A 72,089-nucleotide genomic window follows, 5' to 3' on the forward strand; every position below is an offset into this window, starting at 1 on the left:
AAACCATCAGAAAGAGAAAGCTGATGAAAATGTATTTGAACAAAGGGCCATGTTTCAGCCCAAACCATGTGCTTCTGCCTTTAGAGTCAAGGATACAAGAGGTTATGGAATCTTCCTCTTCGACTAAAGAAAAAGCTGCGCAGGCCAGGCATATATCAGGGGTGTCTCTGCATGGAGGCCCAGAGGGGCCATTGTGTGAAGCTGTAAAGATGAAGCCTGGATTGCCTTGGAGACCCACCAGGTAATGTCAGTGATGCCAGAGCTCTGGGATACCTGCCTAGGAAAGCTGCTAGCTCAGAGTGGAAGCAGCCCAAGGGAAAGAAGTGTGTTGCAGTCAGAAAAGCTGAAAGGAGTTGGAGAGTGAAGAGCACTTTGACATCAGACGTGGAGATGCAGAGTTTGGAGTGTGCTCAGCTGGTTTTCAGCCTTGCTTTGGTCTTACATTTCCTCACTATGTCCCTTTTCCTCCTGCTTTGAATGGCAATTTGTTGCTGTTAATTTGAAGGTAAGATCTAATGAATGTTTATTATTAGGCTAATTATTATTATAGTGGTATTTTCTAACCTGCTAGCAAGCAATGAGAACACAGAAGTGTTGAATTATTTTTATAAAACTGTGTTTGTTTCTTTTAGCTTATTTTTTAACCTGGATATCACATAAATAATTGAGACTCTTTTATATTACAAGGCTTCACAACACAATCTGAGCCATTTACGTCTGTTCCTAACCCTCTATGCTATTTTGTCTTACTCCCAGCAACACTTGCACTTTGTAGCTTTCCTCGGCTCCAGCTCCTTCCTCCTGATCTTCCTTGGACCTCCTTCCTGGCCTGCTCCCTTCGCTTCTCCCCCTGACTCCTCATCCGTGTCTGGCAGGAAGTCCAGCCCTATTCTCTCCCCTGCTCATTGACTGACTGCAAGCTGCTTTATGGACATAACAGGAGGATAATTGGGGAACAGAGTTTACACAACATTTAGACAGAAAATCAGAATTTAAACTACACAATAACCATATGTCTACACAGACACTTGGTGCATTTTAAAATGAGCCTTTACCTGGGGCAGGGCAGATGTTACCTCCTAAGATGTCCTCCAATAACTCCCAGTCTCCATCCCATTCCATCTGCTTCTAATAATTTCTGTCTGGGCTACCTCCCATCCATAACCACAAAATTGCTATTGCTCTTCATTTTGGCTATCTCTTTCCATGTGGAACTTCAGAGTCCCTTCTCTGGGCCACGTGGTTCTATTCCTATCCCTTGGCAATTCTCCTCCCCCTTCCCAAGATTCTCTCTGTCTCCCAAAGCCTGGGAACTTTAGCCACGCCTATCCTACTTGCCCGCCCAAGTGTGTCAGCTTTTTATTGGTCAAATAGGAATAAGTTTTTAGGCAAGATTACATAGGAATACTTGGAGCACAAAGACAGCAAGCAGTAATTAGCATCAAAATACATCAGACCAACCTCCAACAGCAATTATATTCTGTGCCATTGTATGATAGAAGTGTATGATATGCTTTTTGGTTTTGATTTTACCATGAATCATAGTTTAAAAAATTGTCATGAGTATCAGAAACTTTAAACTGTGAGGTGTTGACACTGTGATAAACTATGAGGACTTTGAAGGATGGACTAAATGCATTTTGCATTATGATATGGCTACAAGGCTATGAGGGGGCCAGGAAGTGAAATGTGATGTGTTACGGTAATTTGTATCCGTTCGACCTACAAAGCAATTAACCTACACAGGGAGACTGAAACATACTGGCAACACTTCGCCAGGCAGAGTCTAAACTGATTCTAATCTACTCGTAAACTAAACTACTCTAAACCTTATAACATACATATATTCCAAGCACTTGCCACTATGACCCATGGGCCAGTCCTCGTCAAGTCCCCTTCTCCCTCATCCTCCAATCGTCAAACTCTCTTTCCTCTCATTTTCATGGAAAACAGGGCATTGTAATAGGACAGCAAAACATAGTCACGGGGTGCTGGGGCATTTTGATGGGACAAGCAAGTACTATGAAAGGACAGTGGGGCATAACAGTAGGACAGTGAGGCATTTTGATCGAATAGCAGGGAATTTCCTTGGGAAGTGGGGCACTGTGATGAGATAGTGGAACATTGTCACAAAAAAATGGATATTATGATGGCATAGTGGAACATAGTGATGCAACACTGGGGCATTGTGATTGGACAATAGGGCATTGTGATGGAGCAGAAGGCAATTGTTATCAGACAGTATGGTAATTTGAAGGCATGGTGGAATATTGTGATGTCACAGGGCACTCCTGTGATGAGGCAGTGAGGTCTGTGATGAAACAGTGGGACACAATAATGGAACAATAAAGCACTGGGATGGGGCCTGTTGGAATGTTCATAGGACAGTAGGTAATTAGGATAGGATAGTGGGTGACTGTGATGAGAAATGTGAGTCACTGCCATGTGACAGTGAGTCATTGTGATCTGAGAGTGGGTTATCGTTATGGAACAGTGTGTAATTATGACGTGACAGCAGGGCATGGCAATGCTGTAGCTGAGCATCAAGATAGATGAGTAGAGCACCGTGATGGGACAATATGATCTTGTGATGGTACAGGGACCACTCTGATAGGAATATGGGTTATTGTCCTAAAAATTGGCATAGTGATGGTATAATGGGGGAAGTATGATAAAACAATTTTGATGTAACTGTGGGGATGGTGATAGGAAAGTGGAACATTGTGATTGGACAGTAGAGCATTGTACTGGAACAGGAGCCCATTGTTATGGGAAATGGAGCCTAATTATATGACAGTGGCACATTTTTAGGAGGCGGAGAAGTGTTGTGTTGTTACAGTGGAACATTGTGATGGGCAAGGGACCATTGTAATATGATGGTGAAGTAAAAAAGAGGAGTACTGTAAGGGACAGTGGAAACTAGTGGCAGTACTACAGGACATTGTGATGGAAAAAATAGCACTGTGATGGGACACTTGGGCATGTAGAAGGAGCACTCAGGCATTATCATGGGGCACTGGAGCACTGTGACACTGTGAGGCTTTGTATGGGGAGACTGAATCATTGTGACAGAGCAATGGGCATCATGAAAGGACAGTGGGACGTTGTCGTTGGGCCATAGGTCATGTGATGGTATTGTAGGTCATTTTTATAGGATAGTGGGTCATTGTGACGGTACATTAAGGCACTGGAAAGGGACAGAGGACAACTGTGATTTAACAGGGCACTATGGTAATGGAAAAGAGGACCTTTGTGATGGGAAATTAAGGCACTGTGATGTGACAGTGGGGCAATGTATTGGAACAGTGGGCCTTATGATGGGACAAGGGGCCACTATGGAGGAACATAGCGGTAGGGACATTGAGACTTAGCGATGAGACAGGGGACTAATGTGATGGGCTAGGTGTACTGTGGTGAGAAATGAGCCCACTGTGACATGACACTGGAGCCTTGTGAAGAGACATTGAGAAGGGGAGATGCTGTGTTGTGATGGAAAAGTGAACCACTGTGATAGGACAGTGAGTTGCTGTGATGGGAGAATGGTGCATTGTTTGGGACAATGGGCTAATTTGATAGAACAGGGGCCCAGTGTTCTGGAACAGTGCACCCTGTGATAGAACAGTGGGGAACTGTTCTTTGATAGTGCAGTATTGTGATTAGACAATGAGTCATTGGGAAGGGACACTGGGCCATAGTGATAGGACAGTAAGCCACTGTTATGGAAAAATAGGGCACTGTGAAAGGACAGGGAAATTGTGGCGTGACAGTCCATCATTGTGATAGGAGAGAGAGGTATTGTGATGAGGCACTGGTTTAGTAAGAATTTTGGTTTCATTAAAAACCCAGTAATGTTATGTGAATATATTTTTGTTTTAATTTCAGGTGTAGGACAAAAGGCTGTTTCACAGTGGGTGATTATGATTTGCTTTGTGCTCTGGCAGGGGCATGATTTTTGCCAGCTGCAGATAGTTTACATTTGGAATTCCGGGGATTCTTGAGAGGAAATAAATGCCAGAGCCCCGAGAGGCGCCAGGGACACTCTGACGAGAAGTGTTCCCCCTGATGCTTCTGGTTCCTGTTGCTGCAGTTTGATGAGAAGAAGTTGGAGATATCCTGACAAGAAAGATTGAACTTGCCCCTGGGAACCTGATGATTCTAACCAGTGGGAAGTAATCTAAAGAGGTCTACATCCCCTTTTCCCTATAACCTTGTTTCTCACCCTACATAGTGTTGGGAGGTTGAAAGGGATCGAGATGGAGGTGGATGGTAGACATAAGAACCCAAATAACATGAGACACATTGTGGTAATGGTTATGTGGCATTGGGTCATTGTGATAGGACAGAGGCCCACTGTGATTCGGTGATGGACATGTACTATTGATAGCATTGGGATGGATCCATAGAAAACTGTCATGGGACAGCAGTTTTGTGGCAGACAATTGCTGCATCATTGTAAGATAGGTGACATTCGTATTTTCATAGGGGGTTATTGTGATAGAACAGATGGTAGAGCTATGATGCTTGAGCCTTGTTTTGGGACACAGGAGCGTGGTGACAGAACAGTTGACCTTTGTGATGGATCGAGTATCGTTGTGTTCAGCAGAGGATTGTTATGCGGGAGCATGGCAGGACTGCAGTATGACAGAGGAGGTTTGCTGTAGAAAATCGGAGGGTTGTGAAGAGATAGGAGAACATTGTGATCATAAAAATGAGTTCTGCAGTTGCACAGTGGAGTATTGCGATGTGACTGGTGAGCATCACAACATGATAGGAGTGTTATGATGAGACACTGGGGCACTGTGGTGACATCACAGAGCACCACGATGTGTCAGGGGACACCCTGATGAGACAGTGTAGTATGTGATGCTCACGTTTATGTTCCTAGTATCACCACAGGGTGGTGTATATCTTCCCATAAGTTCAGAACAACTTCATCAGCTTACAAAGGAATCCCATATCCAATGGTTACTCGCCTTCCCCATCTCCACTGCACATCGACTTTGGTTCTGTCTCATGAATTTGTTCTGTACACCATATAAATAGAGCCAAAGCGTGTGATGTAATATACCTGGTCTCTCTCACTCTAAGCAACGCTTCCAAATTTCACATGTCCTAGCATGTGTCAGCACTTAGCTCTGTTTTTGCCAATAAATGCTGTCTGCTGTGGTGCCCTGTCCCGTCTCACTTCTGCATTCATTTGCACAGGGACATTTGGGTTGTTTCTACACTGAGTCTATTAGGAAGAGTGCTTCGACAGATATTCATGTCAGGTAGAGCTTTTGTAATGCTAATGATATTTTATCTGAATTTTTACCCTATTGGAGATTTTTACTGTGATTTAAAAAAAAAAAACACAAACTGACTTGCTGACATGAAGTATTTATTAGGGTTTTTTTTCTTTTTTAATTGAGAAAATCAGAGAATCACATGTTTCTTAAGAAACAACAGATCAAGACCCCTTCTGCTCTTGCCAGGTTCCTCGGCTGGTGACATTTTAAAGCTGCATAGGGTAATGTAACACACAGAATGTAGACATTGGGACAGTCCACCAGTCACATTCAGATTTCACTTGTACTTGGGCGTGTGTGTGTGTGTGTGTGTGTGTGTGTGTGTGTGTGTGTGTGTGTGTGAAAAGTCTCCACAGTGCTATCAAACTCCACTAAAGTCAAGAAGAAGCTGTGCAGCTCTGAAGCCACAGGCTCTGTCTCCTTGTGTCCGCTCACTTTCCCTCCCTCCCCTTCTGCTCCTGCCCACTAGCCACAATATTTTCCTTGTACTCTAGTAATGTCAGCGCAATCAATAATAAAAATCTCTCTCATTCTGATATTATTAATTTATACCCTCTTTCTTTTTTTCATCAGCCAAGTGAAGATTTAGATCCTTTTGATCATTTCAGAGTGCAAATCTGGTTTTCATTGAATTTCTCTAGTTTTCTTATTTACTAAGCCTTTGATCTCTGTTCTCATTTTTTATTATTTCTCTCTTCTTCTATTCTCTTTAGGTTTAGAGATAATTTTAATTCTCGATTTCTAGTTGCCCATGTTGGAAGCTTAATGTCTGAGTTATCTTTCTTGTGTGGTAGCACTCAATTTTATACCTCTCCTTCAAATTAGTAACAAACGTACATTCTGCATATTTGAAATACTATTTTCAATTTTATTTAATTGAAAACATATTTGAAATTTGTCTTGAAATATCTTTGATTCATAGATTGGTTTGGAGTGTATTACTTGATTTTCAAATATTTGGGGATTGGCTAGCTATCTTTCTGTGACTTCTCTCCAGTTTGCTTATGGTATGAAAGCATGCTTTGTTTGATTTCTGCTCTTTGAGACTTGTTTGGATATGTTTATGGCTGAGAACACGAGCTGCCGTGGCTCTGCATGAACTGGAGGGGATGTGAATTCCCCCTTCACTGTATGATGTACTCTGTAAATGCCAATTAGATCATCTTGACGGATGGTGCAGTGTGAACCATTTATATCTCTACTGATTTTCTGCCCACTTTCGCTATCAGTTTCTGAAAGAAGAGAGTCGGCCTCTGAATGGGCGGTGGGTCTCTCCGATTCTTTCCACATCCATCAGTTTTACCTTGTCTGTCTTGAGTGTCATTAAGGATTGTTTTTCTGTCTTTGAGAATTGGCCTCTCTATAATTATACAGTGCCCATCTTTCCTCAGAGTAACAGTCCCTTTACTAACAGCCCCACTCTTTCTCCATCTTTTTATTTCCACATATGTCATTCATTATATTTTTGAGTGAGTTTCTTTTGATAGTTTGATTTTTTTTGTGCTTTTGCTTCTGTTTGTGGTACATAAATGTATGTTCACACATGCATCTGTGTCCGTGTGTGTGTGTGTGTGTGTGTGTGTGTGTGTGTGTGTGTGCCTTTGTGTGTGTCTCTGTGTCTATCTCTGTGTGTATCAGGCATCTTCATTGATTTCTCCCTATTTTCCTTTCCTGAGCCAAAGTCCCTTGCTGAACCTGGAGCTTGATGATTCGGCTAGCTGAGCTAGCCATCTTGTGCCATAAGTCTCCTGTCTCTGTCTCCTGAGCACTGGAATACAGGTAAACCCCACACTTGCCCATCTTTTACATGTGTTCTGGGGATCCAAGCTACATTCCTCAAGCTCATGTGGGAAGCTCTTAATCCCCTGGGTCAGCTCTCCAGTCTCTTAAATGTGTTCTTTTAAGCAGCATATTTTTTTAAAAGATCGATCCCTTCTGAAGATCTTTGCCTCTTAATTATGCCTGAGCCCATTCGCATCTAAGGTAGTTATTGAGGCATTTCAATCAATACCTAGTGTCTTCTTCTTTGTTGTTGTTGTTGTTGTTGCTGCTGCTGCTGCTGCTGTTGTTATCTTACAATCCCCTCTTGCTGCTGTTGAACCATGCACATGGTCCCATTTTCCTTCCTGTTTGGTGTACTGTCTTTTAGTACAGTGCTCACCTCATTTGCACTCCTCTAAGTAGCACCAGACTGGACTTTGTTGCAATCACTACCTTGAGATCTTTCATGGGTTCTCTCCTTCCTGGTGTGTGTGTGTGTGTGTGTGTGTGTGTGTGTCTGTCTGTCTGTCTGTCTGTCTGTCTATTCATGTGTGTGTTACATCTCCCTGAGAAAAGTCTGTTACACAACAGTAGCCCGCAAAGCCTATTGCAGAAAAAAAAGTTCTTAGTAATGTGCTATTAGGGTAGGAGTTCATGATATTGGGTCCCCGAACTACTTAGTCACCAGGTAAGTCTGTCATCTATGCTCTGACTGTGCCCAGAAGAGGCTCCCTATCACCAACTGAGATTTAAGCAGGACAGGGAAAGGTTCTTTCGCTGTCTAGCTCCTCTTACCTCAGGAACATGTGTGCATTGAGGTTCATCTTTCCATATGATGAGTGTAAATAAACCTAAAAGATTGGAACTTTCAAGGTTTTCCTTAAGACTAAAGAGTTTTAGGATTGTTCCAACTCTAGAATTAATATCAAATCCTTTCCTGGAATCCACAGAAAGTTTTAGACTTCCCAGCAAGTCTTTGATTCTCCAATTCTATCAATGCATTGGATAAGCAGGGTACAGGGTGAAAATGCTGGGCAGGTGGTACATTTACACATGGGAATGTTATTTCACCATTAAAAAATTAAATTATGCAATTAACAGGTAAATTAATGGAACTACAAAAGATCATCATGAGTGCACTCTGGAGTTCTTTCCAAATGAACAGAATCTTGTTTTTATATTGTCTTGTGCTTGTCGCCTGTTTCTTAATTCTGTTTAGTCTCTCCTGACTTCCTTTGTGTGATTTGAATTTTTGACAATTCTACTCTGAATTACCCAGTGTCCTTTAGCATACCTCTTTGATTTTTGTAACACTTGACCCAGCTTAATATTATAGATATATCTGTTCATGTCTCTTCAGCCTGCGCCAGTGTTGTTCTACTGGGGCGGTAGATGTGGAAGGTTTGCATTTCCCCTTTGTGTCCTTCCCTTCCCCTGCATATGAGCATCCTCAGCATCTCACACAAATGTTTAAAACCGCCAGAAATTGCTACATGATTTTCTTCACCTTTGATGAGAAGAGATGCTTTTCATAGTGGTCATCAGTGACCCCAGAGACTCATAATTGATCGAAGTACAGAGAAGTGGAAGACCAAGTGATAAACATCGGTATCATCCTGTAAGAAGCTCAGAGAGCACTGTGGAGAAAGAGGCAAAGAGACTGTATGCGGCATAGGAAGGAATAGGGTTGGGAGAGCCGTGTGGAACCCTGCCTTCCAGGCCTGGCGTGGTTATCACACTTTTGAGCCCAAAACAGCTATAATTTGCTGCACAAGAGCTACCTAAGTTTGGGTCTGTCAACACCCTGTCATGGATAAAGGAGGGACTCGTATTTATACACAGTTAATGGTTTGTAGGGCAGAGACATATTCCTCAGCGGTGTAGCCACTAATAAACATGAGAAAATAAACTCTCACCCACACTCCTAAAAATAACCCTAATGAAACTCACTGGGCAAAAAAAAAAAAAAAAATCCACAAAAAACAAACAAACAAACAAAACAAAAACAAAGTAGAAACTAGACTGGCTAAGAAGAGAAAGAACCTTAATATGAGAGAGTAAGGACCAGAAAAGGAAACAGGGTGGGTGTGGAAAGCATGAATATTACCAAACTAATTTTTATACAAATATAAAAATATCATAATAAAATTCATTACTATGTACAATTAATATATACTAATAAAAACACTTTAAAAGGAAGAAAACTAAAGAGAAGAAATGAAGTTTATTTCTAATACTGACCTCTATTTCTTGATTATATTTAATTGTGGGTGTTTTGTTCATTGTATCACTGCAAAGCAGGTTCGTCCTTCTTGGTGTCCCTGGATTCTGGTTCCGCCTTTTATTGTTTCCTCTCTAGAGAATCTCAGTGAGCCCTGGGGGTCTTTTTTGGGGGGGTGGGGTGGAGTAGATGCCCGGGTGACAGTGTTTTGATTTCTCTTCATTGAGAATGCCTTGGTTTTCCATTCATTCCTCGAGGACATACTCATTGATCAGTCTTAAGATAACTTGAATTTCCAAGAAGGATCTCCAGTGGCCAACTAAGCCTAAAGTCCAGTGCACTCTGACAGCACATGATGGAGCAGTTACACATACACTCTGACTTCCTAGAAGAAGTGCACACAGCAGACCAGCTGTTGTCCAGACACACGCGTCCCTGTACCAAGTTGAAATGCCTCCAGAAAGTCTTATTCACTGCCTGGGTCTGACATGAACTGCAACCCACAATGCAAATCAGTCAGAAAATGAGCAGAGAGGCTGCCCTCATTTCCATAAAACCAATTAATCATGATCACTCATGTTTATATAAGCTGACCAAACTGACCTGCAGAGGAACTTTTTAAAGTTATTTATTAGCGTATATTAAGTATTTTCTATAATATTTCCAAATATACGCTTTGATCTTATTGTTGGAAATGAATATTCTTGGTTTTGTGCAAAGAAACACATGAACAAAGTGAAAGTAACAATTTTTTTTTTCAAAAACAGTGAGTCTTGGCCCAAATCAGGAAAATAAACACACTGGGCAGAAAGTTTGCTTTGATTTTATTCTAATGTAGGTGGTTATTATATCTTTTCCTCATTGGCTAGGGTGTGACCTCACAGTCTTTTGAGATCAGTAATTTTGAAAAAATCTGGGCAAAGGAAAGAAAGGAAAGGAGGAAAGGGTTGGCTACTCGTGGGCTGTCAAGTTCTGGGAAATAATTGAGGTCTTTTTGCAAGCAAATGTTTTTACAAGGTGAGGGAGATTAGATTTTAATTTCTTTCTACGAACATTTTAGGAGATGGGCAAGACTTATGGAGTATTGGCCCTACACAGGCTGGCTATCTTTGTTAGAAAAAAAAATTTCCACAATTCCCTCCTCTCTACATTTTCATTGTTTTTCTTCAAACTTAGCCGACATATGCTGGCTTTCTGAAGTCTCTCGTAATACTAAAGTATTGGAGTTATGATTGACCAGGAATTGTTTCATCTCACTGACTCTCTAGACCCTTATAGTGGGAATTAACAATTCCACTTGCCTATTTAGTGTGCCTCAAGGTGAGTCTGCCTTTCTAGGTGTGGTCCTGAGGTTACCTGTGGCCAAGAGATTGACCCTGTCTGGCTAGAACGTTAGGGGTCCACCCAGACCAGAGAATCTATTTCCTTGACCGCTGGGAAGTTTCTCTTAGTCTTTTACTGCTACTCTAGACTCCTTTAGGAACAAGATCGAAGATTAAAACCCCAAAACACTTGATGTCTTTGGTCTCTGGCAAGGATGAGGTTGCCAGAGGCCCAAGGACATATCTGGATTTTAGCCAAGAATAAAACCAATTACTTTTCTTTGGAGTCTTTTACTTTAGAGTGCCTAGCCAAATATTTCATGCTGTTTTCACCACCACTCCCCAGAGAAGTAACCTATACAGCCCTTATGGATTTAGGTCAATAAGCCATCTGGCTTAAAGCTGAATGGGGTTGCTGTGTGTGGCCACCACACTATCCCTCTGTCTTAGTAAGGATTTCTATTACTGTCAGTTGAAGAAGAAAGGGTCTGTTTCAGCTTATTAACTCTCAGATCATACGTACACCATCACTGAGGAAAATCAAGGCACAAACTCAAGGTGGGAACCAGGAGGTGGGAACTAACACAGAGACCATGGGAGAAAACTGCTTATTGGCTTGCTCCTCAGGGTTTGTTTAGCCTGCTTTTTTATACCACTTAGGGCCATCTGCCCAGGAATGGCATCACCCCCAGTGAGCCAGGTCCTTCCATATCAATCCTGATGCAAGAAAATGTCCCACAGATTTGTCTACTGGTCATGCTTATGGAGGCATTTTCTCAATTGAGAATCTCTCTTCCCAGATAACTCTAGCTAGTGTCGAGTTGGCAAGACCAATCAGAATACTTGGTCTGTGAACCAAGTTTTATCCATTCCTCATTAATTCCTCTGGTCCCACTCCTAATGGTTCCTTTTCTCGTCCCAAATATCCCTGTCTTAGTTCACTTTCTAGTGTTATGATAAAACATTGACCCAAAGCAACTTGGGGAGGAAAAAGTTTGTTTGGCTTTCACTCCCTGTTAGGTCTCAAAGAAACTAGGGATAAATGGTTAACTGAGATGCCTATTAACAGATCGAAGGGATGCTGACCAGCTCTCCCAGCATCCCTCAGTGCCTGTGGCCCCTCCCAGCACCTCTCACCCAGCCCCCTACCCTAAACCCCTCCCTCTCAGGGGGTGGGCTTTGACTCACTACCCCCAACTTCTCTTTTCTATATAATCTCAACCCTTTTGGCTACAAGCTCTCTCTTGGTCCACATGTTCCCTTGGTTCCCATGTGCTCTCTTTGTGCCCTCTCTATTCTCTTCTCCTCCTCCTCCTCCTCCTCCTCCTCCTTCTTTCTCTCTCTCTCTCTCTCTCTCTCTCTCTCTCTCTCTCTCTCTCTCTCTCTCTCTCTCTCCCTCCCTCTCTCTCTCTCTCTTCCCTACCCTCTTCTTTCATGGCTCAGTTAAGTCTGCTGGCCTACTTCAGTTTGAGCCAGTGGTTCCCAACCTGTGGGTTGCGACCCTCCTAGGGGTGGTGTATTATATATCCTGCCTATCAGATAGTTGCATTACAATTCATGACAGTAGCAAAATTAAAGTTGTGAAGTAACAACAAAATAATTTTATGGTTATGAGTCACCACAACACGAGGAGCTCTATTAAAGGGTCTCAGCATAAGACAGTTGAGAACCACTGGTCTGGAACCTTCCAGATCCTTTTGGCTGTTTTCTCCCTTCAACCATACCGAGAAGACATGTCCCCATTTTCCCCTTCACTTCCAATCAGAATCCATCACTGAGGGAAGTCAAGCAAGGACTCAAGGTGGGAACTTGGAGATGAGAACTGAAGCAGTAGCTGTAGAGGAAACTACCTCCTGGCTTGCTCCTCGCGTCTGGCTTAGCCTTCTTTCTTCTACCAGGAACCCGGAGGCAGGAACTGAAACAGAGGCTATGGAGAAATACACTTCCGGGGTTGCTTATATTCCACAGTTTGCTCAGTTTCCTTTCTTAAATACTCCAGGACCATCTGCCAGAAGTAGAACTTGCCCTAGCAGCCTGGGCCCTCCTGTGTCAACCAATACTCAAGAATACGCTCCCACAGACTTGCCTATGGGCCAATGTGACCAACACGTTTTCTCAGTTGAGGTTACCTCTTCCCAGATAACTCTAGTATGTGTCACGTTTACCAGAAGCTGCACCACTCAAGAAATCGCCTCTCTCCCACAGCAACCATAACTGTCTATAGCTCCTCCTCCGCGAGCAGTGAGACATTGGGAGCCCTTCCCTCCTGGTCACTAATTTTTTTTTGTAAAGTTTCCATTTGCTCTTATTTTCTAGGAAATTTACCTACAAGAGGATTCTGGGTTGATGGCTCTTCTCAGTATGTGGATGGTCCTCGGCCACTTCCCTTGACTTTGCAGAGTTCCTGAGATGTCCTTGATCATTTGATGTTTCTCCCTATTGGATAACGAGGGACTTCCACCTGCTCTCTAGTGTTCATCTCATCTCTGGGATGTAGCACTGTGACTGACCGCTGTAGAATGTTTTGTCTTTATGCTGTTTGAGGTCTGTTCAGCTTCTTGAATATGTCTGTGTTTGGTTAACTTGTGAAATTTTCAGTATTTCTCTCTCTCTCTCTCTCTCTCTCTCTCTCTCTCTCTCTCTCTCTCTCTCTCTCTCTCTTACACACACACACACACACACACACACACACACACACACACACACACACACATTTTTCTGTGTAGCCCTAGCTGTCCTGGACTCACTTTGTAGACCAGGCTGGCCTCAAATTCACAGAGATCCTCCTGCCTCTGCCTCCCTGAGTGCTGAGATTACAAGCATGCAACCAGCTCTGAAGTTCTTTTAGTAGCTCTTCAACACAATGGAATTCTCTTCCCCTCCAGTATGCCTGTAGAATCTTCTGTTATTGTCACAAAGATCTCTGAGTCTCAATTGATTGTCTTCCAAGCTGTGTTCTCTGTGCTGTTCACATTACAAAATCCTCCATGCTCCAGTGCTCTTTCTTTTCTCTGCATTCTGGTTCGAGACGCTGTGGTCAGTTTGTTTTTGTTTGGTTGGTTCGGTTGGTTGCTTTTGTTGTTGGTTTTTGTTTTGTTTTGTTTTGCAGGGCTGCTTACCATATGTTTCAATTCTAAACTCCTTGTTTTTTATCTTTAAAAAAAACTCTTCTGTCTTTTTTCTTGGATTCTTTTTTCTGAAACTTCTGTTTTGTTTTTTTTATTTGTTTCAAGCTTGTTCACACCTTTGCACACCTCAGGATGATGTTTTGTGATGAACTTTCCTACCTGTCTTAGTGGGGCAGACATGAATGAACATTCTCTCTCTTTTTTCACTCTGAGATCTTCCCAGCCCTAAGTGTGATTGGTGATTTTTCTATCTATCTATCTATCTATCTATCTATCTATCTATCTATCTATCCATCCATCCATTTTTCTTTCTTTCTATCTATCTACCTATCATCTATCTCTATCCATTGATCTAACTATTCACCCATCTCTCTATCTCTATCTCTATCTCTGTCTGTCTGTCTGTCTGTCTGTCTGTCTATTTACTTGTGTATTTATTTTGGTAATTGGGCCTTGGGTATGGTGCCACTTTTGGCTCCCACAAGCTGACACTGTTGGTGGTATGGTTTGCTAGTGCGGATGCATGACTTGATTTACTCTGACACGGCTACCATAGGAGGGCATAGGAAGCTGCTTTCTGGGCACAGGGCTGGAGGCCTAGACACCTATCTCCACTTGTTGGACCCTCATGCCCAACTCGGAAAGGGGGTCGTCATGAGAGACCATTCGGGACACAACGCACTGATGCAAAAGCAAAGGTTTATTGCTGATGCGCCAGGGTCCCTCAGCACTCGAGAGGCCAAGGACCACCAGTGACTGTTACAGGCTAGTTTTAAAGGCTAAAACCGCAAAGCAGGTGGGGTTGCTTATCAAGTTAGACCATATGGACATTAGGACATCTGGCGTTGGGAGACCCCTTGCAGGGACTTGGGTGTGGGTCCCTAGGGCGGTTACTGGAAACTGTATGGGACGTCTGATATTTGGGAGCTCGCATGTAGCTATTCTGGGAACTAGGGTGGAACTTCTAACTGAGGTTAGCAGTAACGAGAGCTGGGAGAAGCCTCTGGGCAGGTAGGGCAAGCAAGCGTCTTACATTTTATAATTTTACAGTTTCTCACACTGACATTGCAAGCAGGACCTCATCACTGCTCAGAGGGTGGCAATCCTGGCCTCTTACTGGCGTCCCTTCACCACCATACCCAAAATGGAGTACACCTCTTTACAGAGTGATCAGGTGAGCATCCAGGTCTCTGGATGATTTTTGTTGTAAGAGAGGTAAGCTGAAAGCACAGCTTTTTCTGGGGTGTCTGCTTGAGTAGAGAGGTTGGTTTATGAACCTCTGTCTTTCTAGGCTACTTCCCTGGTGGTGTGACTGGAGAAAGTGTGTATGACAGCAGTTTCCTCCCCTGTGTTAAGAGGCACTTGTAGGTAGGTACAGGGCTCCAGTGTGCCATAGCAGATGTTTGCGGCAAGATAACAACCGAGGGTGTTCATTCTGTGGCCCCCCCTCAGGCACTGTGTCCCAACAAACACCTCTCCATGTGCTCTTTTGTATTTAAAATGTAGAGGGTTTTGTTTCACTTAGTAGGGTCAACAAAGAGAGGACCTCCATTTCCTCCTTCCCAATGCGGAAGGCCATGGTAGGATGTCTGCACACCTCTCTGCTGACTTTGGGTTTTGTTCGCCTCTCTCTCTCTTTGTTTGTGGCTGCTTTTACAGGGAGTGCGTGTTGCTCTTATAATTAAGTGAAGCATATGCATACTATTGTTCTTCCCCATCTCTGCCCCCAGATACCTTTGTGTATCAAGATGTTTACTGTTTTTCTACTGGATTGGGTCCAATGCGTGGTCTCCCCCTGAGAAATGAGGAAAGCTATGCTTGCTGAGGTCTTGGCTGTTTTGAATTTAAAAACGGCCCAAGATGTTCCTTTCTATTTTCAATTACAGAATTATAATTGAAATTTTTAATTAAAAACCAGCCTTGCTTAGCAAGTGCCACCCATGGCTGGGAGTGAAGGGTTTCCACAGCTGTGGTGAGCCTATTTTCCTTCTCAAAGAGCTCTGTCGACATCTGTCATCTTGGCTTCCCCTGCATGACCTTGAAGTGCACAGGCCTCCTCTCAGCACTCACTGGCTTCAGGCCACGTGGAACTGTGAACTGCTGCATAGAATTAAGCTGAGCAGATGGTCCTAACCTACACATCAGCAGCGATGAAAGCTCACAGGGTGTGTGGAGGTGTGAGCAACCTGGAAGGTATGATGTTCTTCACAGTCCATGTGCAGTGTGTGGCCCAGGACCTTTCCAAATGGCCCTCATGCCTCCCACTGAACGAATGAATTCAGTGGCCCACTGTCCACCAGGAAATGAAATAAGGAAGAATCTCAGAAAGTCCTCTAGGAATCAGAGCATATAGTTAGAAGATAGATTGTTTGGGGACTGGATCCTTACCTCCAAAGTGGTTTGTGCAGGACCAGCATGTTTCCTCAACCCTCTCTCCTTGGATCTTTTGACTTCAGCACGTCTGAAGCTCTGGGACGCATTGTGCAAGCTATAATCTGGAGTCTCCTGTCAACTTAAAAGTTTCTTAAGGACATTTTCATAATTTTCCCATAAAATAATAAATATAATATGGTATGTATAATACATGTGAAATGTCCTACGCTGTGCCTTGAATACAAAAAAACACAATGCAAGGTTCTTTTCTCTTTTATTTTGATTTGTGTTCAAAATAAGGTATTTGCCTGGGATATTTACATACATGCATATTGCATACTTTGTTCATATTCACTTCCATTACCCTTTCTTATTCACATACATCCTTTTGTGGATCTTCTTGTCCCTAAATAATAGTCTTCATTCTAATTTCACGTCATATATATATATGTATATATATATATATATATATATATATATATATATATATATATATATATATACACACACACACACAAATACATGTATATTTTCACAAGCTATGTATGTATGTGTGGTATATATATACATATATGTTTATTTATGTGTGTTACACATATATGATATATATTATATAAAGTCTAGATTCCACATAATAAGAAAAGGCCTGAGATATTTGTCTCCCTGGTCAAGCTTGTCTTTTAACATTATGCTCTCCAGTGCCACCCATTTTCCCAAAAACTTATGTAATTTTGTTCTTCATGGCTGAAGAAAATCCCCACCGAGATATATAGTTTATATTTTTTACTCATTCATCTCTAGATAGACATCTAGGCTGGACCATCATCCTAGCTACTGTGAACAGTGTCACAACAACATGAAGCTGTCTCTAGCCCAGAAAATTGTATACACATTATTCTGGGTTAGCCTCTTCACCACCTTGAAGAATGAGAGGTATTTCCTTTTCCATAGTGAGAGGCTTGTTAGGCAGCACTCGGGTGCTGTCTTAGGAATGCCCCTGCACCGTGCCTCTTGGGGTGAGCTCATTAAGCTTTCGCTTAGTGCTCCAATAAAAGTGACACGAGTATCAAGTTAATCAGAGTAAAATAAACACTAATGAAATGTTTCAAAGAGGTCACAAATATACTCCATATTAAGTTTAAATATATACCTAAACATACTTTTAAAATGGAAGAATAAAAGAATCACTTTATTACATCTTATTATTGTGTGCCTCAGGAATTGGGTAGAGTTCAGCCAGTCATTTCTCCTGTTCGACATGGGCTGATGTGGGTTGATATAATGACCTCAAGAGGTATTTGAGCTGATCTGGCATACCTGAGAATGCTTGACCCTAGGGAGGTGCAACTAAGGCAGGGAACCACTGTGCGACTCTCCATCTGCCAGGACTCAGGGCCTGCAGCAGTGTCTGAGACACACATTTTCACAATAGCAAGGCATTCCTACAGAGATGTCCTCATAAATATTGCTGATTACAAGTTATCGTCATGACGAGATCAGTCTAAACTTCTTGAAAAGTTAGCAGTTACTCAGATGGGCTACTGTGAGTAAAGAGAGTGCACAACGGCTCCAAGAGCTCTGGGTGGAAGCTCCACGCTCCCAAAGACTCCACTAGTAACTGGCCTGAGTGAGCTCTGCTGATTAGAATAGCCAAGGGCCAGTTCAGACATAAAGGGAGGAACAATAGATCCTTGAGTCTCACTAAGAGGGATTTCAAATGATCCATGATTGTTTATAACTATTCATGTGCTGGTGATGGTGGTGGTGGTGGTGATAGTGGTGGTGATGATGGTGATGGTGGTGGTGGTGGTGATGGTGGTGGTGGTGATGGTGGTGGTGGTGATGGTAGTGGTGATGGTGGTGGTGGTGATGGTGGTGGTGGTGGTGATGGTAGTGGTGATAGTGGTAGTGATGGTGGTGGTGATGATGGTGATGGTGGTGATGGTAGTGGTGATGGTGGCAGTGGTGGTGGTGATGGTGATGGTGGTAGAGGTGGTGGTGGTAGTGATGGTGATGGTGGTGATGGCGATGGTGGTGGTGGTGATGATAGTGGTGATGATGATGGTGGTGGTGGTGATGGTGGTGGTGGTAGTGATGGTAGTGGTGATGATGGTGATGATGGTGGTGGTGGTGATGGTGGTGGTGGTGGTGATGGTAGTGGTGATTATGGTGATGATGGTGGTGGTGATGGTGGTGGTCGTGGCGATGGTAGTGGTGATGATGGTGATGATGGCGGTGGTGGTGGAGGTGGTGGTGATGGTGGTGGTGGTGGAGGTGGTGGTGGTGATGGTGGTGATGGTGGTTTTGGTGGTGGTGGTGGTGGTGGTTAAACCCAAACTCTGAGACAAAGAGATCTCTGAAACAGAGGGATGTACCAATGTATTAGCAATGCCAGGCAGAAGGGGACCAGGTGGGTCCCTCCTGAAGGATGGCTGCATAAGGGTCAGAACCACTACCTCATACCTAAGAGCCAAGAATATTTAATAATGAAAGCCAGGGAGGAAAGCACAAATCTTTACACTATACCTATGCTGGCTGTGAGCACAGGCAGGTTACAGGCATGGAAACTTTGGACTGGGACAGATGATAAGGTCCCCTGCATCTGGACAGGTTGGAGCTCATGGTCTGGGAAGGTCAGGCGTGAGCCGGGTGCCTGGCCTTCATGGTGAGCTGTCTGCTGTTTGAATTAATGCTCTCAAATGCAAAATGAGGTCTGAGGTGAGTCGCTAAAGTGCTTATCCTGTAAGCATGAAGACCTGAGTTTCATCCCCAGAATTCATATTAAAAACAAACAAACAAAAACAAAACGGCAGATGCTTTTGTCCCACACACCTGCAGTGACAGCACTGGGCAGGTAGATGGGTGAATTCCTGGGGCCTGCTGCACAGCTGGCCACATAGAAGTGCATCGCTTCTAAGGAGGGACATCTGAGGCTGTCCTCTGCTCTCTACCTGCATGTGTACCTGGAAATCACATATGTGTGCTTCTCACTGTCCTCTTCTATCTTTCACACATACATATACACAGAGACAGAGACAGAGAGATAGAGAGACAGAGACAGAGAGAAAGACAGAGACAGAGCAGGGTATTCTTTATCCCGTGGCCCTCAACTTACAGAATTTCCTTCTCTCTTTTTCCTTTACTCCATTCTTTGACCTTTGTAACAAAAAGGCAGCACATCTCAGAACTTTTTTTAAAAAAAAAAAAGCCAGTGTATAAATATTCATTGTAAAGATACATATCAGTATGGGTTACAACAGTGAGTAAATGTAGTGTACCCAGATGAATATCTCAGGAACATATTTGCATGTCAATAAATATTCTTTCCTAGTCTTCTTTTTAGTATAGCGATAATATTTCCCCATCTCATTTGATTGTATATTCTTTGATTGGTTGCATTATGCACTAATCCACCGTAGAAAGATAGCAAACTTGCTATTTACTATACTAAACCTTGTACTGTATCTTTTTTCCCCACCAGGAGTGTGTGTGTGTGTGTGTATGTGTGTGTGTGTGTGTGTGTGAGAGAGAGAGAGAGAGAGAGAGAGAGAGAGAGAGAGAGAGAGAGAGAGAGAGAGAGAGATTGCCTGTAGGTATATATGTATATATATATACATTATATATGCATATATAGAGATATAGATATAACCACTTTGTGCCTTGCCTTATACCCTGAGAGGCCAGAAAAGGGCAATCACGTCCGCTGGAACTAGAGTTACAGATGCTTGTACTTTACTGTGTACAGCCACTGTGTTGGGCTTCAAACTGAGTCTCCAGTCCTCTACAAAAAAAGTAAGTTCTCTCAAGCACTAAGCCATATCTCCTCCTCCTCCTCCTCCTCCTCCACCACCACCACCATCACCAACCACCACCACTCCTTTGAGGTTTTTTAGTCTTAATTAATAAAACAATTTAGGAACAGGCTTGTAAGTAAATTCAAAATTTTGCTAGAGTTTGAGAGAAAAAGAGCAGGACACACAAGCTGTAAATCTGTGAAGCTGCCAGGAGAGATGGAGTAGAGGAAGAAAGGCACACCATTTGAGTTAGGCAGGTTACCCAGCAATGGAAGTCAGTTAGCGTTTGACTGGCTGGCGGGCCAGCATCTTCACAGTGAAAATAGACGGGAAGAGCATCAGAGCATGAGCGAAAAAGCTCACAGCATCAGGAAAAGCAAGCCCACTTGTTAAGTTCTGGATGGGGCAGGCTGTTCAAGAGAACACCGAGATGGATTAACTGGGGTCTAAAGTGGTTTATTAAGAGAGTCATTCATTTTAAATCCGTGGAGACAGACAGAGGGGCGGGGGCTCCAGTGAGAGTGCCGGCTCCAGCTCCAGCGGCAGACTGCATGACTAAAGCAAAGTTACAGGAACATTGGGCAGGCGGAGGAAGAAAGTCAGGGGCAGGTTCCCCGAGATGGTGGATTCTTGTTCCCAGAAGACCTTGCAAGGAGAAATAGCAGGAAAGCACTTGGATGGGTATCTAGACAGGACCAACAATGGCGAGGGGAGGACTCGGGAGCCCGATAACCCAGGCGGTCTCTATTTAATGCGCTGCCGCCCTTAGGCTTCTTCCAACATCATTTGTGAGCTGATGTAGCAGACTGGCTGGAGCCCCAACACCTCACTTGGGAGAGTCGCACCTCGCTCCCTACTCCCTTTCTTTCCCTGCCTCCTGCCTGGGAATAAAAGAGTCCTTCGGGCTGTAGGCTCTTGCTTTGATCTTAGGCCTCATTAGAGAGCATAAAAGAGGCTCTCTCTTCTGCCCTGTGGGCTCTGATCCTCATCAGACACCCCACCATGCTGCCTGTCTCTCATGTTAAAGTCTAAACACTCCTTATAGGTCTGGCTATGAGACCTGTCTGCCTGTCCATTCCATGGTGTTAATTAACTCCTTCTTCCCCAGTAAACAATCTCAAGAGTCCTCATGAACCACCTACCCCATCCCAAGCCTACTGGCGGCCACTGAACTTGATAAGGCTGTGGGACCCACCCACTCCCCCACCTCCACCCCCCACCCCCGTCCCCTCACACTGCTACCCATCTGCCCACCCTGCCCTTTCTGCACCCAATGCAGGCCTCTGTTGGTTTCTGGCAGGTGTTCCAAGTCTTTTGGACAGTCACTCATGCCCAAACCTGGTGAAATCTCTGCACAGAGCTGGGCCCCCAAGCTCTGCCCAGGGAAGGCCTGCTGGATGGGAGGATATTGGAGCGCCCTCATGTTTTATTTGATCTCATGGACTGTGCCATCCACCACACCTCTGAGGAGAAAGGAGCAGCCCTCCTATTGTCGCTTGCTGGATTCCTCAGGCCCCTCCCACATAAGGACTCTCCTGTCAGATATCTTTGCGTAAACTCAAAACACCTTATGCTGGAGGAGAAATCAAACCAAAGAGACTTATTTCTTTTCTTTTCTTTTCTTTTCTTTTAAGATTTATGTATTTATGTATGTATGTATGTATGTATGTATGTATGTATGTATGTATGTATTTATTTATTACGTATACATTGTTCTGCCTGCTTGTACCCCTGAAGGCCAGAAGAGGGCATCAGATCATATTATAGATGGTTGTGAGCCACCATGTGGTTGCTGGGAATTGAACTCAGGACCTTTGGAAGAGCAGTCAGTGCTCTTAACCACTGAGCCATCTCTCTAGCCCCAGAGACTTATTTCTTAAGATGAATTTTATTGAAATGACTTCTTGCCATCATGTAAGTTAAAAAGTGGCTTTCAATGGCCTTAAAGGGATACTTTTCACATCAGAATTCTTACCCATTTCAGTCACATCTTTTGATTTGATTGTTTACTTCCCAGAACCTCTGCCTTGTCTCCTTGAAAAGGTTTCAGATTTTTCACTGTCTTAAAATACAGAACTTGCCACTATCTTGGAAAAATCATAAATTATCAAAAACAAACTCCATTTTGAAGACATTTTAAACCTAAACCTTTTAAGCAAAAATCTAACTTTTCCTATTTTATCTATATTAACAACTGGGTCAAACCAATTAGATTACCACTTTCCTCCCTATAATTGAAATCACAGTAGGGATCTGGCTCCGTCTGTTGCCCTCACTGCTTTCTGATATGGTTTAAGTTAGTTTAATATTAGCTATTTTGATTATTTTAATAGTAGGTTCTATTATGTCACTGCTCTGCCAAATGCAGAAGACAAAAATAATCAAACCCAGATTGCAACATGGATATCAGTGGCTTTTGGTAGTCATTTCTTTCTCTTGAAGGCGGGCCTTCCTGACATGTCCACCTCCCCCCCAGGATAGGCTTCTGGCTACAGGGGGCATGAGTTGTTCTGTGTTATAACCAAAGAAGATGCATCCTGTGGAAGCTCAGCCATCTTTCCCTGCCTTGTTACACTTCCACAAGGGGCGTATCTAGATGGAGAGAGTTAGGATGTTCCAGGTCCACAGCCAAAGCGATATTGGGCTACTTTAGCCTTTTTAATTACTAAAAACAATTGCTGTCCCCTGTATATGGCATAACTGTTAGGATTCTGCTTCAGTCGGCCTTACCTGTAATGTCACTGCCTACCTCCCACTGGGCGTGGCCTTACCCAAGATCATAAAAGGCCAAACCCTCCTCGAGGCTTTCTCTCTTACCCTCTCTCTCTCTCTCTCTCTCTCTCTCTCTCTCTCTCTCTCTCATCTTCTTCCTATCCCTCTCCCTCTAACTTCTTTCTTCCTTTCTTTCTCTATTGCTCTGTCTCTCCCTCTCTTTCCAGGGTACCCCTCCCCTCTTCCTCCTCTCCCCATGCTCACATAATAAACTTCTCCATCTCATATCTGTTGTGTGATGCATATTATATTTCATAAAATAACTTCATTGTAACTACTACTACCCAAAAGCTATTGAATGGTGTTAACTTTAAGAGTCAACTTTACTGTAGGTCTTTTCCCATAATGCTTAAGAACAAGAACGAAAGCCTGTGTGTGTGTGTTTTGTTTTTTGCTTTTTGTTTTGTTTTGTTTTTTTTTTTTTTTTTTGGTTTTTTGTTTTGTTTTGTTTTTCGTTTCTTTTTTTGTTTTTTTGGGTTTTTTTTTTTTTTTGGTTGTTTTGTTTTGTTTGGTTTGGTTTGGTTTGGTTTGGTTTTTGGGGGTTTTTTTGTTTTGTTTTGGTTTGGTTTTTCCGAGACAGGGTTTTTCTGTGTAGCTTTGGCTGTCCTGGACTCGCTTTGTAGACCAGGCTGGCCTCGAACTCACAGCGATCCATCTGCCTCTGCCTCCGGAGTGCTGGGATTAAAGGCATGCGCCACCACACCCGGCTTTGTGTGTGCTTCTTAACCAGCATCTGTCCCATCATTTACTGTTTCTGTTTCCCTCCACTGCTTCTCGCAATCATCTCAACACAAAGTGATTATAAAATCTCCATGGTTTGCCTGGTCTACATTTCTGATTGTTCCTGTAATCACTGTTCTGATTTATATCCATGCCATCGATGCAAAAAAGCAGAGCTCTCCTCTTAAAGGGGATAAGAGATAGTTTATTCTGAGGCCTTTTTGAGTGACCATGGACAGGGGACACAGATTTAAATTATTCCAAATTCCATGTTTCAATGTTGAAGTAGTTCCATAAAATGTTATGGTTTTATAAAACAAAGAAAATCACAAGTTAAGGGAAGTTGAAAATAAATCAGTGGGTATCGCAGAGAGGCGATTACAGCAAGATGTGGGACGCTTTTCCCTAGGCACTGATGACATTCTTAGCTTCAGACTGGTGGAAGCTAGTTGTCTGCTAAGACAATAGAGTCCAAAAGATTTCTATCTGTTCATCACAAGATACTAGTTTGAGCACAGAGGTGGGCAAGGAACGGCCGTTCTGCAGGGCTAGAACTAGCCCAAGATAAGTAGTCTCTAGACCTGCAACATTCCAGCCTCCCTGTAGACCGGAAACTCTAACCAGTCAAACCCTCTCTGCAGACACGGCTTCTCCTCAGGAGTTTTTTTTTTTTTTTGTCTCAGGAGGTAAGCCCTTCTTAATCAGCATGCATGTTGCTCCATTCTTTCAGAATACTAGACAGCATCCTGCTTGGACTCAACAACATCCTCCTGATGTGCAAACACAGATGCCAGCTTCTGCCTCAGACAGCGTCTGGTTAACTTCCTGTGGGTGAGAAATTTCACCCAAATGCCATGACTTCCAGAGTCTGCTTGAATGAAGTTAGAAGCTTAGTGCCTACTGACCCTTGGGTCTCTTCCTCTAACTCCATTTCCTATAAAATTATCCCTTTATTTTTTTAATGTTTTTATTCTTTGAGAACATCACACAGTATATTTTTCTCATTTATCCTTGCCCGCACAAATCCTTCTGATAGAGAAATAACATGCCTTCCACTCCACACACTTAGAGATTAATTTTCTAAAAGTCTTTTTTGTTTGTTTGTTTGGTTGGTTGGTTTTGGTTTTGGTTTTTTGTTTTTCAAGACAGGGTTTCTCTATGTTATCTTGCTGTCCTGGACTCGCTTTGTAGACCAGGCTGGCCTCGAACTCACAGCAATCCGCCTGCCTCTGTCTCCCAAGTGCTGGGATTAAAGGTGTGTGTCACCACGCCCAGCCCTAAAAGTCTTTTTACTATAGCTAACACCCAGCTTTGGCTAATTTCAAAGGAAGAACCAGGCCTAAATAGAAGATTTTGCTATATGCACCTTAGGTTAATGCATTCCTTTTTTTTTTTTTTCTTTCTTTCTTTTTTTGTTTCAGCTCCACTTGACTAATTTAAAGAAAGACAGGAGTGTAGTGGAAAGTTTTGGAGTCTTTAAAAACTGTTATATAAATATGGTTTTGTTTTAATCCCAGGTATGGGATATGGGGCTGATTCAGATCGTCCACGGCAGCAGAATATTGGCCTTGTGCAGGCTCTGAGAGGGGCTCTTTGCCAGCCTTGGATAGCTTAATTCTGAGGACTCTGGAGAGGGAATAAATACTAGAGCCAGGAGAGATGGGGGGGCCTCTGAGAAAGAAGAAGGCTGTTCCCCGCTGATGCTCCTGGTTGCTGTTGTGTGCGAGGAGTTGGAGCTATCCTGAAAAGAAGGCTGGACTTGCCCCCCAGGAACCCCATGTCCCTAAGCAGCAGGAAGTAGCTAAGGAGAATTCCACCACCTCTCCCTGCTAACCTTCTTTCTCTCCTACCTGGTGTTGGGGTTTTGGAATGGATTGGAGTGGAGAAGAGAGAAAGAGATATGAGAAACCGCAGTAAAATAAAATAGCTTCTTAGAAGGCACCTACACAGGAGACTGCAAGTCTGGTCACTTAGGCAAATAGATGATCTACATAGCAAAGATATTACCAGAGTTGGGGCTGTGTTTTGTTTTATTTATTCACTTTACAGCCGGATCCCAGCCCCTTTCCACCCTCCCTCCCAGTTCCACCTTCATTCCTCCCTCTCCTTCTCAGAGAACTGAGGGGGGCCCCCAAGGGCTACTAGCTGCTTCTGACTCTGTTGCCTGCCTTTGGATCCCTTTCCGCTACCTGGGCTGCCTTGTCCGGCCTCAGTGGGAGAGGATGCACGCTTAGTCCTGCTGTGACTTGAGGTGCCAGAGTTGTTTTAAGTACACCAGCATTGTTTTTTCTCAAACACTTGTCACCTTGCCCACCTGGCAGAATTATGCATTTCTCAAGAAGAGAAATGGGGGACTCTATTGGCAGGCCAGGACTTTAGCATTAGTTGTGACCCTGATCTGCTCCCTTGAGCTGCTTGTCAGAGGCACGCTGTCTGATATGGGAGTGGCTAGTGGCTGGTTGCAAGTCAGGGTCCTTGGTTTCCAGCAATATGTTTCCGTGTTCTCATGAATCATCCACCATATTGTGAACCTAATACTTTTATGTATAAATCAGCCTTAAAGGAGTCTATGGTTGTTTTTCAGCTGACGGGGAAGGGGTTATTTTGCTTTCAGTGTTTCTTTCTTTGGTTGGTTTGTTGGTTTTTTGAGACAGGGCCTCACTGTGTAACCCTGGATGATCTGGAACTAACTATGTAGACCAGCCTGGCCTTGAACTCACAGATGTCCAACTGCCTCTTCCTCGTAAGTGTCGGGATTAAGGACATACACCCCACACCCAGGCTGAATACTACTATTTCATCTTAAAACATTCTAACTTTTCTTAAGGTAAATTCTTAGGTGAAGAAATACCAGGCACAGGGGATTTAAATCCATGCTGTGCTTTGCCTCTGGCCTCTTGCTCGGTTCTTTGCAGGCTCATTAACATACATTTTGCTTTATCTCCTGTTATTTAAAAATCTGTGAAGACTTTATAGACAAAATAATGGCATCTCATTTGCATTTGTGTTTTTGTTAGGAAGCGGTTGGTATGCTCAGTCCTTAGTTGGGTTTGTTATTCTGGAAGTTGCCCATACATATTCTTTTCACAGTTTCTCTATTGGGCTGTTTGTCTTTTTAATGATCACTCAGACCTCTTTAAGTTTGAGAAATAGCAGCCTGCTTCTGATTGATAGACACACTTAAAGCGAGTGGGTCTTTTAGTTTTCCCTTTCCTCTGTAGTCATCTTGTGTGTGCTGGTTTAAAATGCTTGGGGTGATCTATCAGCTCTTTGTATCTTCTGGCTCCTTAGTGGGCCCTCTCTTGGGATTATGGGACTATTCACCTCTATTTTCTTTTTCTACATTTATTAAATGGTGTGATAAAAATGGATGCCTCCAGTCCACCTAGGCTATGTGCTGCAATGCACATTTCTCAGTGGCACTGGCTGTGGTCTCCGAGCTGCTCTGTATGGCTCACTCCCACACAGTGCTCATTACTTGAAACCTGGAAAAACTCCACATTGATTATGATACGAGGGACTGTGTTACTAACTTATTTTTGTTGTTGTTGTTGTTGTTGTTGTTGTTGTTGTTGTTGTTGTTACTGTGACAAAATACTTGCAGAAACTAACTTTAAAAGGAAGGAAGAACTTCTTCTGGCTCCCACTCTGAGGTTACAGTCTCTGTTGCAGTGGAGAAGCCATGGCAGCAGGGGCTTGGGGCAGATACTGACATAGCACCCACTACCAGGAAGCAGGAGGGAGGGGGATGCAGATGCTCAGCTTACTTCCTCCTTTTGATTCAGTGTAGGACCCCAGTCTAAGGAATGGTGCTAACCACAGTTAGGATGAGTCTTCCCCCTCCACTTAATATAATCTAGAAATTCCATCACTGACAGCCCAGAATTAGTTTCCTAGGGATTCCAGAACCTGCCAAGTTGAGACTCAATGTTTTCCATCACAGTGACCAACCACTGTAATATTGGAAGTAGTCCACTTAACTTTTCCATCTCTGAACCTTCTGCACAGATGATGCGAAGGAAGTCTGTGGCCACGCCATGCTTGTTTCTCAACTGCAGATTTTCAGCTTGAAGCACCAGATGACGTTTGCTCCCTTGATTTTGATGTCTCTGGACCTCAACCAGAATGAACTTGCTGGGGAATTGACATGACTTATTCAGATGCTTCTCTGGGAGATGAAAAACACCAGCATGCTCACCTGTGTTTGTAAGACCCCCTCCCCTGTGCACCCGCCATAGCAAGCATAACAGCAGTAACGCTATCTTGCAAGGCAAGACTAGAATAATAGGTTCCCGGAATAAGATGAGGCCTGGGGCCCAGAGATAACAGAAACAGTTTGTCCTTGTCAAACAGGGTATTTACGGTCGGCCATCTGGCCCCAGGGAACGGGTAAACTCCCCTGTTCCTAGAGCCCATCTGATGACCGGGCCATAACCTCGCCTCATTTAAATTTACCAATCAGAGCCCTGTAACTATGCTTCTCGCTTCTGTACCCGCGCTTCCCGCTAAAATCCCTATAAAAGACCCCCGAAAGACTCGCTCGGCGCGCCAGCCTCTCCAGAGACTGAGACGCCCGGGTACCCGTCCCCCTGCAATAAAGCCTCTTGCGTGTTGCAACCGAAACCTTGGTCTCGCTGGTTCTTGGTGGGGGTCTCCACGTTAAGACCACCGTGCTGGGGGTCTTACATGTTCACTGATCTCTGTCCCAGTACATGTGCCTACCTGTCCTTGTCCTGCATGCTATGACAATCAGAGGTGAGAGTCTTTCTTACAGGTTGTAGAAACAACTGGACTGTAGAGAAGAAGGCAATAAAAATTTAGAAAGTATCTTTTCATAAAGAGGATACTTTAAGGAAATATGAGGCTGTTACAATTAAAATAGTTTATGTGAAGAGACTGTGTATCAATAACATCTGTCACTCTTTGCTGACATATACACACACACACACACACATATATATATGTATATACACATACATATATATTATACACACACATACACACACACATATATATATACACACATGAGTTTCCAGAGTGTGGGAAATGGCTCAGTCAGTAAAGTGCTTGCTGTGCAAGCATAAAGATCCACACACACATGTAAAAAGCTAGGTATAGTAGCACACATCTGTAATCCTATCAACTGAGGAGGCAGAGACAGAAGGATCAAAGCAAATTGGTGAGTTCCAAGTTCAGTGAGAGATCCTGCCTTTAAAAAATTAAAGTGTAGCGGGCTACTGACCTGTAGCTATGCCATCTTATGTAAGTATTCCTAAGTGTTCTTGTCCCTGGTCACATAGGCCAGACATAAAGTCCTATACAATGTGTCCCTTGACGTCAAGGCTATGAGAAGTGTGCGGCCACTTAACTGCTGTCTCTCTGCTTCTGTAACAAAGCTTGCTTGCTGCAGATGTCTGAGCTTCCTTTCTGTATATGCCACAGTTACATAGTTTTACCTTTAGACATTCAAGCAAGCTGGAGTCAAGGCTGCTTCCCATTACTCTGCTTGGGACTGCCTTGCCGGAGGTAAATATATACTCCATATGGCTTATTCAGGCATCTTGGAAGTTTTTGTTTTCAGCTACCTTATAACAGAAGAACACTTGCATAAATAGTCAATGTAAGTGAACTAAATAAGTAAGTAATTCAAGGACCAATGAGCTTGCAGAACTGTCTTTGGTTGAATCTTGATGAACCAAGCACTGTGTATTGTGTTCTGTGTTTGTTTCATATGCATTAAAAAAAAAAACTGTCTTGTAATAGTGCCATGACTCATATGGACTTGCATTTTATGGTTTAAAAGGCATGGTCACCTTGCCCTGTGGTGTTTGTGATGGCATTAGAGTTTGTAAAACATGATTTTGATAGTTGCAAAAGGTCACAAAAAATGAAAAATGTAGAAAATACTACTGTGTGTGTGTGTGTGTGTGTATGTGTGTGTGCAATTGTACATGTGTGTCCAGATGTGAGAGCACATCTGGACATACACATATGGAGGTCAGAAGAGGGTCTCATAAGTTGTTCCTCAGATACCATCCATCTTGGTGTGTTGTTGTTGTTGTTGTTGTTGTTGTTGTTGTTGTTGTTGGGACAGTGTCAGCATGTCTCAATTGTCTGAAATTCACCAAGTGGGCTATGCTGACCAGCCAGCTAAAGGTCAATTTTAAACTACACTTCTTCCTCTTTATTTGTATCTTATAACAATATTTCATTAATCTGACTGCCAGCCAGCATGGAGTTTAAATTATTCTCTAAATGTCACCACTACATTCCTTCTCCCTCTGCAGGCCCTCAGGCCATGTCACCCTGTCTTTGCTCACCTTTTTAATCCACTACTGTAAAATCCTGACTGTGCTCATTCTTGAGATTTCATCAGTGGTGCTGAGAGCAGGGGGATCACAGTGTGTGGGGCCTTTGAGGGGCTGACGGCAGAGCAATTCTTCTCCCTGGACACCTGTCCCTTTTCTCAGTGCCATCATGGGTAGTGCCACGCCTCCGTGTCACTTGGGGGGCTGTGTAAGGTTGCATGGGAGCCATAAGCCACTGCATTTATTAGGCAGAACTACCACACCTAGCAAAAGATATTTCTTAATGTGAACTGATGAGTACAAAACTGAGACTGGTTGAGAAAGACAGGGAAAGGAGGAAAAAGTGCCGCCAACAGGACGTATGGTGCAGATTGGTCACCTCACTACTGTCCCATGTGGGAGGCAATACTTTCTCTAGGTCTATAACTTAAAAAGACAGATACCAGAAGTGGCCTTTCCCAGTCCTCCTTGGAGGCTCTCTTAGGAAACCTGTGTCCCATTGCATATTTCCGACACATCCTCCCTCTGCTCACTATGTGAGTGGTTTCTGGCAAGAGCAGAGCTAGACTTTCTCCCACGTGTCCTACCCAGTCCTACTCAGAAGGACTGTAAAAACACTGTGACGGAAAGCTGATTGCCACCACACACAGTCATCACAGAGAGCTGCTGGAGTGACCCACACCCTCATGAAGGCTTCTGAGGGAGTCTGGCAGGCCCTCGGCGGGCTGTTCTGGTAACGCTTTCATGTGTTCTCCTCTGCAGAGAGCCGTCAAAGCCAAGCTTCAGAGGAGCAACTCAAGCCGAAAGCATCGAGCTCTGGGGCAGAGAGAAGTCCTCGGCTCACAAGCATGAGGACAGGAGTTCAACCACACAGGACACTTGTTTTTAAAAGTGGCTGAGGTGGCGCTTGCTTGTTATCCCAGGAGGTAGATACAGGCAGATCCCTGAGGTTCTCTGGCCAAGCATCCTAACTTACTTGCCAGATTCTAGTCCAACAGCAGAGGCAGAGAATTAGGGTGTTTGCTGTGAGATTGTGTCTCTTAGCACCATCGGAAGCTACACTCATAAAGTCTCACCCACATGACTGCTCAGATATGTGAGCTGTACAAGGGTACCAATGAACATCCCAAACTGGATGAGGAAAAGCCCAGGAGACCTCAACCTGCCAACCTGGGAGTAGGAGAAATGGCCCTCTCCAGGGAAGAGTACACCAAATGGTTGTCCAGTGCCAAATGGCCAACCATGAAAACATACATACAAGTAACATTATATAGACTCAGCATGTATACATAAATACATATATGCATGAAATATCACTGGACAAGAAATCTATGAACTCAAAGAAGAGACGGGAAGATATGTGGATGGGGGTCAAGGAGAGGGAGAAACTTTGTAATTAAATGTTAATCTCAAAATTAAACAGAACAACCAAAAGGCATTGGGAAAACAATGGCCAAAGTTGTCCATACCCATGCACACATGTGCTCATGGGCACACACACACACACACACACACACACACACACACACACACAAACACACACAAACACCACACACATCAGGGCATACACACACTAAAAAAATTGGTAAATCAAAACTAAAGATCACTTAGGAGAAAAGCGTGCACTCAAACTATGGGGGAGACAAGCTGTACATGCCTTTCCTTGGCTATTTAGTCATTCATTGATTCATTCATTCATTCATCCATTCATTTGGTATCATTACTCTGTAACTTTTCCTCTCACTAAGGGCTTTAGTGTGGTATATAACGAACCCATTATCTTCCTCCTGCTCAGATAGATGATGTGAGTGCAAAGTGCCCAGATGGCAAATTGAAGAGCTAAAGGTGGGGTTCTGGACTTCTTGTCTCTTAAATTATAACAAATTCTTGTCCTGTTGACATAAAGCCTAGCAGTCTGTCTTCTTGGGAGCCTGGGAGTTAGGAAGATGCCCTGCTGTGTTTTCTCATCCTCCACGATGGGATCTCATAGGGACCATCAGAGAACCAGCTCTTCCTCCACTGTACAGCGCTGGGTGCCAGCTCTTTCAGAGGATCTGAAAGGGTTAAAACAAGGAGTAAATGCAGACACTGTCTAAATGCTATGGTTTCAATGTGAAGTGTCCCCTACAGGCATGTGTGTTGAACAGTGACCCTTGGGTCACAGAAGGAGATTGTGGATACTTTGTGGAGTGAAGCACAGTTTGGTGGAGGAAGCAGGTCATTAGGGAGTCCATCTTTGCTCTCTGTTTTACATCTCCCAGGCAGTGAGTAGCCTCCTCTTCCACCACAGGGATGCTCTGGCTCACTATGGGCCCAGCACAGTGGAATTCAAAGCTAAGAGCTGTAAAGATGCTCAGCTGGTCACATACTTGACTCACAAACATGAGGACCTGAGTTCCATGCCCAGAACCCACATATAAAAGCTGGAGTGGTGATGTGTGCTTGGAATCCTGGCACTGGCATAGCAGATGGAGGTGGGAAACAGGTGGATCCCTGGGGCTACCTGGCTAGTCAGCCTAGCCTACACGGTGAGCCCTAGGGAAGTGAGAGGCTCTATCTCATAAAAAGAAGATGGGCCCTGTCTCAGGAATTCTATCCAAGGCTGCCCTATAGTTTCCTTTTTTAGATTGGTTTATCTTACTTTATGTCACTTAGCTTCCCCATCACTTTCTTATGTTCGTGTTGCTGTCATCATTGTCTTCTTCTTCTTCTTCTTCTTCTTCTTCTTCTTCTTCTTCTTCTTCTTCTTCTCCTTCAACATCATCATCATCTTGAGAGAGGACAGAAAGGTTAAATAACTAACTCAAGGCTTCAGGGAATGCTGACATCAAGGCCCTTTATCCTGAGTTCCCTAGGACCCCAGGTAGCTTCAAGAGCCATTTTCTAATCTCTCCCCCATTTCTGACAGTGACCATTCAGTTCTTTTTATGGGGTACCACTCCGGAGGCCAAGAACACAGCAACAATAGGACAGACACACAAGTCAGAGAAAGGCAAGACTGGTTCTTTTCGTAGACCCTTCTGCCCCTCTGCCATCAGCCACAGCCAGATTGTCCTCCATGGCCAAGGTCCTGTGCATTCTCAGTGGTGGACTCAAGGCTAAAGGATCATAGTGGCTTTTGGAGTTACTTGGACCTGGCTTTTCACTGTGCTGTGTTGGTCCAGTTTCTTGTCCATTGTGTGGAAAAGGCCCTTCATGAACTCTCTTCACTGTACCCCGTGTAAGGTCCTTGCTTCCTCGTGAGATCCAAATTCATCATTAGCTCAGGACTCAGGGCCATTCCACCACACCACTGTTTCCATGACAAAGCTCCACCCCAACAAGCCATATATTGAAAACACAAGCATTCAACATGTATCAACTGCACTTGGCCTACTACACCACACACCTCAGACTGCTGCACACAATGGGGTGTTGGTGTTCTCTCTTTGACTGTGATCATGGGGCTGCACCTGAGCTCTCTATCACTGCCCAGCATACCAGAGAGTGTCACAGTGTATCGCTAGCTCTGAAGATGAAAATTCAAAATCCACTTCCCACATGACTTTCATTAAAACTGAACCATACTAATTCAGGGCCCATCTGAACCATGGGAGAGAGACCTCCTAGGTAAAACTTTCACTTCTTTAATTGGCATATTTAATGGAGATGGAGGATGCAAATTATTTCTGTATTTAAATAAGTGTGGTCTCTTCATCTAAGCAAAAGTGATAGTACAAGTTTCTGTCCTGAATTATTGTCAAGTGTAAATAGAAGTGTCCATGTGCTCTGGTGCAAAGCAAGTACTCAGTAAGTACCAGCTACTCTTGCTCCACATTTAAATTTTAAAAAATTTACTGTGAACTCTATTTTTTATATGGTCAAGCTAAAGCTTTAAGGAAAAATGCGGACGAAGGGATGGGAGATGTCTCAGTCAGTAAAGTACTTGTTGAGCAAGCATGAGAGCCTGAGTCTGACCTACTACCAACATGAAAAATCCCAGCGTGGCGACACATGGTCATAATCTCAGTGCTAGGAAGGGAGAGACTGGTGGACCTTGGGACTCACTGACTGGTCAGCGTAGTCAAAGGTATCCTGAGGAACAACATCTCAGAGTGTCTTCTGGCCTCCTCATGCACACATGTACACACACACACACACACACACACACACACACACACACACACACACACACACACGAGGGTATATACCCACACATGCATGCGCATTTTTTAAAGTCCCTATTAAAACTCCAGGAACCCTGAATGTGTCTGGAATAAGTAGATTTATTTGGCTGTGTTTAATATGACATTTTCCAAATATTTTGTGGGTATTATTAACATTTTCTAGAATCATTAACATTTTCTTGGAGCTAATGTTCTTCTGAAAATAATTTGCCTGGGGCTGATTTGTTTGATTCATGATCTTTGCTCGTCTCTCCCAGACAGGCTCAGAAGTCAAGTCTTTGGTGGGAAGTTGCAGAAAGAATGGGATGATGGAAGACAGGCTAACTGGGCATGCGCAGCTCATGGGTGGCTGGAGTCTGGACCCCATCGTGTAGATTGGCATCATTGGGGAACCTCCACACAGTATGTGGCAGGTGAACAGAAAAAGGCGGTTCTGGACTGAGTTCCTCACAGGGAAGTTTTGTCAAGTGACAGCTTGGCCTATGGGGAGTGTTGGCTTGTGTCATAAGATCTGCAAATTATTGTACGGAAGAGTCTGATGGTTAATGCCATGTCAACAGGTTCCAGAATCACCTAGGAGACAAGCCCCTGGGGATGTCTATAGGGGTGCTTCTCGTTTGAGTTAATTGAGGAAAAAAAGAGCCACTTTTACTATAGGTGACACCATTCTGTGGATCAGGGTCTCAGGATGAATCAAAAAGAGGAAGTAAGCTGAGTGTCGATATTTACCTCCCCCTGCTTCCTGACTGTAGATGCGATGTGACTGCTGCCTCTTCCTCCTTCCATGACTTCCTGCCATGGTGGGCTGTGCCCTTGAATAAACTTCCCTTAAGACGCTTTTCACAGTAATAAGGATAGTAGCTAAGACAGGGCTGTGGGGTGGCCATGAGAACCGAATGAACAGGGCAGCAGCAAGCTTGAGCACTAACTCCACCTAAGCACTCCATTGGCCTGGTTATTACACATGTTCATGAATTTTCCATTCGTGTAGTAAAACACCTGAGCTAGATGAGATGACCACAAGAAAGGGATTGTTTAAGCTCACGGTCCTGGAGACTCCAGACTGTGGCACACTGGCCTCTCTGCTCTGTCCCGTGTCAGAGGTGGCCACCACTGTGGGAGGAGCTCATGATAGCGCCATGTCCGCCACTCTAGTAAGTATGAAAGCATCGTACAAATGTCTTCCCTGGTTGAGAGAACTGGATTTATCTAGGAGTGTCAGCCTGACATAAGCAAAGCAGGAAAGAGGCTGGAGAGGTGGCTCAGCAGTTAAGAGCATTGGATGCTCGTCCAGAGCACCTGGGGTTCAATTCCCAGCACCCATGTGGTAGAGCACAACCATCTGCAACTCCAGTTCCAAGGGATCCAGTGCCCTTTTCCAGCCTCTCCAGCGCCAGGCTTGAACATGCTCCACAGACGAGCATGCAGGCAAAATACTCATGCACAGAAAAGTGAATAAAGAAGAATCAGGAAAAAAAAGTGGAGAGAGAGGGGAGTGAGGGGGAGGGAGGGAGGGAGGGAGAATTCAATCAAGATGTAAGACTCTAAGAGTCAACCATTAGACAGACTGACGTCACCAGGTTGGCTGGTACCAATATCCAGAGTTTCAAGGCAAACAGTGAATTTTAGGCTCTGGCTGTGCCACATTAAAGAAAACTTACCCAGGACAAGACGTGAGGCTGGGCTTTCGGCTCCACTGACTCGCCACTTCTCCTCGCTGCTCTTCCTGAGTTTCTCTTGCCATGAGATGCTGCCCACCACATCCATCCCTACTTCCTCATCTTCTTCATTACAGAGAAGACAGCCCCCAGCAGACCACACCCGACCACGCTTCCAGAGCCAGACAGCAGACACCAGTGGCAAAGAGTTTTACAGAGTGGGAGGCTAAGGCCTACTCCTGCCCCCAAAGTGCTCAGGGTGAGCAGCGTGGCCTCTTGTCTCCCCTTTGGTTTTCTCTCAGTCAGTAGCTAGATTCCACCCCCTGCCAACATTTCCAGGAAAATCACAAACAGCAGTAAAGGAAGCTGTGAGCTTTATGGTCCAGCTGTTTACACCCACTCAGCTTCAAACTCATTTCCTACACCAGTTGTTTAACGGGAAGACAGGTGAAGATGCTTAAGAATCCTTGCCTGTTCTGTGTTCCTTTAAAATCCTGTTCTTAAGTGTCACTCCATGTACCAAGAAGTCCAGTTCATCAAAGTCCCCCTCTGCAAAGTATGCCTCAGGCAGGCCTTGGGGAGGGTCTGTGTGTGGCAGCCCAAGATCTGTGTCTTCCTGTGTCCCCTGTTAGAACTCGCTCCTCTAAGCTCCTCAGATGATGGACACGTTCCCCCACCAGTTCTTTTGTGGATGGTGTTTCTCTGGACTCAAATAAACATTTGTGGTTCATTGTCTTTACCTTTCCACACACTGCAGTCACCTGGGAAGAATAAATCTTAGCTGAGGAACTATCCCCATCAAATTGTCCTGGAGGTGTGTTTGTGGGTATTCTCTTGATGGACAGTTGATGTAGGAGGGCCCAGTCCAGGATAGGCAGAGGTTGCCCTGGGCTGGTGGTCCTGGCTTGTATAAGAAAGCAAGCTAAGCACACAAGTAGCATCATTCCTCCACGGTCTCTGTCTTAGTTCCTGCCTCCAGGATCCTGCTTTAGCTTCTAGAAGCTGAACTGTACCTCTAAGTTGAGATAAACATCGTCCTTCCCCGCTTTGCTATGGGTCAGTGTTTCATCACAGCCACGGAAAGCAAACTGGCACACTATTGTTGCACGGAGAGACGGGGCAAAGTTGAAAGCAGACCGCTGAGTCCTGACTTACAGTGGTCCCTCATGCCCACCTCCTCAGTGGGAGTCACATAGATGCAGACGGTCACACCCTTTACCAGTGAGATCACCTAAATTGGTTAAGGAGCTTAGCCCTTTATCTCCACTAAACTTATGTAAGTGGAAAAGTAGGGCAGGTGCCTTTTACAGAAGAATTGTGGTGTTTTCAGAGAGGAAGAACCAAACCTGGGAGGGCAGGCCAGAGGACTATGGAAACTAAAATGTTTTGCCGTGAGGGTTTTCTTTTTCCGCACTGTGAACTGTGGCAAGTGAGTTTGGCCAAACAACCTTGATGGGCACAGCTGATCCATGCCACCTCATCCTCTGCACCACCCAAGGATACACTCACTGACCAGCTATCATGGATGATGCCCTGCCTGGGTTGGATTTAACAGCGACGCAACAGGAGATGCCAGCTCAGAAGGCACAGGAAGACTCCAAGGCTGAGCAGGACAAAGTGGCACGTCCTTCAGCAGAAAACTTTGGAGTGTGGCCCTGAGGAGGCTGAAAATACCATTCACAAGAGGATGTCAACGTCTTTGCATGACCATGTCTTCACATGGGAGCAAAGAGTACCCTTTCCCTCTGTGTTGACCTTACGCTATAGATTGGAAGTAGGGAGGGGGTTCTCCATAGTCTCTCTAAAGAATAGAGCAGGCGTCTCCCCACACTAAAGAGCATTTTGAGAGATGCATCACAGTGCCCTGGAACATACCTGATCTTGGAGGACAAGGGGAAAATATTCTGTCTTTTAATCACTCTAACTACAGTACAGACCTCTAAGTATACATATGTAACATTCTAAAGGTCAGTTACACCAGTCTGGCACTTTTATCTACTTGTAATATTTAGATAAAACGTGGGCAAAAACTAAACACTTAGGTAAGTTTTGATTCTTTGAGGCAGTCCTTGTAATTGTTATAAAGAGTAGACCAATAACTCCATTGATTCAAGCAGAGATTTGATATCAGTGTAATGAACTTTAACCTTTCGAATATCATATATACCACGCAGACCCTTGGAAGTTGCTTAACTTTTCAAGCTTTCTTTTCCTCTCTGGAAAAACATTCAGGCACCATTTGAGATTTACTAATGTTAACTAAGAAAACTCAGAAAGCCTCACTGTGATAACCCTTTGCGGGTTGGCACGGCTATTGTCAAGACAGTTGCTTGGCTTGGAAGATAATGCTGCGGAATGCTCCCTTAGCAAAAGAAAATCGAAACCAAATTTCATACACAACAAATTAATATTACCTGTGTACATACTGTTACACTACGGGGCTTGTTAAGTTCCCAGTGAGCCATGCAGAGAGCCTAAGTCAGCCTTTACACCACACACAGAGTGATCTGTCACAGCTATGCCCCTGGTTTTGAATGAGTCTCAGCAGCTGATAGATGTGGAGCTTTATTTCGTGAGAAAAATAATAGTCACACTGCCCCTACTCATTTGTTGTTTTGTTCTCCTTTCTCCCTGGCACACAGTTGGGGGGCCAGACTGATTCAGGAAAGGGGCTTTAAAGACCATTTAAAAACAAAACATGCATAAATCTAAAGTGGGGGGCCAAATCCCATCACCAGCCAGCTTCTCAGCGAACTCAAATAGTACGTGACAATGTAATAAATACACAAAAGGCATTTGATTGACTATAAGACTGAACCTAATGGATTATACTGAGCAGGAGACTAGTTGTGAGCCGAGTGATAACTGCCTGGACTCAAAGCACCTACCCTCCTACAGTCAGAATAGATATGCCCAGTGGGCCTTATCATCCATTGGATCGTTAATTGAGAATATAGATTGACAAGCTTTCCTTTTAGGGTCTTTAAATTTCATAAGGTCATGGGTAATCACCCATGGCAGTAAACAACCATGATCAAGGAGGATCAAGCTGACAGAAATGTCTGTTTTATCAGCGTCTAACCTAGCGATCCTGGCTAGACTTGAGGTGACCAACTGCTTAGATACCTGTAATGCTCTGTTACTTTTAGACTTTGCTAGTAAGAAGACTCTCTGATTAAATGGGTCAGAATTTCTACAAGAGAAACATCCCGTGTGGTGCATATTAGAGTGTTCACTGTAGTTCCCTTTAAGGCAGTGGTTCTCAATCTTCCTAATCCGAGACCCTTTAATGCAGCTCCTCATGTTGTGGCGACCCCCAACCATAACATTATTTTTGCTGCTACTTCATAACTGTAATTTTGCTACTCTTATCAACCATAATGGAAACTTCTGAAATACGGGGATATCTGATATGCAACCCCCTACAGGGGTCACAACACACAGGTTGAGAACCATTGCTTCAAGGGCTTCGGCTAGCTGCACTCTGTGGCTAGCAACGGTGCTAAGCTACAGCGCTCACATCCTCAGCCTGGGGAGGAGAAATGAAATTCCATCTCAGGTACAGGGCTCTGTAGCCACCTAGAGAGGCGAGGGAGCCGAAGATCAGCCTGACTTCACTAAACCCCAACATCAGTGACATGAGCCCCATATCTTGACTGTTCTTTAAGAGAGTAATGACAGTAACTCGACACACAGACATCCCAAGTCCTGAGTCCCTGTGGGACATTGCCTTCTGCTAGTGTCTCCTCGTGACTCCTTAGTGAGTTCCCAGGCTCACTGCTGACACCAGAACTGAGATAAAGAAACAAGAGGGAACATGAACGCAGAAGTAACTGAGACCAAAGCAGAGCAAAAAAAAAAAAAAAAGAATTAAATGAAGGCATTGGAAGGAAGGTGGCTCCATCAATAAAGTACTTGTGACACGTGCACGGAAACCTAAATTTGATCTCCAGAACACACACAAAATGTCCGGCGTGTGGCACACCCTTCTACTCTCAGTCCCGGGAAGGTAAGGACAGGCAGATCCCTGGAGCTCCATCACCATCCCACCTAGATTACCTGGTGAGTTTTAGGCCACTGAGATACCCTGTCTCAATAAAGCCCAATGGCACCTGAGGAAGAATATCTAACATTGACCTCTGACCTTAACATGTACACACACATGCGCACATGCACACACAGACACCTGCACACATGGGAACATACCTAAGTTCTAAGGAAGGACAGGCAGAGGACACAATGATGTAGGCTCAACTTTCTTAACAATTATATTTTATTATGAACTTATCAAATGAGCATACCTCCCCCCTTATAACCCAACTAGCATAAACCTAAGGAAAAGAAGATTAAAGAACACAAAAATGAAACCTTCTGGGTATTAGTTCCCATGAACAACTCTCCTGGTACCATCAGCAGGATTTCTTCTGCTGGAACCTTGAGCAACCGGAACCCGAACCTCAGCCTGAGCCCAGAGCAGCGGCCGGAGCCCGGAGCCCCGAAGCCTTCACTGGAGCGGTTCTCTTGAGGAGCGTCTCAAAAGCCAGCGATGAACAGCCACTCAATTCCAAGCCTCCAAAGACAATGGCTCCTGGTTTTGGCTCACATTTATATCTCCTTTCAGAATTTGTTCAAGGTTGTTTTTCAGCTGGTAAGAGCCAATGTCCCCCCACAAAGTGGTTTGACTTCTAAGGGGATAAACGTCACCTGCTCTCTCACAAGTCTGTTCCTCATGCCACACTGGGGATCTAAACAAAAACATGTTTTTCTCTCCTTCACAATGGCCCACCACCCTGAGGATTAAGTAGTTGGTGTCACAAAAAGGCCCTTTGGCTGTGGTGTTGACTTTCTCACTTCACTGCAGGGACACTGTGGTGATTTCATTGACATCACTAACAACTGGATCACACAGCATTTATGAAAAGAAAGCCACTTCCTTCTTTTTCCTCATTCTTCACTCCTCATCCTGCCCCCTCCCATCTATCCCTCTGTCTCCCCCCTCCCATCTATCCCTCTGTCTCCCCCCTCCTCTCACCTTTTTCCAGTAATCAAATCCAGACCTGGAGTGAATCAGGTAAATCCTCTTTAATTGAACTACTTACCCAGTTCCAGGATACCTTATTTTTATGTGATAACATTCTAAAACTCTTTTAAAATGATTAGTAAGAAGTAAAAAATAATTAGTAACAAGGCATCCACTACAGAAGGATGCCTGGCCCTCTTTCTTCAGCACCGAATAGAGAATAGGTCAACTTGCCAGCAAACGCACTTGGTGTCTGTTCAGAAGGGAAAGGTTTTGCATTTTACTACTAAGCACAGGAAGAGGCTCATCATCCTGAGAGATGGGGGTTTGATTGGACCTGACAGTCCCCTCTCCCTCTCTTCTCCTCAGCACGCGCTTGTCAAGGGCCATTTTCTAGCCCCAATACATATCATGCTGTAAAATACAAATGTGGGGGGAAACGCTTCAAAGCCAGCGGTAAGTAAGGCAAGTGCTTTTCCCTCTCTTTGCTGCCTCCAGTACCCTTGAATGGAGACGTTACCTGCAAATTAACCCTGGCCATTTGCTGGGACTGCAGCATAGCCTAGAATACCGGCTCTTCCTGATCCCAGCAGCAGCCTGCTCTGACGCTGTCATTTTCTGAGACTGGGAGGAAGAGATACCGTCACCCTTTCAGACACCTGTCTTCACCTGGAGACAATGACAGAAGAGCATGCCCTCCACAGTATTCATCCAGGCAAGTGTCAGCACAGGGAGACAGCCTGATGGTCTAATCAGGCCTCATGGGCTCATGATTCCTTGAGAAATTAGCAGGAAGCTTTCTCTTGGATCAGCGGCATACCCATGGCTAGATGCTCTGGCTTCCCCACTGTCCTTGGTAATCAACACCACGCCACTGTCCCCACCCCATTTAATTGTCTCCTGAAAGTTCTGTGTGTGTTACATCTATTCTTTTCCCTCAATTGGCAGTGTCTAAGAAAGCCCCATGTCCCAGATCTCCTTGTACCTGGCATTGCTGAGCCAGCACAGAGCATCAGTGGCAGGGTGGATTCTGGCAAACAAGCAAGGGTCTCCATCGCTTTAGAAAGTTACTGAATCCAGTGAACCTCTGTGACTTCATCTGAGAAGCAGGGTAACACCATCTCACTCCCAGGGCGATTTCCATGAGCTAGTGAATGTGTCTCACACAAGGTAGCAGGATGCTCTGCTGAGGATGCGGGGTAGTTTCAGGAACTGGCTTCTTTTCTGGTTGCTTGGCGGAGGAAGGGGGTTCACACATGGCTACAGACAGCTGGATGATGGAAGTGTGCGGTCTAAGAGGTGTGCTACTGTGTGACATCATGCTTGCACAAACCAAAACAGCTACATCCTGAGGTGGCATCATCTTAAGAAATCACAGCTTGGGGTGGGGGGTGGGGTGATATGTGCCCTGGCCAGACTGTTACTGCATAACGCATGGCTGTGCTTGGAGGTCTGGAGTCTGGGAACCAGGCCTGAGGACCATCCTGTCTTACCACACGTGCTTATACCTTATCAAGTACCTCGGGCTACTATTACTGCCAAATGTTTGGCTCTTCATATTTACCTGCGTTAGGATGAATAGGGAGCTTTGAAACAGGCAAAGCAAAGCTCTGTCCCTGGAGACTGTAACCTACGAAGCCAGGTTGGAGTGGCGAGCCTGGTGGTCAACCAGGAAGCCAAGCTGGGGTCTGGAACACCTGGGTTCATTTATCAGCCTGGTGTGGGGAGCTGCATCATTACTTGTTTCTGTCTGCAGTTGAAACATTACTTGTTTTTGTCTACAGTTGAAGCATTGTGCTCCATTGGTTGCCTTCATTTTCCTTGTTTTGAGTCTCATTATTTGGCCCTTGGTTTGTCTCCTCTTGGCGACTTTCCACAGTGCTGTTTGGTTGCTGGTTCCTCCCATAGATAAGCAGCTCTATTACTCCCAATAAACGGCGTTCTCTTAGCACGAATGATCCATTGTTGTGTCATCTTTTCAATCCGCAGACCCTCACCGTAGCCTAGACTAGCAGCGCAGGCGCTCAGCCTGGTCCACAAAATGTCCTCCTATCATGAGGTCTAGCCCAGAGCTAACAGGGGGATCCTCGGGGTCTCCCTTTCTCCACCCACAGCTTCTGTGGGAGAGCTGGGGGCTAGCAAGGGGTGCTGACAACAGGAAGAGGGCCAGGGAGAAGGGGCTGCTGCCTACCAGGCAAGATGCTGCTTCAGGCACACAATACAAGGGAGACCTCATGTTTAAATCCACAGTGGCGGGTGGTCTTGCACCAAGCCTGCCATCCCCCAGGATTCACATGGTAGAAAAAGAGAACGGACTCCCTCAGGTTGTCTGCTGACTCCCACAGGTGCCATGGCATGCACGCTCCACCCCACAATAAATAAATGTAACTTAAAAATAAAGTAAACCCACAGTACTACAGCCAAGAAGCACACGAGAATCTTCCTGTTCGGTCCACATTCAACATTACCTGAAATAGTTCCATTACGACTGGCTCCCTGCCACCCACCCCTGCGGTGCTCTTCTCACAGAGCAGTGCTACAGACAGACAGGAGCCAGTGCTGGAGGCAAAGTGCTGAAGCGTCCAGATTGTGTCCAAGGACAAAAATTATTGCACCAAAGACATGCGGTCAGAAAGAGAAACGGAGACTGTTTATTAAAAAGGGAAAACATCTCAAAGAATGGGAGTGAGCCAGTAGGCTGAGGGGGCGGAGCCTGGGCTACGTACTCGGGGCCATGAGGCTCACCATCCCTTGTGTATGGCGAGGATTTCTCTGTTACATGGAACCACACGGGGAAGGGTCTCCCATCTTTTGCTATCGTCTGGCTTCTTCTAGACATTAATCTTAACATCTCCCCAGCCCCTGCTCTCCTGCCACACAAGACATAAACACACCCCGTCCCCCCACCCTGAGGCACCAGCACACCCTCTTCTCCCTCCGTTACTTTGGAGCAAACATCCCATCCTCCCCAGTGTGGGACACAATGAGTGGCAGTCTATCTAGGTTTCTGTCTGTGTTCTTTCAACAACACCCTGTGAGCGAAATCACAGTGCATAATACTGCGATTTGCTTCTTCACCTTGGTTTCTTAGAGATCCAACCAGACCACCCGAGAGTCCCACTCTTTCTGTTATCCCCTGGTAAGAAGGTAGCCTGGTTTTATTGTTACTTTTTTGTTGCAATGATAAAAAAATAACATAAGACAAAATACCCTGACAAAGAACAAACTTAGGGACTGGAGAAATGGCCCAGCCTTAAGAGTACTTATTTTTCCTGAGGGCCCCCAGTACCATTCCCAGCACTCATATTGACAGCTTAGAAAGGAGTTACCCCTGTAACTCCAAGAGGTCTTACCTCCATACACACCTGCATGAATGTGGTATTCACATGCACACGCGCATGCGCAACACACACACACACACACACACACACACAAATAAATAAATAAATATGAACTTAAGGAAGAGGAGCTTCTTTTGCCTGTGATTCAAGTGGGATGTCGTCTGTCATGGCAGAGAAGACATGAAACAGGCAGGATAGGCGTCAGCTTTCTCTTTGTTCGGATAGCACCGCACACAGCCTGACGCCCGCACCTAAGAGCATCTGCGGTGGATCTAGCAGGTGAAGTCAGTTATGGCCAGGAGGGAGCTGCTCAGAAAGCCTAAGTGCCTGACCCTGGGCTGACTCAGAGCATCACGCAGAGCCGCTATGCTCCAGAACCTGCAGAGGAGACAGGGCGTTGTCGCCTCTGCTAACACACTTTCCCAGCATCCTGCCAAGCCAAGCAACCGTTTAATAAAGCCTTTTTCTGTGCCAGGTTTCTAGTACTCTCCGCCGAAAATCTTCTTCCACTCAGACACCAGCGCCTGCCCTCATTCATTTAGTCATCAGCGCGTCACTGGTCCCTTGCAACCCACAGGAGGGCAGGCATTCTTCTCTACCGCTCCCTGTGGTGTGACTCTGGGTAAGTTCATTGAACTTCCTGTGCTCCATAATTAACACTACCGCTTCAGAGGCTGCTGTAATGTTCAAATGAGTTGTAATATGCCTTATGTCAGCAAGGAAGAGACGGAGACACAGCTCTAAGGTGTCACCCTCAGCAACTCCCGGAGCCCTCCTAATCTTTTAGGAACCAAAGCCCAACCGGGATTCACGAACTCAACGCAGAAAAGAATTTCAGGACTAGCCAGTGCGAAGAAGAGTTGGAGATTTTATTACAAATGCAGACTTAATTAATATGTATGTTAAACATGAGAGTTAAGAGAAAGAGAGGCACTCAGAAAGAAAGGCATAGCCACGTAGGGGCATGGGTCCCTCAAGGGAGGGTCACAATTCATTGTTTTAGCATTGGCCACATTTTCCAATTAGTGGCTCTTGAGCTATTCTCAATAGGCTATAAGAACACCTTCCCTTTTTTCTTCCTCCTTTCTCAACTGATAAGCGAGAGTGCAGGTTGGTTGCCCAGGTGCCGTGGATGGAATTATAACATGAGAAAGTGAAGCCGGGAGCCACGAGACTTGCACAGGAGGCTTCTGGTGAGAGCTCAAAAAGAAAAAAGTGTTTCTGTTTTTGTTTTGTTTTGTTTTGTTTTGTTTTGTTTTGTTTGTTTGTTTAATCCAGAGCAGGAGAAAGCCTTGAGCAATGACTGGTTGTGCTGAGAGGAGGCCCCTCCTCTACCTTCTCATGGCCCCATAGCTCTCCCACCTTTCTATCCCACCTCAGCTAAGGCACAGAGGGTATTTCAGATGAGCTAGTCCCAATAACTACTGTTAGGCAGCTAAGCCAATATTAGCAGGCCAGAAGGCCATTGAGAGCGGGTCCCTCTTTTGTGGTCACACGTATGTAACGGAAAGTGTCAGAGTTTCCCTCCTTCCACTTTGAACTGCCTTGTGAAAGACAGGAAGACCCAATTGCAGTGGTTTTCCACGTGAAAATATAGGGGAGGAGTGGTGCATGCTAAGCCATAGGTAAAATCCCTGAAGCCTGTTGGAAGTCGCACAGCTATAGTCAGCTATCGGTCTCTAAGTTTACTTTGTAGACCTGAGCTAGCCCAGTTGGAGTGACCATCACCACTCATTCTAATGTATGTCCTTAATTGGGGGGGGGGAGGGTCCTTTTGGTCAGTCCCTACAAGAGCTGACCTTCTGCCTGGTACCAGCTCTCCATGCAAGCAAGCGTTTTCTTCTTCAACAGTACCTTTGGCCATCATTACTCTCCAGTAAACTGAGTTCTGCTCTGCACTCGACGTGCAGAGGATGCTCAATGTGGGTCCTCTGAACTCCGAATGGATGCTAAGGAGAACATAAAGGCCAGGGAGCCCACCCCATCACTGCTGCTGCTGCTGCTGCTGCTGTCATTGTTGACTAGGCCAGCGGGCACACGGTGAGTTAAGAGGAGACAAATCCAGCCAGACTCTGAGTCCCCAAAACACAACCCTTGAGACAGACCCAGGAGACCACAGAGGCAGCAGGCAGCGCAGGGAGAGGAGGGAAAGGTGCTCCCAGAACAGTCTGCCTGTGTATGAGATCCACAGATAAGGAGCACCTACCTCTTCCTCCCCACCGGATAGGATGCTGTGTGCTCCTTGTCACAGGCAAAGGAACCCCTTTCTTCTGTGTAGTCATAAAAAAAATTACTCTGTGCGCTTCTTCAGAACACAAACCTGTCCCAGATGTAGTACTGTTACCATGCTCGCCTCTGAAATCAGAGCACAGGCATAGTGTGCTGGCTGGTTTATGTCAACTTGACACAAACTAGGGTCATCGGAGAGGGAGGAGCCTCAATGAAGAAAATGCCTGCATAAGATCAGGGTGTAGCGATTCTGTGCAGTATTCTCTTCACTTGCTATTGATGGGGGAGGGCCCAGCTCACTGTGGGTGGTCCATGCCTGGGCTGGTGGTCTTCGGTTCTATAAGAGAGCAAGCTGAGCAAGCCATGAGGAGCAAGCCAGTAAGCAGCATCCCTCCATGGCCTCTGCATCAGCTCCTGCTTCCAGGTTCCTGGGCTGCTTGAGTTCCTGTCCTGACTTCCTTTGATGATGATATGGAAATATGAGACAAGTAAACCCTTTCCTCCCCAAGTTGCATTGGTCTTGGTGTTTTGTGGCAGCAACAGTAACTCTAAGACAAGCAGCTTCAGCAAAGACCAGGAATTCATCAAAGAAGTCTTTTCAAGAGACAGAGGGAGAAGGTGGGGGACAGTGGAGCAGCCCCTTCACTTACGGTTTTTTCTGGAAGTCAGTGGGTATCCTGAAACACCTGCCTGCCTCCCATCTTCTGAGGTCTGCTCCCGGTTCTGAGTTCTGACAAGGGGTGAAGCACAAGAGCCTCACAGACACCTGGGCGTGACCTTCCAGGTAGCAGTAGAACATGCACTTAAAGAGGCAGGCGCTGACCTCAACAGCTGCAGGGTACAAGGCCTGGAGGAGCCTAGCAGGTGTCCACGGAGCCTGACCTTAGCTCTCCGAGAAAGTGGGTTTGTTTCTCGTCTGCTTTCTCAGTCTGGGTGTTCTCAACCTCTCTTCTTTACCACCTCTACCTACTTCCACGGCCTGTTTCTGGATGTCTTTCATCCTGACCTCAAGAAGCTGTATCCTTTCTGAATCTTGAGCAATTAACACCTCCAAAATCCCTTCAGGGAGTATTGCCCCATCTCTCTCTCTCTCTCTCTCTCTCTCTCTCTCTCTCTCTCTCTCTCTCTCTCTCTCTCTCTCCCTCTCTCTCTCTCTCTCTCTCTCTCTCTCTCTTAAACACACACACACACACACACACACACACACACACACACACACACACGCACTCACCCACACATGCACACACTCACGCCTGACCTTGAATTGATTTCTTCCAGGAGGGCCTGCTGTGAGACCTCCAAAAATGGTCTTGGCACCAAAGGCTGTTTGCCTTCAGAATGTCTTTGGTCCCAAGTTTTTCAAGCAAGAGAATGAAGTATCCTTCCTCCAGTGTGTTCCCTGCTGTGGGGGTGTTGTGATCCAGAAATAACGTATCAATCCAACTGTCACATATAAAAATTATGTATGTGTTAATCTGTCTCCACATGGTGCTGAGCCTATGTGTGTCAGTGCAGAGCCAGGTAACCATGGCTCCACAGACCATGAGAGACAGAGGTGGGCCATGTGTTCCATTTGCCTTGTGTTAACCTGGTACCCAGAGAGTTCCAGAAAAATGGTCCCCTAGTCACCCATCAGCCTGGTATTATGAATGTAAATACACTAGGAGAACCTTCTAGATGCTTCCAATTTGGCCTCTTGTTGGGGCTTGCTCTACTACAAGATTGTGTCTGTCTTGTTCAAGAGCAAACCCTAAGCCTTTGTAAATGTAAGGACGGCCAGGCATCAGGGATCACGAGACCTAAAAGCAGGTTGTCAATCCAAGTCTCACTTAAGCCTTTAGAGCTCTAGACAGCAGTGACTTGTGAGGGAAGCAGCGAAAAGACAGTGGAAGGGGTTGGCCTGCTAGGCTTGTCAAGCATGTCTCCGGATCACACACATGCTCCACGCTGGCACGGAATGACTCTACTGACACACTTTTTCAGCCTAGTGCCTGAAGCATATGACAGGCTGCAAAGTCTAAAAATATACACAGCTGGATCCCAAATCACAGGGAAAGGAGCCTCGAGTGCTGGAGACTCAAAAGCTGAAGTGTTATAAAGAACAATTACTGTGACAACTGGCAACCAGACAGCTCTTTTAAAAAAAAATGCATCACTGTCTCTGACAAGAGAAGATTTGGAGATGAAGTTCAGAGGCTGGCCCAAGACCAAACCACAGGTTCCCTGCCCTATGAACAAGAGATGTGGTAGGACCTATGCAGCAGGAGCAAACAAGAAAAAAAAAAAAAGGAACCAAGCATGGACTCCATGCTGTGTGGCCCAGCTCCCCACTTCTCACCTCCTCCCCACTCCCTGCCTCTGCCATGACTGCTCAGTGTCTATGACAACTCACAACATAGTAAATATCTATTCAATCATTTTAAGGATACTCATGTCAGTTGAGCCCATTGTCATATTAGATAGAAGGTGACCTGAAACTTCAGAGCTGTTAAATGTGCCCTTGGATGCATAGAAGTTTCTAATTTCGATAGGATAAATTTGACTATTTATACTTTTATCACCTGTGTTTTGGTGTCATGTCCAGAGAAATCACTACCAAAGTCAGTCATGAAGCTTTGTTTTCTTTCTTCTTTGGGTCTTACACTTTAGGTCTTCCACATAGACCTTAGAATTGTATGTGGGTCATATCAGCTTATAAATTTGAACACTTGATCCTCAGTTGGTGGAACTGTTTAGGAAGAATTAAGAGGTGTGGCCTTGTTGGAGGAGGTACGTCACTGAGAGTGGGCTTTGAGGCTTTAAAAGCCCACATCACTCCCAGGTAGCCCCTCCCTCTGCCTGTCTATCTGCCTTCCTCTCTCAGATAAGGATGGAAACTTCGGCTTCTGCTCCAGCACCATAACTGCCTGCCTGCTGCCATGGTCCTGGTCATTATAGTCATGGGCTAACCCTCTGAAACTGTAAGCCCCCACAAACTCTTTCTTCTGTAAGTTTCCTCGGTCATATTGTCTTATCACCACAACTGAAAAGTAACTAAGACAGAAGTTGGTAAAAGGAGTCGGGTATTGTTGTGACAGAGCGTGATGTTTTTAGAGGATGTGGAAGACCTTTGGGACTTGCGACTAGGAAGGTAGTTGAATGCGGTTAAGTGGGGCGCAATGGGCCGTTCTAGTAGGATCTTGGAGGACAGCAATGCTGAGGCCAGTGTGGCCTGTGGAGGCCCAGCTCAGAAGGCTTCAGAGGGAACCAATGTCAGCAACAACTGGATTAGAGATCATTCTTGTGATGCTTTGACAAGAACGCGGCTTCTTTTTGCCTTGTACTAAGAATCTTCCTAAGGTTAAAGGGAAGAATTTTAGCTTACTATTGACCCTGTCATGTGACTATTAGTGATGTTCTTGTGCCAATCTACAGTGAAAAAAATGTTGTGAAATTTAAAATATAAAAGGTATGGTTTGAGGAGAAATTTAATGATGGAGGCAAGGTTTGTGCTAAAAATATATAAACGAAATTCAAATCAAGGGAGTGGTGTCCTTAAAGTGAGACCCCACTCAGATAATCATGCCCCTTGTAAAAGGAAATGTCCTTTCATGTGTGCTGGCACCAAAGGGTACGGTTCTCAGAAGTGTGCCTAGCCGCTTGTGTTTTAGTTGAATCCAGGTGTTGTCAAGCTGGCAGTCAAGATTAGCTGTCACACACATATAATACAAATCACCATGAGACTCTTAATTTAAAAGCAAGTTATTACAGTCAGGCATGGTGGCGCACGCCTTTAATCCCAGCACTCGGGAGGCAGAGGCAGGTGGATTGCTGTGAGTTCGAGGCCAGCCTGGTCTACAAAGTGAGTCCAGGACAGCCAAGGCTACACAGAGAAACCCTGTCTCAAAAAAACAACAAAAAGAGTTCTTATATTTCTATGTCTGTAAAAAAAAAAAGGTGATTTTTTTAGTTTTGATAAATATTACATTAAATCCGTAGTATTCCTTGGTTGGTATTAACAATGTGAAGTTTTTTTTTTTAAATACAAAACCAGAACATTATTTTTTATTGTTGTTTGAGATGGGTCTTACTACATAGCCCAAGCTGGCCTCAGACTTGCAGATCTTCCTGTCTCTGCCTCCAAGTGCTGAGACAGACAGCAGGTATGCACCACTACACTTGCTCCCCGCACGTACCATTTCTAAACTTTACTCCTTTCAACAGTTTCACAGTTTTCTGAGTATTACTATCTCACCTCCTGGGTAAACTTTATCTCTAAGTGTTATTTTTGGTACTATCTAAAATAGAATTTTTTTCTCTTCATTTCCTATTTGTACTGTTCATCATTGGTATCTAGAAGTACAATTGAGGTTTTGTATATATTTGTTTATATTTTTTGAGTACATGTGGATAGCCATATGTGGGGGTGCGTGTGTGTGTCAGCCATAGACTTACATGGGATAGCTTGCTCAATCCCTCTCCACCTTCCATATTGAGATAGAACTTCCTGCTGAACCTAGATGTCACAGTCTCAGCTACTCTAGCAAGCCAGCTTATAAGATCAGAACAGGAACATGAGGGACATACTCCATGAGGCCAAGACATGTCTCTGCTAGAAAAAAAAAAAAAAAAAAAGAAAAGAAAAGAAAAGAAAAAAGCAGGCAACAGGTAAGAACTTAATAGGGGATCAACATAGAGGAAAAGACAGAATGAATAATTCATGGATATTTATATGAATATTTATTATTTAAATTGAATGAATTATAATATAATATATGATATAATGAATAATTAAAACTGCCAGCATAGAAGATGGCTTCTACATGCCCAGCAGAACAGACTGAACTGGGCTCCAAGGAACCGCCCCGATTCACAGAGTCCTGTGTCTTTAAGGAAACTAACTACTGTAAAAGGAGAGTTTGGCACAGAGATGAACTTCAGGATCCAGCAGCCATCATTGTAACTAAAGGTTTGGCCTTTTGTAGTGCAGTAATCTCATCCTGATTAAACCGTCCCATCCTAGAAGGAGGCACTTTAAAATTCAGAGAATAGATAAAACCTACAGAGAAATAATCCACTCACGCACTGAGTGGTTGGGCTAGGGAGGTCTGAAGCTTACAAAGGCACCAGGCTCCCCGACCCAAGATAAAATAAACAAAAGCATCTGTGCTGACAAGAGAGGTGAGTTCCCGGCGAGCCCTGGAGAGAACTCCAGGAAAGTGGCTCTGGTGAGTCCCCACCAGCCTAGGATGCATTCTTGCTCCTGTGTAAGTAACCCCAGTAAGCTCACTGCTTTACTCAGCTAGACTTGGATGGAATCATTTCTTTGGTCGCTCGTTGCTGCTCTATCTGGACTGAACAGACATTTGTTCATGTCTCACCAGGAGAAGTCAAAAGACACTCTCGTGGACCAATTTTCACTCTGTCAAAGATGCACACCCTGGAGGAAAAAGTTTCAAGTGAGCAACTGTGTTAAAGTGTGGCTTAAGAGCAACCCTTTTCACCAGTCATGTGTCACCGTGGTCCCCAGCAGCAGACTGAGAACCTACCCCTCAGGGTATTCTTGCTTATAGCAATGACTACTTCAGTCCCATAGATGTGCACCCTCCCTACGTCAGGGAAGACCGCTGCTACCCCAGAACCCTGATATTCCCAGGACCAGCTGTGACCCGCCATCCTGTCCCTACACAGGTCCAAGCCGACTCAGCCCCGCAGCAGAGAGGAGGTTAATGCAGTTGTGAAAGTAGGTAATCAGCTCATTGTTTACAGTCTCTGTAATTATTTACTAATTAAAAAGAACCACACTGTTTATCAAGGGACCGAGGTGCATATTAACAGTCGGCAGAACTATTTGCATGATGATGCCTTGGACAGGAAATTAAATATTACCTGACACCTTACTGACAGGGTGTTAAGCATCGATCAATTATTCAAAACCCCAAGTATATTGACTTTTTTAATCACGGAGCTCAGGAAGTGTAGAAGCGAAGCGGAGTGAGTCCACTGAAAAAAACACTCCATTCATCTTAGACCTGGATCAGCTTTCCTCTCTTTTTTTATTGAGACCACCTTGTTTTATAGATCCTGCAATCAAGTGTCGATCTGTTTCCAAGACACAGTGATTGATCAGCTTTTCCTTGGGAGGAGCCTCTCTACCCTAATTGGCATGCCTGTGATGGATGTAGCCTTCACTGTGGCCATGTATCCCATGTGGTTCTGTGCCAGCTCTGGGAGGCTGCAGGGCTCTGGGCTGGCCTTCCTTGGCTCTGACTGTGCTGGGTACCCCAGGACGGAGCAAGGATAACACATGCTCAACCTCCTGCAGACTGGAAAGTGGAAGTAAACATAATGAACAGAGATGTGTCTTCCAGAATCCTGACACATACAACGGTTTTTGTTTTGGTTGGTTAGGGTTTTTTGTTTTTTGTTTTGTTTTGTTTCCTTTTTTGTTTTCCGGTTTTTTAATTGAAACAGCAGTTAACATTGAAAGGGGCACTTTGCTTCATTTCAAAGAACTGCACACCCCCACCAACAGGAGAATTTATTTGAATTTTTGGGTCAGGGCCTCAAAAACTCAAGATCCACCTGCCTTGGTCTCCCAAGTACTGAGATAACAGGTATGTACCACTGTACCTTGCACACTCTCTGTTTATGAATGAACCATATGCTGGGTACAAGCACTGTATGCATGAGGTAGAGTGGCTTTGCTTTTAGCTGACCAGAAAAGGATGGTCAATGGAGCTAGAAAGACGGCTCCGCTGGCCAGCAAAGTGACTGTGCAAGCACAAGGAACTGAGTTCGATCTCAAGCACCCACACTGAAAGGGCAAGGGTGGTCTGTGTGCTAGGCATCCCAGTGCTGGGGAAGCAGAGACCCCTGGAACTTGCTAGCCACCCAGCCTAGAAGGACCAGCAAGCCCCAGAGCCCAGGGAGACCCTGTCTCAACAAAGTGGATTGTTCCTGAGCGACAACAGTAAGGTTGACCTCTGGCCTCTACATACATGTGAATACATGTATACACACATAGAAAAGAAAGCCAATAAATACGTAAAATACAGACATACATACATGCCTATATAGGAAAGGTGTAAATGACTACCCCACCAGAGGTTGAGGAAAGTAGCTTCAGGCTGGGCTGGCCAAGAAAAGCCTCCCTAAAAGGCTGCCCGAGTAACAGAAAACAGCAGTTGTGTGCAGACTTGAGGGAACATGTGTGGTGGCATACACAAAGAGTCTGAGGCAGATCAGGAATAAACTTAGCATGTCTGAGGAAGACACAGGAAGGCAAGTGTGGATGGACAATAGGCCCATGTGGACACGGTCCTGAGCACCCAGAGAGGAGGCTGTGCTCTCTCCCAGTGTCATGAGGACCCCGGGAGGTTTTGTGCAGTGTTGGTCGTGACAGGGCTTGGGATGCCGACCCCGGAATGACTGGGGGAAAGACTATGACTGTAATCCTGGCAGAAGGCAGCCCCTGCCGATGTGCTCAGGGGATGCGAAGAATCGTGATCAAAGGATTCCCCGCCCCCACCCCCGCCCCCGCCCCGCTAAGTTGCTTTTTCTTAGGCTATTTTCTCACAGGAGCAGAAATGAAACTAGAACAAAATGAAAGAGGCAATGGCCGGAAATCCCGCACTAGATGGGTCGGGCTCTAGAGCCCCGCCTTCCTCTCTCTAGAGAAGCCCTTCATTGCAGCATCTTCTTTCCAAATGCCTGTCTTTTCTGGAAGTAGGTTAATGCAGTGGATGAGAGAAAGGTGCCACAGAGGCCTGTCTTTAGACTTAGACTATCCACGAATGAGTTGGGGGTGGGGATGGGGTGAGGATGGGGGGGGGACACTAAGCTATTAGAGAAGGGATCAGGGAGCAAGGGCAGCAAGCAGACCAGTGCCTGCAGGGTCTTGACTTAGAGCTGTCTCTAGCAGTGGGACTTACTCTCCAGCTGTGGAACTTGGCTTTAGGCAATTAGGGTGTCCCACTGAGAATGCCCCGTAGGGAAGCTGGCTGGGACAGGATTTCCATATAAAAGGAATGCTTTCAAGTGAATTCCTACTGTCTTCTAGGAAATGATTAGCCCTAGAAGAAATGTCATTTCTAAGGGTATACTGACTGGGTTTATGTGTAAACTTAACACAAGCTAGAGTCATCAGCGAGAACGGAGCCTCAGTTGAAGAAATGCCTCCATGGGATCTAGCTGTAAGGCATCTTATCAGTTAGTGATTGATGAGGAGGGCCCTGCCCAGGGTGGGTGGTGAGCTGCCTGGACGGGTGGTCCTGGCTTCTATAACAAATCCAGCTGAGCAAGCCAGAGGAAACAAGCGAGAAAGCAGCACCCTTCTCTGGCCTCTGCATCAGCTCCTGCCTCCAGGTTCCTGCCCTGTTTGAGTTCCTGTTCTGACTTCCTTCAGTGAAGTGTAAGCTACATTAACCCTTTCCTCCCAAACTGGCTTTTTGGTCATGGTATTTCATTGCAGCAATAGAAACCCTAAAACAAAGGGACAAGGCTAGCAGCAAGATTGTATGCCAAAACATCAGGATACAGAAAATAGAAAAGATGATTAGGATGGGCCTCCACACCTCATCCTCCATCTTGGTCTTATAACCAGCCTGCCCACCCAAGCAAGCCCTGCCTCTGGAGCTGGCTTATACACCTAGGAGGGTGGGTCCCCCCACTCTCTGGCCTTCCTTGCATAGCTGTTGTTTGCCATTGTTCCACCTGTCACCCCTGTCCTGTTTCCATGGCTGTTGGCTTTAATACTGACAGCTCTCTTGGGCAGGAAATGTTAGAACACAGCAACCGCCTTTAGGCCATACCCTACAACCTGAGGCAGGCCACGCCTCCCCGCAACTTTCTACAGATTGACAGCTCTCATTTATAAAACCTGACTCTTCCGCGCTGTGTCCTGTATACTATGCTGAACTAAGTCACGTGACACGAGACTTCCTGCTAGCCATAAAAGCTCAGGCTTTTTCCTTTGTGACTTGGCCTGAAGACCCCATTAGGAGGACTGCCGCTCTGAAGATGCTCCTCTGGCCCTCTCCTTCCACTCCTTTCTTGGGGCGTGTCCTAGGAAGGTGTCCTATTGCTGTGAGGGAACACCATGAGCAAAGCAACTGGGGAAGGAAGGGTTTATTTGGCTTATGCTTCCACATCACTGTTCATCACTGAAGAAAACCAGGAAAGGAGCTGGAACAGAACAGGGACCGAAAGGCAGGAGCTGATGCACGGGTCAAGGGACAGTGCTGCTTACTGGCTTGTTCCCCGTGGCTTACTCAGCCTCCTTTCTTACTGCAACCCCAGGCTAGGGATGATGCTCCCCACAATGGGCTGGGGCCTCGCCATCAATTACTAATCAATAAAATGCCCTACAACCAGATCTTACGGAGGCATTTTCTCAATTAAGGTTCCTTCCTTTCAGATAACTTTACCTTGTGTCAAGTTGTCATAAAATTAGGCAGCACAGGATTTCTCTCTCTCTCTCTCTCTCTCTCTCTCTCTCTCTCTCTCTCTCTCTCTCTCTCTGTGTGTGTGTGTGTGTGTGTGTGTGTGCGTTTGTCTATCTGTCTGTCTCTCTCTCACTCTTTCTCTCTCTGTGTGTGTGTCTCTGTCTCTTTCTCTCTCTGCTTCCTGACTGCAGATGCTCTGTACACTATACTTGCCACCATGCCTACCTCTCAAACTGTGAGTCGAAATAAACCCTTTCTTCCTTAAGTTGCGTTTGTTGGGTATTGTGCAAGTAACTAATAGATTCTGCTGCTCCAATAGAGACACAGCCATCATGAGATGAGAAGAGACCCTGTCCTCTGTCTCTCTCTCCCTCCCTCCCTCTGTCCCCCTCTCTTCTAGAACTTTCCTGACAACACCTTCTCCATTAGGGCCTTCTTTGTATCCTAAAGACTATTCACGGGCCCAAATAACTATTGATTTCTATATTCAAGAGAGAAACACTTTAATTAAGAGAACAATAAGTGTCTATTGGAATATTTTTCATGGCTGAAATCTGCTGAAGTAGTACAAAATGTTGAAAGAAGAATCAGTGCGTCTCTGTATGTAATTCACTGGCTCAGCCTGGTACGTGTCAGAGGAATTGAAGGCAAGCAATAGGCATGTGCAATTTAGGGCTTTGTGGAACACAGACACAACATCTTTTGTTAATAATAATAATAAAAAAAGAACAAAAAACTAGACACCTAAAGAACATCAGCAACTGATACCAAACAACGCAGTTTCTGCAGCCAGCTGGAGTGGGGCAGCACAGAGCTCAGATGGAAACCAACCCTCCAAGGAAGGTAGCTGGCTATTGAGACTACCCATACATATCTGGCAGTGAAAACTCATCACATCTGTGAACACTGGGTTTGATTGAGTGAGCCTGCCTCAGCTGGATAAGGTAGATAATTTCTGATCTCAATCCTGAGCCTTCACATGCATGTGTAATGTATACACATCCACTCACATACACATGTGAGTTCAAACATAACCAACAGCGTGCCACACATACACACATGCACAGTGTTAAAAGTGCTTGTGATTGGGTGTTTCTCGGTTCTCAGCCTCCTAGTCAAAGAACCGAAAGCAAACCCATACTGGTTTGCAAAAGGAGTCAGATAACTTTATTTCAAGCAAAAGGGATAGCAGAGAGTGATACGTGAGCAAGACTGACAGTGGGTCACATGAGTGAGGGATGCCCGAAAGTTCTGATTATTATGTGAGGCGTCCTTTTATGAGGTTCAAGTGAAAGAGTTTGGTTACTACCGGCTGTGGTGAGAGAACGGTTCTCTGTGTGAGTTGATAGGTTAGGGTGTAGACTCGTCTTTTTCACTGCACGTGTCCCTTCCCAAATGCATCTGATTTAATCATATGCCTGTCTAACTATGCATAGGCATAAGACGGTAAACAGGGGCTAAAAGTTCACTTGAGGACCCAGTTTTGCACACGTACCCCAAGCCAAGTCAAGCCGTCAGCCTTTCCTTCCTTTGTTCTGAAGACATTGGGAATGTGTTTGAATAAAAACTATCTAAATTTGACAGTCCTAAGTGTGTCCCAATGTTGTTTCTCCAGCTGGATTTCTATAGCAGTGCCCGTGCACGCAGGTAAAGGAACTGGGCAGCTGCCAAGTGCGCTGTTAGAAGAGGATGAGGTACACAGCCAAAGCAGGCAGAGCTCCCATTACTAAACCATTCCCTATGCTCGTCTTTCTCACCTGGATGCTGTGAAGGCCAAAGAGTGCCACCGATAAAGCTAAAGTGAATGCTGCCCCAATCCCAAGTGGCTCGCCCGTGAAGCAAAGCTTGGCACCCCAGACTGAAATGACTGCCTGTGGAGGGGAAGAAGCTCTGTTCGGAGAACCCTAAACTGATAGCTTCCTGACCCGACCACACAGCGACAGCAATTCAGCAACCTGGAACTTCCAGGTTTGTTGGGTAAAGCTTCCGGTCCTCCCTCAGAGGCAGGGGTCAATGGAAGGGATAAATCTGGATCCCCGGAAGGCATTCTCGATTGCTAAATTCCACCGGAAGTGGAGGTTCTCTGGCTGTTCTCACAGTAACCCCACAGCACCTGTATGGAGGCCTAGCTCACATCAAGGCTGAACATCTAAAACTAGGTAAATTAACTCTCTCATTAGGACCCCAGCAGCTACAGAGTCCCCACAAAACAGGCCTATTTAAATGTAAATTTGACATTTAGCCCAAGACTAGAAAAGCAGTAGTCATGGGCTTTGGGGAAGAATGAGGATTAAATATTAATTCCTTGTGTGGGGAGCCTTTTAATCTTGTTTACTTGCAGAACTTGACGGTGGTGCTCGGGCTTTTCTACAACCCTGGGTTTTTAATTACTTGAATCTCTCAGGCAGCGCCCATGCCCCTCGGACCTTCCCGCGAGGCCACAGGTAGTATAGTAAGTGTAATTCTGTTGAGAGTGCAGCTCAGAGCACTGGTGATTGGCAGGGGTCCTGGGAGCCCGAAGACAATCCAGAAATTAAAACACGTACTCGCAGTCTGAAAACAAAACACGTGTTCTTCCTAACAACCCACCGCTCCATGAAGCCCACGCAGGAACAGCTGGCAGCCTTCATCCCCACTACACTGTGGCACCGTCATTCTCCATCCCTGCAAGCCTTATCAACACAAAGCCACAGCTCCCACCTCAGAGAGAGTGACCAAAGCCCAGAAAAGGTTACCCCAAATACTGCATTCCAACATGGCAAATATGATGACAAGTTGTTTTTTTTTTTAATTTTTCAAGTCTGTTATTTTATTTTATTTTATTAATTTATTCTTATTACATCTCAATGGTTAATGATGACCAGTTTTCATTGTCAACTTGGCGGTGATGGTGGTGGGGGAGTATGGAGACGGCCCTCTGAGGAAGCCTGTGCGGGACTGGCTTCATTATTTTAATTAATGTGGGAAGATCTGCCCACTGTGGGCAGTGCATTCTGAACTCTGCAAGGCTGGGAAGGTAAGGCGAGCATAGGGATTCGGGCATTAATTCATTACTCCCTGTTCTTACCTGTGGATATGGGTGACAGACAGCTACACGCTTGGCTGCCACCTTGACTTCCCCCAGGAAAAGAGTGTAACCTGGAACTCTGCGCCCAGCACGCCCTTTCTCTTATAACTTGCTTTTGTTGGGGTTCTTGTTGATAGCAATATCATGGACGTTCTAATCACCCTTGAGTGTTTAACGCAAGTATGAGTCTTTCCTGGGAACTTGGTCCACAGAAGTGATCTCATCAGACTCTGGAAGGTAGGAGGACTTTCAGAGAAGATGGCCTAAGGTTCCCTTGGCCACTAGGACGTGCAGTGACATATAATAAGACCTTTCCCATATGAGTGAGCCTTCATATTCTCATTGAAGAGAAGGGTTAAAACCACTCCCGGCCGGTGTCACTGAGGTTCAGAGTGGCACTGGGAGGGTCAGGTGCCCCAGCTTCACAGCAAAGTAGAGGATGGAAACAGAAAATAGCTCTCTCTTAACAGTGGCTGTGCCACCCAAAGGATACTGCCCGACTTTTATGATCCTAAATTCCTCCTCTGTAAGATAAAATAGCCCTCCCCTCCCTGGGAGCTACACATGGACACAGATACAGGCGGTATCAGCTTTCTCCCCCCACCCCTCCTTCCTCCGAAAAGGCCACTCTCCCATGGCCACACCACTTCAAGGACAATGGCTTACCCAACAGAACATGGGTTTCCACTGCCCAAGGCACCAGGGTATTCAAAGGGTAGACCCCTGCATATCCTCGTGAACAGAGGGAAGGTGTTTATGCTCAAATAGGAAGCAGAGGCTGTTCCCACTGGGCAGATCCCCAGCACTTGAGTGCCATGACGTGTACGGCTTAGGGACTAACCTAACTGGGGTGGCAGGGAACAAAGACACAACAGGAACACATGCAGAAAAGCTGGTACTGGGTGGACCTGGTACTCAGCCTGCTTATTGTATACAGCAAGAACGTGGAGGGGAAGGGTTAGCTAATCTGGTAGGAAATCTCTGTAGGGTAGCAGCCTCTTTCATGGTCACTGAAGAAAAGAAAGCTGTGACTGACAGCTTGTGAGATGAGGAAGCTGAAGTTGATGCTTTCTAAGCATACTGGTTTTAACCAATGGTCGGCCGCTCATCCACATTCATGCTTGGGCCAGGGAAAGACCTGGCCACTGCTGTGGGCCTGAGGCATTCGGACCTTGACCTGCTCATGTCAACAATCCACTTTCACTTGGGACTTCATCTACTCCCTGCACTTGAGCAGCACTGCCAGAATCCAGGAACGACCCATTGGGTACCCACGAGCCCTGGGAGTTGACTCTGAGCTCAGAACTCCATGCACTTCAACCATGCATAAACATATGGCATATGCATACACAAATAGACACATGTATGTGAGTATTCATGTTTGCACACACTCTACACACCCCATGCCACACACACACACATACAAACACACACACATGCATGTATACACACATACATACACACATATACACAGAGGCATGATCAACACACATACTATCTCTCTGAGTGACCTCCAGGACCCCTGCAGGAACATCCTGGTATATGAAACTCCATACTCTAATTCCTACTCCATAACAAAGATAATGTTTATTCAGCAAGTGCGTTACCATCAGATCCAGGTCCCCAGCCCAGGGCTTGCATTTCAACTTAGGTTTTAGAGGGACCAAAGAAACCATCATACCATGTGATGAGCCATAGAACAGCAGGATTCTGCCTCCAGTGACCTATGTACACACCACACCCCTTTCTGGATGCTGGTGGTTAGTCTGGGAATTGTAAAACATGGATATTTCTTCTTTTGAGTCACCCTGGGGCTCTGAGAATGACCGTCTTTGACTGAGCTTGGGCATCATCTGGGTAGGAAGATAATGGGACCAGGGGTAAGGGAACATAAAGAAATGCAGATGTCGCCCTCTGTTAGAAAAGAGAGTTCAGTAGCAGTTGGTTCTGGAAAGGAACTAATACAAAATGACCCGTCAGATGTGAGCTTATTAGGAGAGAGAACACTGTGACCATGGGAGCCATGAACAGACCTTGAGGTGGGAAAGCATCAAGAAGTGACAGCACCAATATCCCAGACAACACAATCGGACCTTAAAGGGTAAGGCTCGCTGCCTTTTAAATCCTGGAGAAGAGCTTCGTTAAGAAGCATAGCTTAAAAATGAGAGAGAGAGAGAGAGAGAGAGAGAGAGAGAGAGAGAGAGAGGGGGGGGGGGGGGCATCATGGACAAGGTAATTAACATAGGAGGTCCGGAAAAGAGCCTTCAAAGAAATCTTCCAAATAAAGGAAAATGTCTGGCTTTTATGCCCTTGCAGGGGGTGTCAGGGAGTTTGATACGACAGGGTTTAGTCTGGGGTAGCCTATGTGACAAGGAGCATGGAAGAGGTGGGTACTGAGCAAGACTGTAAGTTAGGGGCAAACCGTTAGCACAGCAGAGTTTCTTACCTCTCCCAGGGAGAGAGCTGCAGAGGTGAGGGGTATGGTCAGGTTTACTCAGGCCATGGGCTGCAGCTGCTTCGAGTGGCCCTTGTCGTAAAGGGATAAGCCTTTTCTGCACCATGCTTTTCTCTCCCTCCCTCTGGGGACCACAACTCCCCTGCCCATTTCAGAAAGCAGAACAGCAGCTGTGCAAGACTGATGATGGAGCAAGTCCCATTTTGCATCTTTGTAGCTAAGGGAGCTGCTCCCTGAAATCATGTGAGCTGCCCCCTTTTATAGTCCAACAGGAATGAGACGTGAAATAGTAGATATTCGAGTTTTAATTAAAGCCAGTCTGCTGAACTGGGGTTTGCCTTAAAAAAAAAAAAAAAAAGAAAAAAGAAAAAAGAAAGCAAAGATTAATGGGAAATATCAAACCAATCTGTTTGCGCACAACCTATTGGGTCATAATTTATGGGAACAAGACAAAGAGAGCAAGATCATTACCTTAAAATAAATTCACTGCCTCTTGGGCTAAGTAAAATGGAAGTTATAGAAACCCCCCAGGTCATCTCAACTAGAATGAAATGCCGGCCAGCCAGGTGGATTCAATCCATCAGCAAGAGTTCTCTGGAACTACCCAGTGCCTCAGGGTACGGCTCGGAGGGGACAGGAGGGAAGGGCCTGACCTTACTCTGTGTGACTGTCATGAACACTGACATGGTGATTTGTCCTGCTTTCTAGATGACCCAAAAGGATCAGGTGACTGGCTCCAGGCGTACCTACTCTCAGGGGACACATACGGGGATTTGTGCCAGTTAATTGGGCTCAGAACCCCGCCTCCTGCTACACCACAACATGAAACCTCCCTTGCAGTCCATGCTTCTCAGTGAGGGATAGAGACGAGTGAGCTACGGGCTAGCAGGAACACTGGGCTCAGGCAGGGACTAGAGATGGCTGAGCAACAGTCTCAGGTATCCGCGCTCTCATTCCCAGAACCCACAACTACAGTTCCCTGTGAGGATGAACTTTATGTGTCAATGAGGGTAGGGTATTTTGGTGCGCTGGGCAGTGGTGATGTGTGTACGTGTGCTGTCAGAAGCCAGTGTGGCCTCGTCTAGTATCTTTTACAACTGTCTGGCGTCTGCTTTCCACGATACACTTATGGCTTTCAGTCCTGTCGCAACAGGCAAGAGAAAGCAGGTGCGAGGCCTTTAAACGAACTTGGAAGCAAGTGCCCGTAAGCTACATCACCTTGACGGCTGTATGCACATGCGTGCCATTTCCCCCTGTTGGTTGTATGCGCATGCGTGCCTGAGAGCCTTCGTAAGTGAGAGAGCTCCTGGCTCGGGACTTCCTGGGATAGTCTTGTTGTCAGAGATGCTTATGCCAGCACTGCCTGCTGAAAGAAGCTACCCTGCGTTCTGAAACGCATATAAATTGTGAGAACCAACGTCACATTTTAAGTTTGAATTACTGTGCCTAAGAGATTCATAAAACAAAAATGCCTCCAACCTGTGAGCCCCGCCAAGGATAGATACTTCCTAAAATGCTGGAGGCTGTTAATGTAAAATAACAAGCCATGAGTTTTTGCCTTTTTTTTTTTTTTCAGTATTGCCTTTTTAAGTCTCTACCAAATGTGACTCGTTGCCATTTTCTGGGAAGCCAGGAATGGACCTGGCCAGAGGCCTTATCCTGGCTGGTATTTAATTAAAGCTTGTTTCAAATTTGGCTCGGAATTTTGGTGGTGATCTTATTCTTACCCAGTTCTCTCAGGATGCACAAGTGCAGGAGAGAGAGAGAGAGAGAGAGAGAGAGAGAGAGAGAGAGAGAGAGAGAGAGAGAGAGAGAGAGAGAGAGTCTGTTGCTGATTCAACTGTAACTGTGTGTCCCTAGAGTGGGATTCCGAGACACAGTGTTCATGCTTGCCTTGACTCTAAAGGCATCCATTTGGTGGAATGTACTGGAACCTTGTGAGGAGACAGAGCTTGTGTTTGTTTGTTTGTTTGTTTGTTTTTCTCTTTCCTTTTCTGGTTTGCAGTAGAACAGGGCCATTTTCATCTCAGCTCTTTGCTCTCCTCGAAGTTGTCTCCTGAGGTCACTGATAAATGAGAGCATCTGTAAAGCAGGTCACTTCCTACAGTGTGAGTAGGTCACATCCAACAACCTGGACACCCTTAAAGACTAAAATTTCACAAGTAAAGACTTCATCTAGCAGATGGCCTAGAGGGGCAACACTTTGCAGAGTTCCTGGCCCACTAGCCTGCAATGCTGAAGGTATGTGACACTTCTCAGGGGCACAGATAGACAAGATACATAGTGAGAATTTTTATTTAAAAAAAAAACACAGATATGGGGCTGGAGAGATGGCTCAGAGGTTAAGCGCACTGGCTGCTCTGTCAAAGGTCCTGAGTTCAATTCCCAGCAACCACATGGTGGTTCACACCCTCTATAATGTAACCTGATGCCCTCTTCTGCCATGCAGGTGTACATGCAGATAGAACACTGTATATATAATAAAAAACAAAACACAGGAATGTTATATGAATACATTTTTGTTTTAATCCCAGGGGTGGGATACGGGGCTGCTTCAGACTGGCCACAGCAGCTGACTATATAATCTGTCTGGTTCTCTGTCAGGGGCATGGATTGCCAGCTGAAGATGGTTTGTGCTTGGAATTCCGGGGACTCCTGACCGAGTATAAGTGCTAGAATCCCGAGAAGCCTGCAGGCTGCTGCTTCTGCTGCTGTTCGCTGCGTTGCTGTTTGCTGTTTGCTGTTTGGAGCTATTCTGACAATCAAGATCAAATTTGCCCCCAAGGAACTCAACGCCCCTACTCAGCAGGAGTAGTCTTAACAATATTAATGTCCTCTTTCCCCTCTAGCCTTCTTTTTTCCTACATAGTGTCAGGGGCTTGGAAGGAATAGGGGTGGTATATGGAGGTAGGAGAAAGAACCCAATAAAGTAGGCAAAAAGCCCAACTGCAAAGATAGATACATAGATTATAAATAGATTAAATATATAAATGATAGAGGTTGACAGACAGATAATGTTAAAATAGATGATAGATATGAGATATATATGACATATAGGTCATCTGACTAGATAGATAGATAGATAGATAGATAGATAGATAGATAGATATAGATAGATAGATAGATAGATAGATAGATAGATAGATAGATAGGTCCATGGGAGAATACAGGTAATAAATACTGAATGACAGATGTGTGTGATCAGATCCCTCTCTCTGGGAAGCCTGGCCAACATAAGCTTTATAGGAAGCAGGAGTTTATGTGTGGCTCATGATGATGTCTGGCTCTTGAGATGGGGTCCCATATTTCCCTGATGGGACTTTATAAAAGGAGATGCTAGACCAGGGCCATCACAGGTAAAGTACAGACTGAAGCTCAGAGTTTGGATTGATGAGGAAGGGGCTGTCCAGAGCCTAGTACTACTGCCAACACTTTGATTTTGGCCCAGCATGGGATGTGGCATCCCCAGGAAGCTGCTTCAGTGACCCTCCTCAGAGGTGGGTTTCGCTCTGAGTACTGTCTGGTGTGGAGCAAGCCAGTGTTTATTGTCAGGGAAGAGGCACCCCAAGACTTAACAAGAAATAAGATACAAGCTTCCCCACCCCCCAGTAGTGGGAAGGATGAGCAAATGATGAAGAGGTTGGAACAAGAAGGAGCAAGCAGTGGGGGACACATGGACCAAGAGGGGCTGCGCAGGCGCTTACCACCCTAGTACCCCAGGAGTCTTTCTCTGATGCTCCTGTTCCACCTTCCCTTCCTGAGCAGGACTGACCACCGCAACCTGCTTCAGAAGCACAGCTCCTTACTGTCCCCCTCAGAACTTGAGGAGTCCCCCTTGGTCTTAGAGACCTGACTCAAGACAAACCAGAGCTCCTGGCTTAAACATCAGTAAGAATTTCAGGATTAGCCAGTATAGTGAGGCAAATTTACAAAGTGTATTAAAGGTACTCTAATATAGGCTTAGGCAGGATGATCAGGAGAAACACCCAAGTGGGGTATATGCTTCCCAAAGGAGACTAGAGGAAAGCAAGATATCCCCAAGTGTGGGTACACACTCCTCATCGGAGAATCACAACTAAATGATTTTGCATTAGCCACTATATAATTACCATATAGACCTTTTCTGGTGGCACTCAGGCTCCATCTAGAAGGGTGGAAGAGACCTTTTTCTTGTTCTCTCTCTCTCTCTCTCTCTCTCTCTCTCTCTCTCTCTCTCTCTCTGTCTCTCTCTCTCCCTCCCTCCCTCCCTCCCTCCCTCTCTCTCTCTCTCTCTCTCTCTCTCTCTCTCCCTCTCCCCTCCTCTCAATGATATGTAAGGAGGCTCCAGAGATGTCTTGTATGGAGTTAGACTCTGATAAGCTCAAACCAGAAGCTACTGGGTTTCTTGTAGGACACGCCCTTTCCCTGTAACTAAGATTTGCAGTTAATGCCTGGGATGGGAGAACAGTGTCTAGCGGTTGCTAACAGTGCTGGAGCTCTTGCTTCTGTGCTGGTGGGAAACTTCATGCAGATTCCAGGGTGAGAGGCCTCCTTCTGCCTTTCTCTCCTGACTCTCCTGACCCCAGCTCTGTGCTAAGATCCCACGGACAACCGCCATGCCGCTTCCGAGCCCACCCCAGTCTCCCAGTTCTGCATAAAGTATGCACAACTTCTGTGAGGGTTCAGAATTATGTGCGGGAGGGATAGACCTGAGGAGACCTGAGGTGGTGGGTCATGATTTCCTCAAGACTGAGACTTAGCAATTATGTCTGGCCTTCTAGGAATTGCTGTCCCGTTGATCCACTTTTCTGGTCAGCATCTTAGGCGAAATGACCACAGTATCCATTCTCAAACATGAAAGATGCTGAAGGAGAAAGACCTAATGGCTCCAAAGCAGGTCCCTAGTCCACCCCACCCATTCAGTCATGAGTTCATATCAGAGATCAGGGTCAGCACTGAATGCTGGGTAAATGGTCCAGGTCCTGTCACCCAGACCTCTCCACATTCTGCCCTTGGGGAAGCAGTACAGACAGCATCCCACACATACACAGGAGGGGAGTGGGGAAGTGTACACACTGAGGGGCAGGTGCTATCCAGTGAGAGCCAAGCTGTGGGTGGGGGGGAATGTCATCAATGATGCCATCACAGCCACAAATACCCCATGTACTTCTCCACAGTATCACTTGGTGTGGTTGTGGTGATGTGTGTCAAGCTGCCCATGCCATGGGCCTTGCATATGTTCTTACTATATCAAGTGCTATAAGCACCCCAGAAAGTAAGTCCATGGAGGATGAAGAAGACTAGGGCTCCAAGCAAGCACAGCTGCCTGTAAGACATCATCTGAGTAGCTAGGATGCCTATCTCCCACATCTGTCTCATGTGTCTGATCTGTCACTCATGTGAGTATCACAGAATCTCATTGCAAATCATTTGGTGGTGCTGGAAAGATGATGGGGAGGCAGGGCAGGCCCCACCCAACATCTTACAAACTGCCACTCCCTCACTGCCACTTACTTAGAGATTGGGATTTTGCCTAATGGGGCAAGCCCACACACATTCTCCTATTCCTCCTATTCCTCAGAGTCTCACTTCATTCTAATGATAACTAAGCCTTCCATAGTCCATAGTCAATTCCCATCCTCTACTCCCGAGCCCTGACTCAAGTCTCTGACACGTACCTGCCGCATACACCAACCACAACCAAATCACACTCGAGTCTGCAGAAGAGCTATCCTGCTCACAATATGGCCAATAACCATGTGGTAAGCCACAGAGGACCACCCCTCTTGTTTCTTTACCCCAACACTGGCCTTCCAAATACATAGCTTTTATATAGGAGCTAGGATTTGAACTCAGGTCCTCTTGCCTTCAAAGCTAGTAAGTACTCTCACCCACCGAACTGAAGGAGAAATAAACTTGTTTCTGTTTTGAAACCAAGTGTGGGAGGGATGTTTACCACTCAGATGTGAGAAAGCAGGATGTTTTTCTACGTAGAGATGGGACTACTTCGTCGGGGACCTTGGTGAAAAAAAAAACAGCATTGAGCAGACTGAGAAGATATATATCTGAGCCCAAAAACAAGAGAGAAGGCTTTTGGTTGGGACTTGGTTTTTGGCTGCTCATCTTTGCACTTCAAGAAGCTCTTAAAGAGAACTGCTCCAGGGAAAGCTTCAAGGCTTTGGACTCCAGCTGAGGCTTCAGGTTCCAGTTGCAACTTTGGTGGAATTGCTGGTCTGCTGAAACCCTGCTGACTACGCCAGGCACTGATATCTTTAAAGTTTCATTGTAGTGTTCTTTAATATCCTTTTCTGATTGTTTGGGTTAGTTGGGTTGTTAGGGAGGTAGGTTCGTTTAATAAGTTCATAATAAAATATACTTGATAAGAAAATTGAGCCTACACCGAACCTTCTCCTCAGGCCCCAACTCCACTATTAGGTCCTATACTACTCTGTAGGAATTGCCCACACAGTTCCAGATGTGTGACCTCAACTCTGCCCATCTCGGTGAACAGCTGGGCCCAGAAGCCCCTGATATGGTTAATGGTAGCCATTGGTTGCATCATCTTTTAGGGCCAAGGGAGCAGGCATCTCACAGCCTTTGCAGCCTCTGCCTATGAACTTGGGCTCAGCTTCAGTCTGGCCCTGTGCCTAGTTCCCAAGTGTCCAGACTCAGCACACAGCAGGGAATCTGTGTGCCCAAAATGGATTGCTTTTCTGAAGCCATAACATTAGCCTCAGCAGGGAAATTTTTAACTCCACTCTCCAAACACAATGATCTATGCTCTTTACAAAAGAAAAGCTAGAACACAGCCTTGACTTCCCAGTGTGATTTAAATCTCAGTTTAGTTTTAGCCCAGGCCAAAAATAAATAACAGCCACCAAGGAACTGAAGAATGGCTTTCCTCCTCTCCCGGCTGAGAGGCTGGGCAGGGCAGGGCTGCAGCGGGAAGCAACCTTCCATATTCTTCTGGGTCTACAGACGGTCACTGGGGACACTTCAGAATCACAGACGCCCACTGCCCGCCATGTGGCTGTCATCAGTCTGGCCCCTACCAACCACAGTGCCCGCAAATGTGCTTGATCTCTATGGTCGAGCTTCTGGCTGCTTGTTGTCGCCGTAATAAAACAACTAGAAGAGGAGAGGACTCATTTCATCTTACAGGTTATGTACACTGCATCACTGAGAGACGACACGGCAGGAACTCAAGGCTGGAACTCTAAGCAAGAACGCAGGAGGACACTGCTTACTGGCTCCCTCTCCCTGGCTTGCTCAGATAGCTTCTTCCCGAAGCCCAGGCCATAGGGATGCTACCACCCACACTGGGCTGGGCTCTCACACGTCAATTATCAGTTAAGAGAATGTTTCACAGGCCTGCCCACCAGCCAATCTGATGAAGGTAATTTCCCAGTTGGGGTTCCCTCTTCCCAGATGTTTCTAGGTTATATCTAGTTGACAATTACAACTAACCAAGATAACCGCTAAGAGAACAGAGAAGAGCCGTGCCTGTGGCTTCCTAGCAGGAAGGCCCACCCTAACAGGTACCGCTGGGTAATAACAAAGCACCCTGTCTTCACTCAGTCTTCATGGTGGTCCATCTTCATCTGGTTTCAGTTCAGAGTCGCCTTTTGCATCCACAAGTAAATGGCAAGAAGAGCGGGCCTTTGGCAAACTCTCCCCAAAAAGGAAAAGATGGAGCTTAGGTCCCAGTGAGTGCCACAGGTACAGTGACCAAGAAAGCGCTCAAATGCCCGCAGCCAGCATAGAACACACTCAGACAAAATTGTCTCCACCAGCCCTGGAAGTTGGCCACAAGCAAATGGCCATCCTCTCTGAAGGAGAGATTTCATCTATATGAATGATTTTATTACCCACATGGCTGGCTGGCCTTCAGTGGAAATAAAGAGTTAGGCAAAATAGGAAACTAAGTAAAGTAAAATAAATAAACCAGTAAAAAATATTAGGGTTATCAAAGTGAAATGAATATAAAGCTTGTTAATAGATTAAATACACTGAATGATATAGAAATATATCCAAAAAACCACTTATATTAAAACCAGTATAATAGTCTGATTTCTATTGCGACCAGAAGCCCCTGCCACCACCCACACCCACACCCACACCCACCCACACCCTCCACCTTGCCTCCCTCCCAAGGGCTGTCCGGGGAGGCCCCTCCTTCCCACCCCAGGCTCCACCACCATAGGAGCAGTTAAAATAGCAGCTTCTGTAAGAGAGCTAGTGTCGCCTCAGCGGGAGCTGTCCGTGGTGATGACACCCTTCCTTCCTCAGCCTAGTGCAGCAGCCATGGGAGCTGTCCAGGGTGATGACACCTTTCCTGCCTCAGCCCACTGCTGTCATAGGAGCTGTCCCCTGGGCCACCACCTCCTCCCCAGTCTCTGTCGGCTATTCCTGCTGCAGGGAAAGGCGTCTGTGCCATGGACTTCCTTTTTAAACTTTGTATAGTTTTTCTTTGTAGTCTTTGTGAACCTCAAGGCAGCCCCTGCCGGAGGAGCTCCAGCAGCCCAGCTCCACCCCAAGACCTTTCTAATTGTCATAATAGTGTTTCCAGCCTTTGTAACTGTCACAAAGATCATCTCCAGCCCCTCAATAGGACCCATCCCAGATTATAATAATTTTAGGTGAAAAGTCTGAACAAAAACCAACCCCTAAGGAGGAAATTCCACCAATCCCTGAACTTTCCAAGCTCGGGCCTTGAAATCCCACAAATCCTCACTCTAGAAATCTCTGCCTTAGAAAGTCCAACCCTCTAGGAAACCCTACATAAAATCTGTGTGTCTGCCCAGTTCCCTGTTGTCCTCCCCCAGGAGCAAAGGCAGCATGCCTGAATTCGTCCCTCCAATAAATCTCTTTTAAGAGATTTGTTGCCTGTTGTGACTTTCTCATCAGAAGAAACCAAGAAGCAATAAAGAGAAGAAGTAAAGAAGTGGACCAGGGCTGAGGCTCCAGAGCTGCTCAGCTTAGCTGGGCATACCCTGCCATGGGAGCTGCAAAGCCTCTGCTGAGGCTGTGTGGTTCCCAGGTTTCTGTGCCTCAGGATGCCCTCCCTTTGGGGCAGCATCCCACCTCAGAGCTCTCTGGTTCCTGAGATTCTGAGTCCCAAGGTACCCTTCCATCTGAGTATGAAGGCCAACATTTCTCACAATAGAAAAGAGTCCAGGACCTGGCTTGTAATCAGAGTACTGGGGGCTGAGAGAAGAGGGTGGAGAGTTCAATACCAAGCTGGGCAGCATAACAAGATACTGCCAAAGGGAGGAGGAGGAGGAGGAGCTGGAGCAGCAGCCGGAGGAGGAGGAGGGGGAGGAGGAGAACATAAAGAAAAATGCAAAATACGGTGAATTAAAATTCAGTAACAGAAAAGCAAATTGAGTTTTACAATTAAAACCCCTAGTGTAATCCAATTCATTAGCAGATTAAAGAGAGAATCATACCCTCATTGTATCAAACTCAGAGAAAAAGCATTGTATAAAACTCGGTATCTGTAGTAAAGGAAAAGTAATTTCAGCACTAAGCCCCACACCAAGATAGCTCTACCCCACTTCACTGGGTCCTGGAAGCTGCTCTCTGGGGGCCACAGCTGCCTCTATCACACTAGACATATGGCTTCTCAAACACTCATCCCTCCACTTAGAGCTGGCTATGAGTCTTCAAGGGTCACTTTCAGGTACGAGCATCCCTGCCATAGTTTTATGGCAACATCCGCTACATAACCTAGTTGGCACCTGATATCTCCAGCTCACCTGTCAGGTTCTAAAGCCACTGCCTACAGGCTCCTGCCCTGTCAGGACAGCAGGAGCCAGACCAGTTCGGCTCTTGCCCCATCTCTTAGCATCTGTGACCACATGGTCCCTTGAGCTGGGAGGATGTGCATGAGGTTCTACTAGGATCTAATGCAGAGTGTCTGCTCAGCTGCCAGATGCTCAGTTCTCACAAGGATGGAGGTGGTTGGACTCCTAAACTGTGAATCTGGCTTTTACATGGGTTTTGGGCATCTGAACTCAGTCCTCGTTCTTGCCTTTGCAGCCTTCCTCACAATTCAGTGATTCCCTCTCACTATAAAATCCACCAATTCTTCAAAGACCTCTGTGCCAGGTCCTATGGTCAAGATGATCCTATGTGTGGACCCAAAGTCTACTTACTGACAGCCTCTCCATCACTGGTTGCTCAAAGTGGTGACTCACACATAACCTTAACGTGCAATTTTTTATATGTAAATGATTATGATGACACTTTACTAATTAGTCATAGAAAGAGATGAAAAACACTATCTAATAATAGAGTGGAACAATTGTAGCAATGTGCTGCAAGAAAAGCTTTTGGGGGCTGAGGAGATGGTGCAGTGGGCAGCGCACTAGTCCAGCACCTATGGAGAGCTAAGCAGAATAGCCCATGTATGTAATCTTAGCCCTCCTGCAGTGACATGGCAGCCAGAACATGACAATCCCTGGAAGCTCACAGCCCAGCCAGCTTGACAAATGCAACGGCAAACAGGAGACCCTCCCTCAAGCCAGGCAGAAGACAAGGATAAACCAAAATGCACACGTGCCTGTGTGCAGGGGCAGGGGAGCCGAGGAGGAGGACAAGGAAGAGGAAGTGGAAGTGGAGAAAGAAGGAGAGGAAGAGGAGAGGAAGTTGCTGAAACAGTTTTCGGTAATATTCTGAAACTGTTTTCCAGCTAGTATTTTCGTGCCTTCCCTAACCGTGCATAGCTACAGCTGCTGAGAGTAAAACCACAGGAGGACAGCTGCATTGATCATCTCGTAAGTGCACAGCTTGTCAGGGTGCGCTCTCCTCCCAGTCTGTGGCTTGACTATTCACTCTGTCTGTTCCTCACTGTTTTGGTTTGATGAAATCCCAACTTTCTATTTTTGCTTTTCCTGAATGCACTTTTTTTTTAATCCTGCCCAAGAAATCATTACCCAAATAACATCACAGGGCTCCTCTACATTGCTTCCAAAGCCTTTTTTTTTTTAACTTACTGTACTTTGGAAGGGCTGGTCAAGACAGGGTTTCTCTGTGTAGCCCTGACTGTCCTGGACTCACT

Source organism: Acomys minous (genome assembly GCF_964271855.1).
Source record: "Acomys minous genome assembly, chromosome: 13".
Taxonomy (NCBI): Eukaryota; Metazoa; Chordata; class Mammalia; order Rodentia; family Muridae; genus Acomys; species Acomys minous.